This window comes from Lolium rigidum, chromosome 3 (assembly GCF_022539505.1).
Source record: "Lolium rigidum isolate FL_2022 chromosome 3, APGP_CSIRO_Lrig_0.1, whole genome shotgun sequence".
NCBI lineage: Eukaryota > Viridiplantae > Streptophyta > Magnoliopsida > Poales > Poaceae > Lolium > Lolium rigidum.
Genome location: NC_061510.1, coordinates 261441909 through 261502141, shown reverse-complemented (window position 1 = coordinate 261502141; position 60233 = coordinate 261441909). Strand labels below are relative to the sequence as shown.

Sequence of the window (60233 nt, the reverse complement as noted above, 5' to 3'; positions counted from 1 at the left end):
TATGAATAGGAGAGAGTACAAATCTCTCTCATGGTTGAGGGATATGGGAATTAATTGGGAAAGGGGAAAGGAAATTAAGAGGCCCAACTCCCAAATCCTGGCGAGCTAACTACGCGGGGAAGGAGAATTGGCAAAAAGAAGAAGCGATAGATCTCTTTGTTCGTTTCAAACATCCCGAGATCAAAGTCAGCTTTCAAAACAAAATACCCCTATTGCACGCGCCGCGGTGATATCGTCTACTCCAATACGCAATCCCTCATCTCATGGACATCAACATTGTAAGTAGCAGCTGCTGCCTTAATTTGCCCAATCCACTCTACGATCTTTTTTCCCAGTTTCCTTAATCATCGATCATCATGTGTTCTGTTCGGCAGCACGGCGAAGGTGGGGAGGACGGAGTCAACAAGCACCACGACATGTTCAGCGAGCTCCCTGATGACATCCTGCTCGCTATCCTCCAGCTGCTCGACCTGCGCACCGCCGTCAGGGTTGGCGCCGTCGCACGACGACTGATGCGCCTCCCTCGTCTGCTCACCGATCTCGTTATCGACGTCGCCGACCTGATACTTCACTCCTGGGATTTCTCTCCTCACACGGCGGACCATGTCATGACGACATTCACCGACGCCACAAGGTGGTTCCTAGCTCCCACCAAGGAGCGGAACATCAAGAGCCTCCGCCTCGCCTTCCACCTCAAGGACCCTTACCTGCGCTCCATAGGGGACGCCGTCGTCGAGAGTGGCGGCGTGGAGCGGCTGGAGTTCGCCATACAGGCACAATTGAACTTCAGGCCTAGGCATGTGCACCATGCCGTGTTTGCCCGACGGCTCATGGCATTCGTTGCCGCCTGCCCCGTCGCCTTCGGCTGGCTCACCAGCCTCACCCTCCAAAACATCAGCTTCAACGACTCCGACATTGCGGACCTCCTCAACGCCTGCAACCGGCTCGAGCTCCTTTCCTTGATCCGTTGTAGCGGCTCCGACTTGGAGGGCCCCAACCTGCGGATAGACGCTCCCAGCTCCTCGCTCCGGGCACTGGAGATCCGCGATTCCTTGTACCCAGGAATCGAGCTGACCAGACTCCCGAAACTAGACCGGCTTTTCTGCGATGACAGCTTCGATCACTGGGCCGGGAACTTCTACGTGCGGTTTGGCGATGTTCCTCGCCTGCACCACGTAAACCTCTCATCGCTGCATCTGTACTACTGCTATGGGAATCCAGGACAGCTCTTCCCCGCGTTCAGTAACCTGAGAGCTATTCATCTCTGCGACCTAGACATCCAAAAAATGGTCTGGACTCTTTGCGTCCTGAAAGGCGCGCCTTTGCTCGAGACACTCTCTCTCAAGGTACGCACACATCCTTTTTCTTCCTTCAAATTTCTACATGATGACATTCTTGCAAGACAATATCCATCCCAGCCAGCTTATTAGTGCTATCCTTTCATCACTTCATTTTTACAGAATTTGACATTAACCAAAAATTATACGCAGAACTATTTTCATCGTACCTACCGTTATCACATACCTACCCGTCAATAGGTTTTACTAGTACTATTAGTTTGCAGTCCAACCTCGAGTAATTTAATTGCACCTTCTAATTAAGGTGACATATATATTATTTGTGATGCGATGGATCTTATTTCTTTTTTTCTGTAATTCCATGAAGATACACGGGCCTCGCTGCTACGAGACCAATGTGGTGGAAGAAGCACCAGATTTTAAGCATCAGAACCTGAGTCTGCTGGTGATGAAAGGCTTAGCTGGACTTCAAACAGACTTTGAGGTGGTGCGATACATCTGGCTCGTCATGGAGCGTGCCGTCTCTTTGAAGAAAATCCACTTAGTTGAACAGTGCTGGTTTATTGGAAATTGCAATGATGTCAGATGCTGCAGTCGGGACAATGAGCAAGAAATGAATCTGTTAAGCAAGGTACTTGCTGACGCCGGTAGAGCACCTGAAATAACCGTAGAATCGATGTCTGGTGACACTAGTTTGTGAGTTGTGACCTGAGTCCCTAGATTGTGCAGTTGAGTTCGTGGTTGATTCTGGGTGTAATTCATACAAGAATATGCAATAAAATAAATGGATTTCTAAGTTGTCCTAGCCAAATTGAGTACTATCTTAGATTTCACAAAATTTATAGACAATAGTACCAGCATGTACAAGTAGAAAATAAATACACTAAAGATTTTTGGTCTGCTAGCTTCTCTTCTAAGTTGGCCAAACTTAAGTGAGTTTGAATTAAGTCAAAACTATTAAAAAAATGATTAAGTGTTGGATTACATGACTACTTTATATATACAAGAATGTGCAATAAAAAACATACTACTATTGCTACAAATCCTAGACTGTACCGTTCTTCCCCATGAACAAGATCGGAGTGCCCACGTGGTTGATAAGAGTCTCTTATATTAGACATCACTTGCCGTTTAGAGAAGGAAAAAAGAACATGTTACACAATGGCTTATTTCTTAGTGATATATATGATATATCGTTAATAATTAGTATTTGCATGCTTCTAAGATCATAACATGATTAAAAATATAGTAAAAAAATGTAACTAAGAGCATAGCTAAAACTTTTCTTTCCGGCGAAGTGGGTTCCCGTTTTTGTCTCCACAAAACAGTGGCGGAGGGCAAACAAATTTTTTGGTATGGCAAACTAAGGAACAATTGATAAAAAGAGATGCTAATCTTTGAGTTATAAATTATAATTCTTGACTGAATCAAGGACGTGTGGCCAAATCAAGCTATGGCAAACGCCACAGCTTGCCAGAATGGCTCCTCCGCCACTGCCACAAAATCTGCATAAGCATCGGAAATATTAATCATTGCATAAGCCACTACAGGAAAACGATCATATGCTGACGGCACCGTCGGCACATGCCTATGCCGCTGGCAGCGTATCACCCTCGGCAAAGCCCCTTGACGACGCAGCACAAACACCGTCGGCACAACAGACCTATGCTGACGGCTTTGCGCCCTGTTAGCATCTTTTTGGTTGTCACTGTAACAATCTAACAGACGGCCAATTGATGGCGCAGGACCTATGCGGATGATTAAACTGTCGGCATAGGTGGACACGTGCCAATGATTGGTGTGCCACGCCAAACTCTCGCCGTACAAGACCTATGCCGACGGTTAAACATGCCAGGGCCCGAAAGCCGTCGGCATACCTCTGACGTGCCAGGGCCCAACGGCCTTAACAGCTGGAAAGTTATGCCGACGTTTATACCGTCGGCATAGAACAACGCAGTCAACTGCCGCCAGTCGGAGGACCGCAGAGCCACATGTCGCACGCTAAACCGAAGATAGGAGATATGCCGACGACCACCGTCGGCGTACCTCTATCTATGCCGACGGCCATTGTCCAGTCGTACCGTTTGGTGACTACCCAACGGCCCCGAACTTTAGCCGTCGGCATAGCTCCAGGCCGTCAGCAATTAAGCGTTTTCCTGTAGTGAGCATAAGCATCACAAATACTAATGACTAACAATAGACGTGTGATAAACCTTGTTTGAACTGTAGGCTGCTCATGCACAATTATTAGGAAATGAATGGCTCATTCTTTTAGTGATGAACAATTATGACTTATGAGCAACACTAAATCAAGTGCGTATCTTACTCTAGTTCCCACTGAGATATGCGTTCTTGATTCCGTACGTGCAGCATTGCAGCCACTTCTTGCATGTTGAGGCGCTCGTTCGGGGACAGTTGGTGCAGAAAAGTCCAATGTATAGGGTGTCAAGATGGGAACATTTTGTACTATGTAGTTCAAATTTTGATGTCAAAATTTATACTAAAAAAATCAAATTATACTACAAGTGGGACAAAAGTAGGATCCCACTTGACACCCTTAAATGTACATCATGTTCAGCGCTGAAATTGAACAACCCAGGTCGTTTTCCGGTCCACCGGATTTTCTTTAGGAAACTCACGCTGATCTTGCAGTAGTTCAGGTTTAACAAGAAAATGCCGATGCCCGCGCTCGCCGCCGCCGTCGCGCATAGCAAATAATCCGTACAACGCAATCAGCCAGACCGTCACGCGTCAACGCCGGTTTATTAGTGGCTGGGGACGGGCGGCCGGGATCTACCTGCGCGTGTTCAAGCTAGGGATAGAGTTTGAAAAGGATATAATCGTGCGGTCTAGTATTAGCCACCGTATCCTACATACGGAGTATATATGGGATTGGAGGCTCGTATATAGTATGACGTATCGCAGGCGCAGCAGTTAAACCTATCTGCTCCAATCTGCTATCCCTCCTCATCTCATGGAGATCAACATTGTAGTAAGTAGCCCTACGATCCTTGTTAATTGGTCCATCTACGATCTTCATCTTCACAAGAGCCCTACTAATCAATCATCCTCTCTTCTGTGCAGCAGCATGCAAAAGGTGGGGATGATGGAGTCAAGAAGAATCTCGACAGGTTCAGCGCGCTCCCTGACGACGTCCTCCTCGCCATCCTCCAGCTACTCGACCTGCGCGCCGCCGTCAGGGTCGGCGCCGCCGGGCGCCGACTGATGCGGCTCCCCCGTCTGCTCACTGATCTCGTCATCGACGTCGCCGACCTGGTACCGCACTCCACGGATTTCTCTCCCCACACGGTGGACCATGTCATGTCGGCATACGCCGACGCCACCAGGTGGTTCCTTTCGGCTCCCGCTAAGAAGCGGAGCATCAAGACCCTGCGCCTCGCCTTCTACCTCATAGACCCTCACCTGCGCTCCATCGGGGACGCCGTCGCTGAGACCGGCGGCGCGGAGCGCCTGGAGTTCGCCATACGGGCACACTTGTACCCCATCAACAGGGTCAGGGATGTGCAGGACGACGTGTTTGCACGACGCCTCGGGGCATTCGTCGCCGCCTGCCCCGTCGCCTTCGGCTGGCTCACCAGACTCACGCTGCAAAACATCAGCTTCAGCGACTCGGACATGCTACATCTTCTCAACGCCTGCAACCGGCTAGAGCTCCTTTCCTTGATCCGTTGTTGTGCCGTCTCTAACTCGAGGTGCTCCATCCTACGGATAGACGCTCCCAGATCGCCGCTCCTGGCCTTGGAAATCCGTGAGTCCTTCTACCCAGGAGTCGAGCTGACAAGCCTCCCGAAACTGGAACGGGTCTTTTGCGATGACAGATTAGATATCTTCATCGGGGTCTTCCCGGTGCGGTTTGGCAATGTTCCTCGCCTGCACCACATAAACCTCGCGGCGCCACATCTGATGTATTACTCCTATAGGAATCCAGGACAGCTCTTCCCGGCGCTCAGTAACCTGAGAGTTATTCATCTCAGCAACCTAGACATTCAAGAAATGTTCTGGACTCTTCACATCCTCCATGGCGCGCCTTTGCTCAACACACTATCCCTTAAGGTACGCAGCCTTTTACTTCCTTATTACAATTTTCTACAAATCTATGCACTTTAAGCCCTTCTGCCTGCAGCAAGAAGATTGATATCACTCTCTCAGCCCAAAATAAATGGATTCCTAAGTTTGTCCTATCCAAATTAAGTATATCTTAGATTTGACCAAACTTATAGAGAATAAGTACAAACATCCACAATTAATACCAAATAAATACACTATGGAAACCTTGGATTTTGTTTAAGATAGTTTGCCTTAGGTCAAAACTAAAAAGCCCATCTATTTTGCTTCAGAGAAAGTCATGGAGTTGTATAACTACTTTATACATACAATAATGTGCAATAAAAAACTTACCAGTACTATTAACTTAGGGCATATATATGTGTAATGATTGATAAGACAGTTTTATCTTAGACATTGCATGTCGCATTTAGTGAAAAGAAAAAATTTATATATAGAGAGAAGTATCTCTTAGTATGTGTTGTATCTAATAATTATGTTTGCTTCTAAGATTGTGGCATGATTAAAAATATACTTGAAAACTAAGATAAGACATATATCTTGTATAAGTGAGAAAATACCTTATCTTATGAAAAAATCATCTCTTAGCTGAGATACAGTAGAGACCTCTTTTCTCTGTTTCTTTCTCCTCAACTCAGCAACCAGCTTTGTTGGAATTGATAGGAGAAAAATACCATACATGCCCCTATGATCACCAGTTTTATGATAAAATGTATTGTTACCCTTTAATTAATGTGACATATATTATGATGTGACGGGTCTTATTTTTCTTCTTTTTATTTATTTGTCCCATGAAGGTATTTAGTCCTCGCTGTTACCTGACCAATGTGGTGGAAGAAGCACCAGATTTTGAGCACCTGAACTTGAGTCTGCTGGAGATCAAAGGCTTTGTTGGACTTAGAGCCGACTTTGAGGTGGTGCGGTACATCCGGATCATCATGGAGCGTGCTGTCTATATGAAGAAAATCCACTTAGTTGAACAGCACCCCTTTCTTAGAAGTTGTGGTGGTGTCAGCTGCTCACGCTGCCAGGTCATCGAGCAACAAACAAATCTATTAAGCAAGCTATTTGCTGACGCCGGTAGGGCACCGGAGATAGCCATAGATTTGATGTCCGGTGACACTAGTTTCTGAGTTGTTACAGAATTTGTAGCTCAAGCAAAGGTGCTCATTGATATGATGAATCTAGTGACATTGGTTTGATATTCTAGATGTTGATAAGTTCTCGTTTAAATTTGGTCCAAGTTAACATGGTTTGACTTTGAAAAAACCCTAATACACACTATATTTAAGCATAGAGAGAGTATCGAACAATCAACATATTCCATCCATAGAAGGTATATCCTTTATATGGAAAAAATCCGGGGCTGGAACTCAATCCGTCGACAGAAATGGAACAAAAGGCTGCTGAATTGGTCGTATTTCTCACGCATACCAATACCCCAAAATGAGTAAACGTTCTGAGAAGAGTTTGAACAAATGTTGGTAGCTTATGCACATATTTCATCTGTATATTGCCATGTGGAAAGTATATACTTTGTATGGTTCTCTTGGTGCTGGAGCTCCGCCTTGCTCAAGGTTTCTGCTTTCTTCAGCTGATAGCCAAACTACTTGCTGCTTAGTTACTGGACAAGATGGGCCATCCCTTGATTTATATACTACCATCCTAAAGCTTAAGTTTTTTTTCTAAAAAAAAATTCAAACCAAGTAAAGTTTGATCAAACTTTTAGAAGAATCTATCTACATCAAACTTTATATAGTTTGACTTTAAAAAAATAATATAAGCTTTAAGCTTTGAGATGGAGGTAGTACACATTTCCGTATCGTCTGCTTTTCCAGGGCTTTCAACTGGGTAGCCTTTTCAAAAGCTTTTAAGCTAGAGAGAATTCGTGCACCTAGATATTCACCAGTCAGCTAATAAAACATGGTCTTTTGGTACCAACGTCATTTTCTAAGACTAGTCACAATGGGAAGTATCATACACTAGTATCATGCACATGATACTAGCTTATGATACTACCCTTACAATGCATAGTATCATAAGATAGTATCGTAGTATCATCATATTTAATGTTTTGTAGAATCTCAATGCAAATTGATGTACATGATGTGTTTGTCACTAAATTTTCTAGTTTTACGTGCTATGATACTGTATCATATTATGATACTACTCTCATCTCTCACCTCATTAATTGGTATGCCACATCAGATTTTTGCCAACATGGCATGCATGATACTACTTATGATACTCCCATTGTGGCTAGTCTAAGCATTCGATGTTAATGCTCATCCCACCGAGCTTTTTTTTAACGGTTAACTGACACCCGCAAAGGTTAGCGTCATTTTATAATTATTATAAGCATCCCTACGCTAAGGGCATGTACAACCTGAAAGTTGAAGCGCTTAGGGCATGTACATCACGGACGCTAACAACAGGCGCCAGGATCAGATTCCCGGCCGTTTTGCCGATTTCCTTGCCGATCCCAGGAAACAAGCTGGCGTCGACACGAAAGTAGGAGTCGGGCGCTCCACCTTTTTTTCTGCATGCGCTGGCTATGGGCACTATTCAGGTCGAAAGAGAAACACGGAAAATCTAGTACAGGCGCTAATTTAGCAACTAATTTCGCCGGGCGCTTAGTATTCTAGCGCTGGAGCATGGGGCGTTTAATTGACTACATTAGAGCTCTTAATTAGCGTTTCTCGTTGGAGTTCTGGGCACTTAGGTGAAATTCTAACTTCCGGACATATTTTTTCCTCACACAAGCGTCCATATTAGCGCCTACCATTGTACATGCTCTTATAGGAGCGCTTATAAGCACCCCTGCGCTATGGGTATGTACAACCTGAAGGCTGAAGCGCTTATAGGAGCGCTTAGGGAGAAGATTATCCTAACGTCTGGCCACGCGTTCTTTGCTACGACGGAAGCCTCTAACTGAGCCGCTAAGCATGATTTTTTTTTTCCGCTGGACAGCGCCCCGATCGTTGGGAAAAAACGATCTGAACGGAGTAAATCATAGAGCGGCCGACATAAACTCAAGCCTCAACGCAAGGAGCAAACCTACAATGCAATGAAGCAAAACTGCCAGGATTTATATTCCCTAGCGTCTGCTGCTAGCGCTTCCATTGTAGATGCCCTAAGGCGCCTCACCAAACATTGCAACTCTCATGTAAAAAAAAAAACATGAAACTCATTACACGTTTAACATCACCAACGGTACGTAGTTGATCGATGCGGCAGCATTAGTTTTAATTTAGCTAGTCGATATGTTCTGCCTTGAATGTCTCTGTGCTCATTCAGGGTTCCGGAAAAAAGGCTATGTAGTTCGTTTGGGGTTCAGGGCTGCAGGCAAGTAACTCAGAAGGTGCATTCGGAAAGTAAAAAATACAGAAAGAAAACACGTGTGAAAAGTTTTATTTGTGCTCCTTCCAAGAATCATCTAGGTGCCGACTCGAGAATCGTGTTTGGCTAGCCCATTCTTTGACACGGCGACCTGATTCCATTAAACTTGTTTGGTAGCACGGCTGGAAATCGCATACCACGTGATTCCGGCCACCCTCCACCTTGAAGACCGCGTTACCAGAACACTACGAGTGAATCGAGCAACGAATCGTGCGAATCCTCCGCCATATCGGTCCCCTCCGCTCGTTGTTTTCTCTGTAAGTCTAGGTAGCACCAATCAGGTCTTGTAATTCAGCAAGGCACTCATCAAGTTCTTTATACTCCTCTGTACCTACGAAGTCCATTGCCTGCATAACATAAGATCTTACAGTTACTTGTTTTGGGGAAGGAAATGAAACATAAGATAAGAGCAGCTGATGTTCTCAATATTTAGTATCAGTTTAAAATCCTCAACTCGCAGTAGCGAGATAAATAGGCCAGCTACTATAAATAGCGTGGCTTTCTTTTCGTCGTGTCAACTCGCAGGTTGCTGATGCTATGTGTTCCACATGTCCATAAACTAAGCTTTGTAGTTGAAGATAACTAAACTCTACATCCTTGCCTTCACTCAGGAATTAAGAGTAAATATTGGAAAACCACAACTGTTGAGGTATCCACATCACTTCACCACCAATCTATGGGCAGCCTGTGTCTGAAAGCTGAGATCTCACACTTGGGGGCTCTTAACAGCCTTACTGACCGCTTGCTCCCATATGTCAGCGCTGACGAGGCAGAGAAGCACCAACGAGTATAAGGCGGATGGATGGATGGATAAATCATGGTTTGAGCCTGGTCTAGCCAGTATAAGGCGCAACCTCAGAAGTCGCTCAAACTCAGTTCAGCCCACTTCACCTTTCAACTCAACCAATTACAAAGCAAATCTCCAGTGGGGATCGAACCCTCGGTCCTCAAATTTTAAAAAGTGTGGAGTGAAAAACATAAACAGCGGCTGAATTTCAGTTGTACATGCAAACTGCCAAACCAGGTTGATAGCAGCACAATCTATCGTAGTCATCGTAACAGCATGATCCTACACTGTAGGACAGCACAAAGCAATGATCCTATGCGCCGTACCATCATTGGTGCCATTGCTTTGAACCACACCTCAATGCTTAGTGGTGTTCACACTTCAGATGGACTTGTTTGAGAGGTGCTTCAGTTCCTTTGCTACTCACCAAACATTATCCATTCTTCACCGCTCCATTATGGGGTGCTCGGATGAGGCGGACAGCAGTAACAACGGCGGCAACCCGAAAGCTTTCTTGCAAGAAAAACAATAGCAGGATGGCGAGAAGGGCGCGTGAGAGCATGCTCTATACCAGCTGATCAGCCTCAACTCGTGCTGCGTTCATCTGCTACATGGCTGAGTTACAGAATGTTTCTTTGCCACGTCAGCATTGAAATGTGGGTGCGGGTGGTTACAAAGGCTGTGAAGAGCCCAAGGGGTATGATTTGGGTTTCCGACACACAGTCCACTATCATGCATGGTGGTTATATGAACTTTCTTTTTCAAAAGTAGCTGTTAAGCGATATAGGTGCTGGAATGGTTAAGATTTTACGATTTTTCCTCAAGAACTAGACATAGTGGGCAGTGAAACCAAAAGTCAGGTACCTGTTTCAAGGAGCTTTTAAGATGCATCTCAGCTAACAATAGTTTACGTTTGCTTCCAGTCGTGGAAGAAATTTCCATGTAGACCTTGCAAAGCTGCAAAGAAACTTGAGCAAACTTCGTGAACTTCTTATAGTCATGAAATAATTCTGATCCCTGTGAGGACAACAATCACTAAGATGATGAGAAAAGATAAGGGGTAACAGAACACAAACAATACGAGACACAGGCTGTTATAAGTAGAAAGTAACAACAATGAAATAGGATTACCTGGAGTCAACAAGAAAATAACAGTCAACTCTTACAGCATTCAAATTTTCAAATACTTTTTGTACGAACTAATGGCTATTGTATCCATCAAAGTCAGTGCTACTTATAGATAGTGGACATATACATCTAACATTAAGGGAGCAATTCAATATTTGCCCAGTACAAATGTGTGTACCTTACGTGAATAATCACATACCTGCAATTGCCTAAGCAGCCTACTGGATAGAAATATATGTACCTTGGTCAATAAGAGCCTCGGGGATGGAGTTGTGGATGTCAAGAGGCAAGGGGACCGGATGATCCTTGTCAAGCTGGTTGTTGGGGACTTAGTCCTCAATGTTATCAGCGCGTATGCCCCACAAGTAGGCCACAATGAGAGCACCAAGAGGGAGTTCTGGGAAGGCCTGGAGGAATTGGTTAGGAGGGTACCTATTGGTGAGAAGCTCTTCATAGGAGGAGACCTCAATGGCCATGTGGGTACATCTAACACAGCTTTTGAAAGGGTGCATGGGGGCTTTGGCTATGGCATCAGGAACCAAGAAGGAGAAGACGTCCTCAGCTTCGCTCTAGCCTATGACATGGTCGTAGCTAACACCCTCTTTAGGGAGAGAATCCCATCTAGTGACGTTCAGTAGTGATCTACACTCTAGCCAGATTGATTTTTCTCTAGAAGAGAAGACAGACGCGCCTGCATTGATTGTAAGGTGATACCTGGAGAGAGTGTTGTCCCTCAACATAAGCTGGTGGTTGCTGACTTTCGCTTTAGGATCCGTGTCCAGCGGGATAAGCGCGCCAAAGTCGCTAGAACAAAGTGGTGGAAGCTCAAGGGTGAGGCATCCCAGGCTTTCAGGGAGAGGGTTATTAAGGAGGGCCCTTGGGAGGAAGGAGGCGATGCAAACATGATGTGGACGAATATGGCGACCTGCTTGCGGAAGGTCGCTGTAGAGGAGTTTGGGGTGACTAAGGAAAGTAGAAGGGAAGCTAAGGATACCTGGTGGTGGAACGATGAGGTCAAGAAGGTTATTAGGGAGAAGAAGGACTGTTTCAGATGCCTATATCTGGACAGGAGTGCAGCTAACATGGAGAAGTACAAGGTGGCGAAGAAGGCTGCAAAGCGGGCGGTGAGTGAAGCAAGGGGTCGGGCGTATGAGGACCTCTACCAACGTTTGAACACGAAGGAAGGCGAAAGGGACATCTATAAGATGGCCAAGTTTAGGGAGAGGAAGACGAGGGATGTCAATGAAGTCAAATGCATCAAGGACGGAGAGGATCAACTTCTTGTGAAGGATGAGGCGATCAAGCGTAGATGGCGGGAGTACTTTGACAACCTTTACAATGGAGAGGTTGAGAGCTCTACCATTGAGCTAGACGAATCCTTTGATGATACCGGCATGTGCTTTATGCGACATATCCGGGAGTACGAGGTTAAGGAGGCGTTAAGGAGGATGAAAGGAGGCAAGGCGATGGGTCCCGATGGTATCCCCATCGAGGCGTGGAGAGGCCTTGGAGACGTAGCGATAGTATGGCTAACTAAGCTTTTCAACCTCATTTTTCGGTCAAACAAGATGCCCGAAGAATGGAGGCGGAGTATTTTAGTACCAATCTTCAAGAACAAGGGGGAGTTTCAAAGTTGTACTAATTACCGTGGAATCAAGCTGATGAGCCATACTATGAAGCTATGGGAGAGAGTCATTGAGCACCGCTTAATAAGGTTGACAAGCGTGACCAAAAACCAATTTGGTTTCATGCCTGGGAGGTCTACCATGGAAGCCATCTTCTTGGTACGACAACTGATGGAGAGATACAGAGAGCAAAAGAAGGACCTTCATATGGGTTCATTGATTTGGAGAAGGCCTATGATAAGATACCTCGGAATGTCATGTGGTGGGCCTTGGAGAAACACAAAGTCCCAATAAAGTACATTACCCTCATCAAGGATATGTATGATAATGTTGTGACAAGTGTTCGAACAAGTGATGGCGACACTGATGACTTTCCAATTAGAATAGGGCTACACCAAGGGTCGGCTTTGAGCCCTTATCTTTTTGATTTGGTGATGGATGAGGTCACAAGGGATATACAAGGAGATATCCCATGGTGTATGCTCTTTGCGGATGATGTGGTGCTAGTCGATGATAGCCGAACGGGGGTTAATAGAAAGTTAGAGTTGTGGAGGCGAACTCTAGAATCGAAAGGTTTTAGGCTTAGTAGAACTAAAACTGAATACATGAGGTCAGTTTCAGTTCTACTAGGCACGAGGAGGGAGAGGTTAGCCTTATGGGCAGGTGGTACCGGAGAGAGACACTTTTCGATATTTGGGGTCCATGTTGCAGAAGGATGGCGATATCGATGAAGATGTGGGCCACCGAATCAAGGCTGGTTGGATGAAGTGGCGCCAAGCTTCGGCGTACTCGTGACAAGAGAGTGCCACAAAAGCTAAAAGGCGGAGTTTCATAGGACGGCTATCCGACCTGCGATGTTGTATGGCGCGGAGTGTTGGCCAACGAAGAGACGACATATCCAACGGTTAAGTGTAGCGAGAGATGCGCATGTTGAGATGGATATGTGGCCACACAAGAAAGGATCGAGTACGAAATGACGATATACGGGAGAGAGTTGGGGTAGCACCGATTGAAGAGAAGCTGGTCCAACATCGTCTCGGATGGTTTGGACATATCCAACGGAGGCCTCCGAAGCGCTAGTGCATAGCGGACGGATAAAGCGTCTTCGAGAATGTTAAGAGGGGTCGTGGTAGACCAAACTTGACATGGGGGGAGTCCGTTAAGAGAGACCTGAAGGTTTGGAATATCGACAAAGATTTAGCCATGGACAGGGGTGTGTGGTGTTGAATAATTCAGTGCAGTGCTAGTGTAGAACTTGTTTTTCGTCATACATAGGCAGGCTAGCTGCAGTAGTTTCAGTTTCAGACTAGGTTCAGTTAGCCGTTTTGATTTAGTCAATTTAGACTTGGTCTAGCTTAGTTGCCTTGGATGCTCGTGGGGATGGGCACGACTTATTCATGCAGCTAACTTGTAGGGGTGATGGATCTGAGCGGTAGTGGGATGGCACTGCCCTGTAGGCTCGGGTGTTGATCCTATTTTCTAGCTTTTCAGTTGTAAGCAGAAAGAATAAGAGTCAGAGAGGAATACAGAAAAGTTGCAAGTTTTTACGCAATACAAAATACTTGAGTCAAGTCGTCAGTTGGTATCAGAGCGAACCTAGGAGATGTCAGCAGGGCGGCAGACCGATCCGACGCCACCTCCGCTCAACCAGCAGCGCGCCGCTCCGACGCCACCTCCGCTCAACCAGCAGCGCGCGTCGCAGACCCCTCCTCCGGCAAACCAGCGACGGCGCTCGCTGAGCCGGGGACGGAGCAAGGCACGACATGGCGGCGGCGAGGTCGTGGTTCAACGGGAGGTGATCCGGGAGGTGAGTGCCGGCGGCGGCAGCAGCGGCGCGGGCCTTGTCTTCCCGATGCTCAAGCGCGGCGACTACACCAACTAGGACATGGTCATGGAGGTGAACATGCAGGCGGCATCGCTGTGGGACGCGAACGAGGACGTCGCGATCTCTCGCCGGGAGGACAAGCAGGCCCTCGCGGCGCTGCTGCGGTCCACGCCACCGGAGATGCACCCGATGCTGATCAGGAAGGGCAGCGCCAAGGCTGCATGGGAGGCCATCCGCGTTCAGCACCAGGGCACCGATCGCGTGCGCGACACTCGCGTGCGACGGCTCAGAACCGAATTCAAGTCGATCGTGTTCAAGCCCGGTGAGCTGATCGAGGACTTCGGCATGCGCATCTCCACCCTGGCAGCGACACTGCGCTCCCTCGGCGACGCCTGCAACGACGAGAAGGTAGTGCGAAAATTCTTGTCTGTGGTTCCACGCTGCTTCATCCAGATCGCATTCTCGATGGAGACGCTGATGGACCCAGCCACCCTCACTGTCGAGGAGGTTGTGGGCCACCTGCGTGCTGTTGAGGAACACCTTGATGGCGAGCCGGGCGGCACGAACGCCGGCGACCAGCTGCTGCTGACGGAGGAGCAGTGGGAGGCGCGCAAGAAGCCCAGCGGCGGGAGTGCTGCTGGTGCTGGCGGTGGGCGTGACCGCGGCTAGGGCTCTGGCTCGCGGAAGACCACTCCACCTCCAAAGAAGGGCACACCACCGTCCGGCGGCGGCGATGATCCTAATCGCGAGAAGTGTCACTACTGCAGCAAGAAGGGACACTGGGCCCGGGAGTGCAGGAAGAAGCAGCGCAACGAGGCGGCGGCAGCCCACCTCACGCAGCATGAGGACGACGAGGAGCCTGGCCTCCACATGGCCACTGTCGTGGAGATTGTCCATGCCACGGCAGCCGGGCCAGTCGTGCCTGGTCCAGTGGTGGACGCCTCGCTGCTGACGGGGGAGCACGTCTTCCTCAATGAGGAGCGTGCACGCGTCGTGCTCTGACGTGCGCCAAACGACGTCGACCCCGCCTGGTACCTCGACACGGGGGCCTCAAACCACATGACTGGTGACGAGGCTGTCTTCGCGGAGCTGGACCGCGCCGTGTCAGGCAAGGTGCGGTTCGGGGATGGCTCCGCCGTCGACATCTGTGGGCGCGGCACCGTCTTGTTCGCCATCGACGACGAGCGGCATCATGAGCTCGCAAACGTCTACTGGATACCGAAGCTGAAGTCCAGCATCGTCGGCATCGGCCAGCTGGACGAGCTCGGCTTCCCCACTCACGTCGAGCACGGTTTCATGACGGTACGGGACCAAGACAGGCTGCTGATCGCCAAGGTCCCGCGCACCAGGAACAGGCTGTACATAGCACATCTGAAGATTGTGCAGCCTGTGTGCCTGGCGGCGCACACCGGCGACGAGGCCTGGCGCTGGCACGCGCGCTTCGTGCACCAGAGCTTCGACAGCCTCCGGAAGATGTCCAAGACAGACATGGTGCGCGGGCTTCCTGTGGTCGACCACGTCGAGCAGCTGTGCGAGGCATGCATCGCTGGCAAGCACGCCGTTCCCGGCTGCAGCAAAATTCCGTGCCACGGCGCCCCTCGAGCTCGTACACGGTGATCTGTGCAGGCCTATCTCGCCACCAACGCACGGAGGGAAGAAGTACTTCCTCCTGCTCGTCGACGACTTCAGCCGTTTCATGTGGATGATCCTGCTCAAGTCCAAGGACGAAGCAGCAACGGCAATTCGCCGCTTCCACGCAGAAGCGGAAAAGGAGTCACGACAGCCACTCCGAGTGCTTCGCACGGACCGCGGCAGCGAGTTCACTGCGGTGGACTTCGCTGAATGGTGCGCCGATCGCGGCGTCCAGCGGCACCTCACTGCCCCCTATTCTCCTCAACAGAATGGGGTAGTGGAGAGGAGGAACCAGACGGTCGTCGGTGCCACGAGGAGCATGCTCAAGGCCATGTCCGTGCCTGCAGAATTCTGGGGAGAAGCTGCAATGACCGCTGTGTTCGTGCTGAACAGATCGCTGACAAGAACCCTGGACGACAAGACTCCATTCGAGGGCTAGTACGGCCGTAAGCCAAATGTACACGTCCTGCGTGTATTTGGCTGCAGGGCCTACGTGAAGGAGACGAAGCTAGGACTCAAGAAGCTGGACGACCGCTCACGGCCAATGGTGATGATCGGCTATAAGCACGGGAGCAAGGCCTATCGCCTGTATGATCCAGCAAGGAAGAGACTCGTCGTCTCCAGGGACGTCATCTTCGACGAGAGTACCAGCTGGGACTGGGGGGAGCACGGCGGCGGCACATCCACGCTCACTGTCGAGAACTGGACCATGCCGATGCCGGCATCAAGCGTGCCAGCAATGCTTTCGTCCCCGGCTCCAACTCCTCCGTCTTGGGCCACATCCGTGGCTGATGGACCATTGAGCCCAGTCATGCCCACGACTGCGAGCGAGTTCCAGCCCGTCCGCTTCGTGTCTCCACCAGCTGAACGAGACGAGGACAACCTCGACGCTGGAGTCGACCCAGACGGCACCCACCGCTACCGCCGCGTCCTCGATCTGGTTGATCCCGACACGCAGAATCCAGGGCGGGCGGAGCGCCTCCTACTCACTCCCACTGGCGAGCCGTCGACGCTCGCCGAGGCAGAGGGCGATGAGGACTGGAGGCTGGCGATGGTCGACGAGCTGGCCTCGATCGAGCAGAACTCCACCTGGACGCTGGTAGACCTGCCGCTGGCCACATGCCAATCGGCCTAAAGTGGGTCTACAAGCTGAAGAGCGACGCCAACGGCATCATCCTCAAGCACAAGGCCAGGCTCGTTGCAAAGGGCTACGTCCAGCGGCCGGGGATCGACTTCGATGAGGTCTTTGCCCCTGTCGCACGACTGGACTCGGTCAGGCTTCTGCTCGCCGTCGCTGCTCAATTCCAGTGGCAGGTACACCACATGGATGTGAAGACAGCTTTCCTGAACGGGGAACTGGGCGAGGAGGTGTACGTGAGCCAGCCACCAGGATTCATCGATGGCAAGAACAACAGCAAGGTTTTGCGCCTCCACAAGGCGTTGTATGGACTTCGCCAGGCCCCACGCGCCTGGAACACCAAGCTCCACGCCGTCCTGGTGTCGCTCGGGTTCGAGCGGAGCGCCTCCGAGCACGCTGTGTACACCCGTGGCAAGGGCAAGTCGCGGCTGCTGTTGGGGGTCTACGTCGACGACCTCGTCATCACCGGCGCATGCACCACGGCGATCTCCGATTTCAAGCTGCAGATGTGTGACAGGTTCAAGATGAGCAATCTTGGCCTGCTCACTCTGTACTTGGGCATCGAGGTGTCACAGAAGCCCGACCACATCACTCTTAAGCAAAGCGCATTCGCTGCCAAGCTCCTGGAGTAGGCAGGAATGGCGGATTGCAATGGAGCACAGGTGCCGATGGAGCCAAGGCTGAAGCTGTCCAAGCAGAGTTCCAATCCACCGGTCGATGTCACACTCTACCGCAGCATCGTCGGTATCCTCCGTTACCTGTACACACGAGGCCCGACATCAGCTTCGCCGTCGGCATGGTGAGCCGCTTCATGGAGGCGCCCACCACTGAGCATATGAGTGCGGTCAAGCACCTACTCCGCTACGTCGCTGGGACGATGGACATTGGCTGCTCCTACACCTCAGCACCGGGTGGAGCTCATCTGATCGGCTACAGCGATGCAGACTTGGCCAGCGACATCGATGACAGGAAGAGTACCTCAGGCACACTTTTCTTCTTCGGTGATTGTCTGGTGTCCTGGCAGAGCCAAAAGCAGAGGGTTGTGGTGCTATCATCCTGCGAGTCTGAATATATTGCAGCAGCGACCGCAACTTGTCAGGGAGTCTGGCTAGAGCGTTTGCTCGGTGATCTGCTAGGGACTGATCCTCTGGTCGCCGATCTACATGTGGACAACAAGTCCGCAATTCAACTCATCAAGAACCCAGTGTTCCACGACCGAAGCAAGCATATTGAAGTGCGGTACCACTACATCAGGAACTGCGCTGAGAATGGCACCGTCGTGGTTCAGTTTGTTGGCACTGAAGATCAGCTCGCAGATATCCTTACAAAGGCTCCGGGTCGTGTACGTCTCCAGGTGCTCCGTGAGAAGATCAAGGTCGCCAAGGTCCAGTAAGCGCACTGCATCTGCCTTAAGGGGAGATTGTTGAATAATTCAGTGCAGTGCTAGTGTAGAACTTGTTTTTCGTCAGACATAAGCAGGCTAGCTGAAGTAGTTTCAGTTTCAGACTAGGTTCAGTTAGCCGTTTTGATTTAGTCAATTTAGACTTGGTCTAGCTTAGTTGCCTTGGATGCTCGTGGGGATGGACACGACTTATTCATGCAGCTAACTTGTAGGGGTGATGGATCTGAGCGGTAGTGGGATGGCACTGCCCTGTAGGCTCGGGTGTTGATCCTATTTTCTAGCTTTTCAGTTGTAAGAAGAAAGAATAAGAGTCAGAGAGGAATACAGAAAAGTTGCAACTTTTTACGCAACACAAAATACCTGAGTCAAGTCGTCACGTGGAAGTTAGCTATCCACGTTCCGGAACCATGACTTGGCTTCGAGATTTTATGGGTTTCAACTCTAGCCTACCCCAACTTGTTTGGGACTAAAAGGCTTGGTTGGTTGGTTGGTTGGTTGGTTGGTATAATTATAACATTAAAACATATATAAACCAAAAAGGAAAGAGATAAAAGAGTATACAATCATATTAAAACATTTGTTCATTCGGTGTGGACTTAGTTTATGAACCTGGAGATATTGAACTTGCGTGAACAAAGCATTAGAACATTTCGTGAGGTTGCCCTTGCTTTTCTGGCATCTAGCATGTAATCCCCATATCTCCGGATTGCTAGCCCCACTTTTTACAATCTACAAACACAACCAATCTGATAAACTGCAGATCAATGTGGGCATAAAGATGAAAGCCAACTAGTAGCTTACGAACCTGCTCAAGGATGTTGCCAATTATATCAAACAGTTGACTCGATTGCCTGGTCTCTTTATTTGAATCATCTGAAGTGTTACCTACGGATTTTTCATCTTGAGTATCATTCAGATGTGTACCTTGTTCTTCGAGGGTGGTCATCACCTTGTCCAATAAATCAACATTGAAGTGCTTGTTGAAGGACAAATTTAATACCATTTTGATAGCTTCAAGTGTCTGCACAGGATACTATGCATTATTTTATGTCATTCTACAACACATTATATCTGGCGTCTAGGCCTGAGATATTCAGATATTCAAATGAGAGAACATGTCCATCCCACAGGGAGACATGGAGGAAAGCTGTCTACTTCATGAGATTAACAAACTTGGTATAATATGGACATCTAGATAATTACAAAAATAGATAAGAAACTACTCCCGCCACTGGGTGAAGTCAAAACTGACTTGCTGCAATGCTCTCCTCGTGGCCTTTGGAAACTTGGCTTGTATTATCATACTTACAGATATGTAATGGTTTTTTTTTTCCTTGTTCAGTGTAATGCCATTTGTAAACGATGGTACTCAACAGGTTAATAGTAGTATAGTACAAACCTATTTACTTATTTAGATATATTATACTAACAGCAGGGTTCTCATGTGCTCTATTCCCGTCAACAAAAACAAAATATGAGTAAGGAGTATAAAGTCAGGATCAGATCACATACAGGTGGGTGTACTGATGTGTGTGACCAGCTGAAATTATAACTGCCACCTTCAACTGAGAAATCTAGAAGTCTTGAGATCAATATATTTCTTACCAGTTGAATATTGCCTGTGTCCAAAGCAACCTTACTGTAATTTTCCCAAAGTTCCCAGCTAGTCCTCCTATAAATGATTTAATTTTAATAAGAAACAATTTGCTTAAAAAACATATGTAATAGGAGGTGATACACACTTGAATTTAACAGCCTCCCTGAATGCCTGGACTGACGCTTGACTCTTTCCTCTAATCATGTGCCTGGAAAATTGACTATATTAGATAATGATAAGAGAATCTTGTGAGAAAAAATAACCCTTGATTAGGATTTAATCTAGTAGGTTTATTTATTGTCATTAGTAGTACTTAATCAAGATGTAAACCTAAGAACTAAGCTATGGTAGCATTAGCAAACTTTATTTTGTCATCTTGGTTAGTACTAGTGGGCTGTCAGGTCCAAACCGAATTACCTATGTACTGATCTTGTATCCTATATACCACTATGCAATACAAGGACTGCGGCCTTTGCATCACACGTAAACAATCTAGCCACCTACCAGCGTACAACAGGAAGAAAGAATTTCCAACAAATCTATGTTACAAAAATCAAAATTGTGTTGGTTTCATAATAATCAAAATATCACGAGTATTTCTTGACTCAACAAGTACACAAAACCAAGAAGAGTGGTTATTCCTTCTCCGGAACATGTAACCCCACCTTAGCATTACATCTTATGTAGCAGCTTTGACTTGCATGTTGGTACACTATAATTTCCAAATAAGCCTATACACGAGTCACTCTGTGCATCTTTTATGGAAGCTGGTTATTCTTAGACCAAGATGCAACATAGTACTATCCAATAAGGTGAACATGTCAAAATGAACATTGTTCTGACGCTAGTTTGACCTGGTGAACTGAAGTGTTCAATTGAAATAAAGAAACATCAACAGTGCAAAGGGAGGGAAGCGAAGTGCAACTATGAGGTGAATGAAATGAAATACGGACCCCAGGACACCTGAAGCCATCACCACTACAACATAGTAATGAAGGAATAAATATAGAAGGGTGAGCATACAGGCATCCTATATTGTTCCATGCTTCTCCATTTTCAGGATCTATCTGCACAGCACGACTAAAAGCATCCACAGCCTTCTCAAGATCTTTATCCTGTATGAACAAAACAAGACAACAGCTGATGCATGTTCAACTTGGCTTTTTTTGCAAAAATGAATATAAAGAATGTTCATCTGTTATGATATGAGCAACCAAATATATTGAAGCACCTGCAAAGGAAAAATGCACACACGATGAAATGTACACAATTATTACGGTGGACAGAAGTTCGCGACCAGGCAGAGGATAAATTGTGAGAACAGAAAAACATGTTGTCTGTGGGCACAATCAACATTAAGGCAAGCACTGCATTGACTAGCCCTGCAAGATGTCAATTTTCCAACTCAATTTTTCTATCGCTTGATTCAGAGACATATAACCTAGCATATACATGGGCTTACCCTAGACTTTCCCTAAGCTACACATACAAAGTATATAATTCTAACAGAAGAAACCTTCGTCTGGCATTTTCGCGGATTATGATAATCCCGTTTGCCTAACCAGCATCTGCCTATCTTACAGATTAGTTAACAAAAAATCCTGTTTTCGTGGCTATTTTTGTGCAGCAGGTCATAAAATATGTTCGCAAGTCCTCTCTCATTCATCATAGCAAAATAACTATAAAATAGAATTATCTCATGATGCATGTCCCAGTTGATGCCACTGGCAAAGAAAAAATAATTGTGCAAGGGCAGAAATACTATAATATGTGTCATGGGATCTAAGACAATAATTCAGAGCACAATGAGGGGCGTGGGAACCTAAATCAAAGTAAGAAATTGCACAGTACTTGGTATATACTCCCAACAGACAAATCTCTGATAGTAGAAGAATACATTCTTGTAGTGACTTACTGAATAATCACATATCCATATTACCCGGCAAAATATATTTATATATAGGTAGTAAGCAAACATCCATACAAAATTGTTTCAAAAAAGTTACCTTCCATGCGGATGTACCATAGGCAAACCAACCATCTGGATGCAACGAATTCAATGCCAATGCAGATTCCCTGCCCAAAGCTCTAAAGTAAGTGATTTTCAAGCAAGTAACAACTGTAAACATACATGTAGCTTAAATGTATTCTTTTACCAAAAAAATTTGGATGCATAGAAATCATTCTTGTTGTACGCACTACGAGCCAGAGAGCGCTACACCGGAAGACAAGAGAATGTAAGACCACTTCCCATAAAATTATGCACTAGTAACACAACAAGAGGCTGGTGAGCAAAACAAGAGAGAAGAATACCAGAGCTCGAGCGGATTTTTTATTTGAGACTTCCAATGCTTTCTTATAATGATCGTCGTTATTTGTAGCATCACCAAGTGAACACCTAAATAAAAATAAAGCTATTCAACAACAAACAGAAATTACCTATTTGGTGCCAAGAGAAATACAAAATAGCACAAGCTTGAGCAGAATCATCCCACATGGAAATAACCCTAAGTTACCAGAAAGGCGCACATGACTGCATGGCACAACGACAGGACATGGAGCAAGATGACGACAGAATGAAGCAAAGAGAGGCCACCAAGTCAAGGATGGATCCATGGGGATGACTGGTGCATGTTTTCACTTCCCACTTGTGGGGTGACTGATGCACGGTTAGAAAAGTATCTATAAAGTGCATAAACAGAGACACATCTGCCACCGTACTAGTAATAATATCATTTCGGTTCTTTTTTGTAGTGGAAAATCAAGAAAAAAGAATAAATACAAAAGCTGATTTAAGCATAGCAAACTCTGGAAGAGGGGATGAAAAATATTATCTGCAACTCTTATTAAAAATATAATATATCCCACCTAAATAAATCCAAAATAATCTCCAAGATCTACTTACCATAATCTTGGGTCATTGGGCGTAATCAAGAGCCGAGTATTTATTAGACTAACTGCATCCGCAAGTTTGCCCGATAATCTGCCAAATAACAAAGACTAAGTTATTACAGGGCGGTTTCAGCTGGAAGAACTTGAGCTACTTTGCACATGGAAATTCATACCGATAGCAATAGATGAGATTATCCCACAATTCGAGATCTTTGAAAACGTTCAGAGCTTCTCCAAGTAAACCACAACTTATCAACAGTTCCCCATATTCTCTGAGTTCACAAGGTGCAAAATAAGTCACATTTAGTGACTAGGGTTACTGCAATATGTAAGAAGGCTTGGGCATGTCAATGCATACTTTCTTAATGCAGGGAGAGTCGGCATATGGACTCCAAAAATCAATCTGGCTCTTTCTGAAGCCACAGGAAATTCTTTGCTGATATCTTCAACCTAAGGAATGCATCAAGTTTGCATGTTAGTAGCAGCATATGCATATGTATCGAACATATTAGCACAGAGACAAATACTTTGCCATAACTTCTTTGGAATAAGATCCAGCACTTGTTATGATCAATGGACTAACACTCAGACAAATCTAATCTGGTCATACTTGGTGGTCCTAATTAATACATGCACTACCTGACCTATAGTAGTTTGAGCTAAGTAGTTTGGCATACAGTAGTTTGCACTACATGAAACTACATTAGTATATTATCTTAACAATAATATCATCAAAGAAAATACAGTAGTTTGAGCTAAGTAGATAGTATTTTCAAGGAAATTTAAATGTACCAAATGTCACAAGTTAAGACATGGAAACATCCAATTCTTTTTGTGTGCTTTAACACTTTTGTGGTCCTAATTATCTGGTCATACTTGGTGGTCCTAATTAATACATACACTACATGACCTATAGTAGTTTGAGCTAAGAGCATCTCCAGCCGCGTTCCCCAAAGCGTCCCCCAAACCGCGCCGGATTGAGCGTTTGGGGGACGTGTTTTGTTCGTGCCGCCTTTGGGGGACGTCGCTCCCCAGCCGCGTCCCCCAAACGCCGCCCCAAATGAATTTTGGTGCACGAAAATAAAGGTTTTCATTCAATTTTGATTATATATTACAAAGTTTGAATGAAAACGGCTAGATTTCATCTAAACCTACACTACTGACCGCCCAGCGGTGCGTTCGACGGCCCCGCCCCGTCGTCGCCTCCCCTACGCCGCAGCTCCTCTCCTTGCGTTCGGCGTTGGCCCGACGGCTCCGTTCCCGCCGCGCGTCCTCCTCCGCCCTCCCCTGCTGCGCCGCCTGGAGGGAGAGCTCGATGGCGCGTAGAATCTGCTCCTCTTCGCGGGCACGGGCGTCGTCCTGGAGCTTCTTCTCCGACTCGAAGGACTCGACGGGCGCGTGTTGCTGATCGGCCGTCTCGTCCGGGTGCGGCCCGTCGTCATCGGACCACTCGAACTCGTCGTCGTCGTCGTCCTCCACCTCGGTCTCCTCCGCCTCGGCCTCCTCCTCCTCCATTGGCGCATCGTCCTCCACATCTGTTGGCGCCTCCATCATCGCCGCCGCCAACACGTCGGCCTCCGCCGCCAACCGGTCTGCCCGCCTCCCCGGATCGCCGCCGGCGCCGCCTCCCGCTGCCGACGCTCCTCCGCCGCCGGCTGCCGGCGGTGCTCGATCGACTCCCGCCGATCTCGGTGACGGCGCATCCCGCTCGAGCGAGCCGGCGCCGGCGCTCGTCGGCCCACCGCTGCTCCATCTCCGCCCGGTACCGGCACCGTCGCGCCTCCTGTCTCGTCGAGGCGTCGGGACGCCGCAACGGTGGCGTCCCGCCGCTCCGCCACGCCGCTGCCGCCGCGGCCTCGCCGGCAGCGGGGCCATGGGCGCGAACGCCGCCGGATCCGCCGCCTGCGCCGCCTCCCGCTGGCTGGCGGGCCTCGTCGTCGCATTGCCTCCCACCACTTCCGACGGTGTGCACGCCATCGCTCTTCCCGGGCCGCTGCCGAGGGGTCGGTGTCGACCTGCGTTTCGGGACCGCAAGTGGAGGAGACGGCGGTGGAGGGAAGTGGCCGGCGCGGGGCGGTTCGCCATTGCCACTAGTGGTGGAGGAGACGGCGGTGGAGCGATGAGGGCTGTGTTTGTTGCCGGCGGGGTGTGGTGGCTACCATTGAGCCGGGAGACCTTTTATAGACGCCGGCGTCGGGAAGAAAGCGCGGGAACAGGCGAGAAGAGGCGGGAAGATCGCGCGGGAACGGGCGGTGGCGTGCGAACGCCGGCGACGCGTGGAGGCTGCGCAGCACCGACGAGACGTCTCGCCCGCCCCTCCGTCGCCATTAAGGCAAAGATGCCGCCGTGTGTCACCGCGCGCGAATAACTTCCGTCGCGAGGTAGGCGACGGTTAGGGTTAAAATTAACCGTGCCGGCCGACGGGTCGGCCCCGCCACTCCCCGCCTCGCTTTTCGTTGTGTCCGGCGTGCCCGGAGCGTCCCCTGTGGGACGGGGACGGGCTCGGGGCGCCGGACACCGTATGGGGGCGCGCCGGACAAAAATGGGCTTTGGGGGATGCGGCTGGAAAGGTTTTTTTGTCCGGGGCGCCCCAAATCTCTTTGGGGGACGCTTTGGGGGACGCGGCTGGAGATGCTCTAAGTAGTTTGGCATACAGTAGTTTGCACTACATGAAACTACATTAGTATATTATCTTAACAATAATATCATCAAAGAAAATACAGTAGTTTGAGCTAAGTAGATAGTATTTTCAAGGAAATTTAAATGTACCAAATGTCACAAGTTAAGACATGCAAACATCCAATTCTTTTTGTGTGCTTTAACACTTTTGTGGAACTTCAGTTCCCGTCCCAATGTGGAAAAAAACTTTGGTCTTATGGAGAATCAAAATTTAATTTATTTCTCAGGGCACAATGTGCTCTTGGTTCATGGAAATTTATAAGTGCTCGGAACACATGAGTTCATCTGAGTCTCTAGGATACAAGGGCATCTCCAGCGGCCCGACCCATTTCGTACAGCAAAAGTGACAGTTCTGGTCTGTTCGGGTCGTGTCCTCCCCATTGTCTGCAGCCAAACCTTTTGTTAGACAATCAGCGATCTGTTGCCCTCATAGTTGATATTGATAATTCTAGCATCTAACTTCTCTTTAATGAAGAATCTGTGAATCTCAATGTGCTTTGTCCTATCATGTTAGACTGGATTGTTTGCTATGCATATTGCTGACTTGTTAAAACACCATATGTTCAAGTGTCCAGCCTTCAACTCACTCAGAAGGTTTCTTACCCATAGCCTATGTTGCAGGATTAGTCCCATAGGTACCATATATCGATGCAGGATACTGCACCAAGACAGGGATACACAAGAAAACATGTGGGATATCCCGTATTTTTGAATTAAAATAAAGAAAAAAATCAAAATTCGGCCAGGACACGCAGGTGATACCTCAGGGATACTACGGCCGGGCCTGTTGCATGTACCATTCGATCCAAAGCCCACCTCAAGGAAAGGAAACTACTCCTTCAGATCACCACAAATGAAAAAAGATTAGGTCATTTCATTAACATTAATTTTCTCATCCTCTATAATATTGGTTACTGGCCGTGATTTCTAATGAAATTATGCATATACTCGCCGTATCCCGTAAGTCTATTTCAGAAAATGCCATTTCGCTGTATCGATGTATTCATATCCCCGTACCATGTAACATAGCTAATAGCATCTCACTTAATCCTAAAGACATGGCTATGCTGCTTCTGTAGTTGATCTTGATACTAGTGGTTGTTTTTTGCTTCTCCATGTTACCAAGTTAACCCCAACAAATACACAATAACTAGAGGTTGACCTTCTATCATCTAAACAGCTTGCCCAGTCGGCATCACTATAACCATCAACTGTTAGATGTCCATTTGCTTCAAACCATAACCTTTTTTGTGGAGTTCCTTTCGAATATCTTAGAATTCGATGAACAACGTCCATGTGCCTATTTCTTGGCTCATGCATATATCTGCTCACTACACCGACTGCACATGCAATATCTGGTCTTGTGTGACACAAGTATAACAATCTTCCCACCACTTTCTAATATCACTCCTTGTCTATGAGTTCGCCACATTGAGATGTTACCTTTTAATTTTTATCGATGGGTGTTGGAGCTGCACGGCATTCCATCATCCCCATATCACTGAGAAGGTCCAAGATATACTTGTGTTGTGATAGAACTAGTCCCTTCTTTGACCTTGCCACCTCTATTCCAAGAAAGTATCTAAGTTGCCCTTTGACTTCAAAGGCTTGGCTTAGACAATTCTTTACCCTTGTTATTTGTTATTTCTGCTACATCATCTCATGTGATTTTTGAGCTGAAAACTGTAGGGGAGGCACCAACAGTAATTTTTATTAAAAAAAGAATAATATGTACAAGTTAGAGGAAAGGAATGTACAAAAGGGCTTAGGCCAGGGCATAGCCCAAAGGAACTATAGAGCGTCTAGCCAGGCTAAAAGGGGGGATTTGAGATCATCCTTCATTCTGATTCTGTAAGAAAGGAGGAAGAGGTCCCTTTTGAAAGAAAAGGTCCAAGCTCTAACAGAAGGTGCTTCATTATCAAAAATATGACCATTCTTACGCTTCCAAATATTCCAGCAAGCTGTGGCAAAAACTTCAAAGAACAAAGGTTTTCCAAAGTTGCATCTAGTTGTTGTAATCATCTGGAGGAATTCAAGGCTGTCATTGATCATGATGTTAATTTTTTCCCAACATTGCCTACTGAAGGTACAGCTCCAGAAAAGATGATCCCTGGTTTCCAACAAACTGTTGTCACAAATTGGGCATAGACCATTGTCTTCGAAAGTGTAGCTTTTCCTTATGAGCATATCCTTCGTGTTTAGTCGGTCATTGGCAAGGAGCCAGAAGAAAGATTTTATCTTTGGTGTGCATTTAGATTTCTAGATCCAAGGAGAGAAAATTGGAGCTTGAATGTGCTCAAAGTTCAATTTGTAAAACTTGTCGGCAGAGAAATGATTGCCCCAGCTATAAGACCAAATGTCATTACCATCCGCATTCCGAGCAGACCTTGTTTGTTCGATGAGGTGGTTCAATTCATGGAATTCCTCAAAAGCTTGGTTTGATAAAGGAAGGTGGAAATCATCAATGGGATCACTCAGGTCAAGTATGTTCTTCACTGAGGAAAGCATCAATAGAAATCATCTCATGTGATTATAATGTCATCCATGTAGACGGCTAGAATTGTTATTTTCTGATTTGAATGTCTATAGAATACAGTTTGGTCCCCATTACACTGTCCATATCCCATCTCGCACACAACTCTTCTAAATCGATCAAACCAAGCTCTAGGAGATTGTTTTAATCCATAGAGCGACTTCTTTAGCATGCACACTTTACCTTCGGTTTTAGCTTATGCTAGGCTCGGGGGAATCTCCATGTAAACATCTTCTTGCAGATCACCATGTAGGAACGCATTTTCACAGGCCATCCAAAGTTTGTTGCACATGAGACTTGCCACAGGTGTGAATGTTTCATCATAGTCAATTCCGTACGTTTTACTCTATTTTACAGTATAGACGCATTTACAAATGACTGCATTCTTTCCTCTAGAAAGAGTAGTCAATTCCCAACAACGCCTCTAATTCTTCTTTCATAGTTACAAACCACTTCTGATCCCGCTTGGCTGCCCTCCAATCTCTTGGAATTGCAAGACGCAACAAATGCCTTATATGACGGGGATAAAGGTTCATATGATAAATAGTTAGTGATGTTGTGTACCAAGCCATATCTATCGATTTATTTCAAGGTAGCTGCTCTTGTCCCCTTAAAGCAATAGGCAAATCTAACAATTACATTGTATTGCCAGCGGACCTCAAGAAAATCAGCCTCAACAACCGTAACTCCCCCTACGGTTGTTGTTCCCCTTGTTCTTCTGCATGGTGCTCCACCTATTCTTCTATCCATGGTCTCCGTGAGTACACACAAAGATCGTGCTCTTCATTTGGCTTTGGCCAACTTCTAGCATGTGGCAATTCTGGTAGAACAAGTGGTAAAGACCCAACAATCAGAGGTTGTTGAGGTTGTTACTTCACCCGAGGAGAGATGTTGTTTCTTGCACTGCCGCCACTTGCACTCTCCCTCTCTTCACCAACAATATTCAGTGGCTGGTCAAGCCCTTCAAATATAGCACTCAAATCTGTTTTTTCACAATAAAAGGGGTCATATTCTTACAAATGTGTGCCACTTCAGAGGTACTCCAACATTTATATCCTTGTTGTCCAGCAGGATAGTCAATGAAGATGCACTTAATAGCTCTAGGGTCAAGTTTTGTCATTGAGGGCCTGTGATCACGAACAAAGCAAGTGCAGCCAAACACCTTGGGAGGAACCACAAACTTGTTCTCTCCTAGTAATAGTTCAGAAGGATATTTCATATCTAGTATTCTTGAGGGCATACGATTGATAAGAAATGTAGAAGTCATCAAGTCATCACTGCCTCACTCCTCCATAGGAAATGTGGAACATTCATGGTATACATCAATTATCGAGCCACTTCTAAAATGTGGCAATTCATCCTCTACCACTCCATTTTGAGGTGAAGTGTCTAGACATGATGTCTGATGTAGAATACCATGATTAGAAAGGAACCCAACAAACTTCTTGTCAATATATTCTGTCCCATTACCTGATCTGATCATTTGGACCTGCACCTTGAACTGGGTTTTAACATATGCATAGAAATTTTAGAAGCAGAAAGCACTTCGTCCTTATGCTTCATAAGGTACACCCAAGTCATTCGAGAATAACAGTCAATGAATGTCACAAAATACTTCATCCCCCTGATAGGGGAAATAGGACATGTCCACATATCAGAATGCACAAGCATAAACGGGAATATACTTCTGAGTCCCTTACTCACATAGGTGTTTCTGGTATGTTTAGCATACTCACATGCTTCACACTTAAGATTGGTCTTATCAACTTCACTCATTACATCTGGAAAGACTTTAGGCATTTTATCAAAAGCAACATGTCCCATTCTACAATGATGCATCATAGCAATTTTCTCCTTCTCCAGCAGTGCTGCAACTAGTGCTGAACCTCCTAGTTTGCATGATTCATCATGGTCCATGTACCAAAGGCCTCTACGCCTGGTTCCGGTTCCAATCTTCCTTCCACTCGGCCTCTCATGTACAAAGATTACGTATCTATCAACGATTACACGACGACCTATTTGATCAACCAGTGCACTTAGGAAATGCAGGTACGTGTAGGACTGATGATAGCTTAATATTTCTTGTGCACTGAACAACTCAACTCTAGTTCCTTTGATTGGCTGGGTTGTACCATCAACAGTCTCAATCATCAACAGTCTCAATCATCAACAGTCTCAATCGTGAAATTGCTCAAACTATCATCCTCTCTCTGGAAGAGGACCAGCTTATCTGGAAGTATGAATCGAAAGGGGTGTATTCCTCTAAATCTTTGTATGCTATCATCAATTTTAGAGGGGTTCAACCAGTTTTCCTGCCTGCTGTCTGGGACTTAAAAATCCCACCTAGAGTGCAAATCTTTCTTTGGCTGTTGTCCCAAAACAAAATCATGACTAGGGATAATCTTAGGCATAGGGGTATTCAAAAACCTTTGTATTGTGAGCTTTGTAGTGAATTAGAATCTGTTAAACACCTGTTCTTTGACTCGCTCGATATCTAGGTTGCTTTGGTCTGTGGTGCAAGAGATTTTTGGTGTAGAAATTGTTGATTACTTATCCCTTGCATCAAAATAGCTATGCAATAAAAAGTTTGAGCAGTTAAATGTTGTCTCATCTGCAGTTATATGGTGCATTTGGAACAATAGGAACCATTTGGTGTTTAACAGGAAAACTTGGTTGTCCATGAAACAGGTGTGGGGCTTACTTCTATCATATCTAAGGATCTGGCAGGTTCCATTCAAACACCTGGAATGGGATCTGGTGGAAAAATTCAAATGCGCCCTGGTGAGAAGACTGAGAACGGTGCCATCGCCGATGCCGGATCGAAATGCACTTCGTTCGATTGGATCTCGACTCGGAAGTCGTCCACGGCTTCTACCCATCAAGGGCGTGCCTCGGAGAGCCTACCTGTCGAAGCACCGGAAGAATCGGGCAACATACATGTGGTGATCCGATGACATGGTCCAGGTGTGGTGAGGAGGTGCTTTAGTGCTTTAAAAACATAGTGTAGCTGGGCTTATCCGCTTCTTGGCAAGTTGGGATCGGATGCTCGTTTGATGACCTGTCCTCTTGTCTAGAGCTTTTCGATATGTTTCTTAAGACCCTCAGCTTAGCTGATGGGCTGGATCTCTTTAGCTTTTTATTACTATGTTGTTAAAACGCTATGTGTTTCATTTTCTATAATGAGAATGGAGCTGGGGAGCGCTCCCTGTTTGTCTAAAAAAAACAGTCTCAATAGTTTCTTGATGCATTGGAGTGGCTAGCCTATATGATTCGAACTCTCCAATGCTACCAACAACATGTTTGGATGCTCTAGAGTCTAGTATCTATTCTAAATCTAATCTATGCATAGATATAGAGGTACTTTTACCTTCATCCAAGTAGACAAACTAGGCAAAGTGCCCAAAACTTGCATCTATTTGCTGCTCTCCCATCTTGACTTCACTTTGGCTTGAACTAGATTGTCCTTGCCCTTCATCCATGGTTGTCATGTTTGCTCTAGCACTAAATTGATGGTTGGAATACCCTGCATTCCTGCCTCTAACCCCCTCCCCCTAAATTTCCTCGGCCATACTCCCTTCCACAGCCACGTCTTGGAGCAGGACAGTTATAACTTAGATGCCCTTTTATTCCACAGTTGCAGAAATCACGTGTCCCGTGCTTATCTGACACATAGCAAGTTGGTTTAGGTACTAGCTCCACTTTCTCCATTTGTTTCAGCCTAGTTCCTTCTTGTGCCATGGCTGCAATTGCCTCTTCCACTTGAGGAAGATGCAGATGCATCAGCGCAGCCCTCCTCCCCACAAATGCAAGATTTAGTCCCTTAAAAAATTTCATCACCCTTGTGTCCTCAATCCACTTCTCCACTGCCACACATTCAGAATGAGGCATCCCCAAGGGGGCAAGGTGATCCAGATCTGCCCATGCACGTCTCAACTCTCTCACATGTCATTACTGATTTCTCACCTTGAGTCAAATCATGTATTGTGTCTTCAATTTGGGGGACCAACATGCCATTTCCCTTGCCCGAATACATCTTTGACACGACATCCCATACCTCTGTTGATGTGGAAAGAGCATCCACTGATGTCATGTTGCAACGGTGCAACAGCACGTGTCAAAGAATTCAACAACCAAGTGAGAACTAGTGAATCTGTAGCATTCCATTTCTTCCATTCATGTCCCTCCTTTTTCTTTTTCTTCGGGCTCAAGAACCTTTCCTAACACGTACCCTTCCATCGACTTCGTCCTTAGAATCAGCATCCCCCTCCTGGACCAACTCAGATAACTTCCAACCCCATCGAGCTTGATCGTATTTGGCATGAGCTCAAGCTTATACTACATCTCCCCATGTGGGGTTGCCTGCCCCCAGAAATAGCAGAAGATGCCCCATCTGTTGTCTTTGCACCAGCAACTTGGCCAGCTTGTCAAGCACCTTGGCCATGGCTAGATCGTCCCCCATCTCCAATCACGGCAACACAACTTCACCACAAGCACCACTGTGTTCAACCTCCTTTGGATATGTTGCCGCGAGATCCCGCACGGCCCCATGCTTGCTCTTTAGAGAAGCCACAACAGGAACACCATCATCATCACCCTGATTGTCGCTGGCACCACCACCACCGCCGTTGGTGGCTCTGATACCATGTAGAAGAGGAAGAGTGGCTAACCTTTGGGGCAGCAGCCAGCAGCTGCTATGTTCTATCTTAGGGTTTCTTACAGCAGCTTATATACCATCCCATGCCACTTGGGCTAATGGGCCACATGGGCCAGAACAGGTAGCCAGACCCTAGATAGGATGCAACCCATACATTGTCAAACAACATTATTCATTGATGGAAAACGCCATTTATATGGAGAAACAAGAGGAAGAACATTATGCATTCATCTAATTTAAAAACTAGTACGCAGGCTTCATCGCCTGGGCTGGAGCCCGTGCTGCTAGATGGCAGCCCCCTATTTTTCCTCGTCGGTGTCAAGGGTGACGATGCCGGCGAAGCGGCCGTTTGGTTGTCAGGTGTGTCCGAGGACTAAGCGGGGCACACACGAGTGGTCCGTGGCGCTTGCGCCCCAACGCATTCCCATCCCAAATTTGGGCTTGAAATGGGTAGGTGTGGATGCCTCGACCCATTTGTGTCGGGCCACTAGGCTGGTTTTTCCCTGTCCATGCAAACCAAAATGGACCGCTTGGGTCTGTTTGTGTTGGACCGTTGAAGATGCCCTAACCAAGCTCATGAACTGCCCATCCGCAAACCACCCTACATGTTACAAATAACACCATAGATATCCAAGTGTTCACAAAGCTCATGTTACAGGTCGAAAGGCGTCTCATGATCTACCAATGACAAGCATCACACCAAGATGACACCAGGAGATTAGTTAATAAGGTTCGGCGAACACGCCTGCATTCCCGAGCATGACTTCATGCACTCTTCCCCATGGATACAACACTGACCGCCTAATGTTATTTGCCATCTTAAGTTACAACGTGTGGTAGAGATCTTTAAAAAAGGAATTGATTGAGACTTTAATATGTTGCGCATTCTTGGACACATCACATCGTCCAAATAACATGCTTTAATAGTTCCACCACCACCTTCGTTGGTAAGTATAAAAACTGTAGTGAAGTGTATAAGTGAATTGTACTAGCACTTTTCAACATTTTGGACTTTTGGTTCCGTTGGCTAGTGCATGAAGCTTGACATGGTATCAGAGCTCAGGGTCTCGAGTTCTAGTCCTGGCTTTTGCTATTTATCCTAAAATTGTTGTTGCTGCCCTCTTTATCCGCGTATATGCTCATTCATACGTGTGCTCTTCTTCTATTCACGTGTTGACTTTCTCTTCTCCCATCACACATGAGAGGGGGTGTCGTGAAGTGTATAAGTGAATTGTACTAGCCCTTCCAACAGTTTAGACTTTTGGTTGCGTTGGCTAGTGCATGAAGCAAAGACTACAAAGCCAATGTAAACTGCTAAATCGAATCTTTACTATCATTAAGAGAATAAGTACCAATGATGATACAGAGTATGAAGGAACTGAAGACAGTCTGGTAACAAAAAAGCAGAATCTATAAAGAGCTGAAGAAAAAAAATTGTTCTACAAAGATGAATGTAGTATATCTGCAACATTTAGGAATTTCAGTGTAGGGAAATGATATTGCACTTACCAAATTCTCCATCAGTAACAGTGCACGCTGTTTTGTTCGACTGCGAGTGGACTCCCACCTAATACGCAGAACATCACACAAGCTCCTGACCTGAATGAGACAAAGAGCAGATCTGAGGTAACTGCAGTTAAATATTTTACTGATTTTGGTTACGATTTCACTTACAATATGTCTACAAAATTAGTATAAAGATATATGACATTGAAGTATTTTGCAAGACAAATACAACAGTATCATTCATATATGCCCAATCTATATGTTTTGTATATGTTAGTGGTCAGTAAGTGCACTGAAGATCATGAAAAGGCTCTTCTATTTCGGAAGGAGGGAGTAAGAAATAAAAACTAAGTTGCATACAGAGCAAAATCTCCAGCACACAAATGAGACCAAAAATTGGGGACAATCTTTTACCTATTTGTGTGCACATGTTTCCAAAAAAAATAATTAAGATGCAATTAAAACATACCACAAAGCACGAATCATCTTGAGAATCAATTGACTCTATGTATGGTGCCATCTCCCATCCTATGTAAAAATAAAATGCATGAACCAAGAAGAATCAGTTTTACATGCTAAACTTTAAGCAAACACGTAGATGAACTAATATTATATAAAGATATACATATTGAGGCATAGTATTAGTATTGAGAACAGGTCAAATTAACTTTAAAACAGATTGAAGTTCAAAATATATATACGTGATAACATGTATTTGCTGAAGAGTACAACTTAGCTCTGTTTTAAATTACAGAATAACAAAGATAATACTGTGAAATACTATAAACAAAATGCTTTGACCATAAAAGCTTGTTTCTTCCCATTTAGCTTTTCCAATTCCTTCCAAGTATGTAAAACAAACTAAACGTCATTTTGAAATGATGCATAGATGTGTACAACATTGCTTGGGACAAAAGGCTATGATGTTGTTGTTGTATTGTGAAAACAACCATATCAAACGACGACAAAAATATCTTCTAGCATCCTACATTATGCTTTTACACTCAAGACTTTCAGCACCTTCACCTTTTAACTAGTATGTACAATTTTATAATAGTGAACCGAGGGAGTACATACTATAGATACATAACTGCGGTATGTTAGATTCTATCTAGACTGTATGAAAAACATGTCGGTGTACCCACATCTCATACTACTATAGAGTAGTATGTATACTACTTTAACACTTTTATATAGTCATATATTATTTCTAAGATTTTAGGAAGCAAACTACATGAAAAGTTGCAACTGAATACATAGTTTTTAGTATATTTAAGAAATAACTTTATAGATGTAGGTATAAAGGAGTGCCAAGAAATAGCACATACTACCTACAAAAAGGAATTATGCTACCTAAATATTATTGTATCATACATAATACAGCTACATACTCTCTGGAATGGAAGATACTGCTAGTTCCTAGAATTCTTAGAGAATATTAAAATGTCCCAAAGAGCCAGCTATATTAGGGTAATTATGTTAGAGTTGAGCCGTATAGCTTCGCATTTGTTATGGTTGGGCCTTTTATGGCAGATCTCGGGGCACAGACTCCTTTTTTCTATGAAACACATGTGGGTGTAACTTGAGCTGGTAGTAGAAAAAAGATTTAAACACGTGGGTGTAACTTCACCCGGTATGAACTAGCTCGATCCTAAATATACACGGTAAGATTAGAATAGCTTATCCTACACCCCCTAGTAAAACAGTTCAAAGTATAGTAGAATATGCACAAAAATATAGTGATTTTGAAATCTATATTATTTACTATCCAAGTCACTATTTACTACATTGTTCGGAAATTGCTACATTTGGTACACTATTTTACTATATTTTGCACAATTTTACTAGGGGCTGTAGAATAAAATATTCTAAGCTTAGGCTTTGTGTAGAAGGATCATCAAGACCCAAACAAAAGAACAAAGGCAAACCACAAAAGAGAAACAGCTAAAAGAGAACTAAGACATGATCAACAACTGGATCCTGTCCAACCATATCATGCTTTAACATTTCACAATTTTAAAATCCTTACTGCAAAATAGGAAATTTTTCGGACACAGTAGTACATCACCCTATTAGAGAACTGAGATAGAAAATTTTGGTACCAATTATATATTACATAGTTAATATTTAAAACTGAACAAATGTATCTTGTACTGCACAGAAGAAATGAAAATATGAACATACCAGACATTTCATCACCCCGACTCCTCCGACTCACATGTAAACATTGTGCAAGTACAACAGCCTGTTGGACAGGAGTTAGTTGTATCTGTGTGCTTTCACTATTCGAGTCGGTCACATTTTGTGCTAGTGAAGGCGTTCTTAGTATATCACAAAATTCATCACTTTCATCAGGAACAGAGCTCCTCGTCTTTTTCGAAGCCACAACATCACTCTGAGCTCTTGTTAGTTCTGCTGATTGTACCACATCACCTGCTGGTTTAGTGGTCTTCGGAACAAGTACCATTTGGGACTTCGCATCCACCTGATGAGGGACAGAAGAGAAAATAAAATAAAATAGAACCAACTAAAATCTAGTACTAGCTTCTACACACTTCTATTATATTCTAGGTAGTTTGGTCCTATAGTCATATGTGTTGTAGTGGTTTCTAGAGTGTTCTAGCTATGAGTTGTAACTAGGTTGTGTGTGTTTCTTTTCCTAGATTATGTAGTGTTCTCTAGAACACTCTAGTTGTGAGTAGAGCTAAGTAGTGAAGGCTCATGCAGCCTATAAATAGAGGTCCAACCTCTACCTATGAAATCGGACTATGTACCCCCTACCTATCAAATAAATGGAACCTTGTGTTCTGCCTTAAGATCTTGGACTAGATCTTGTGTGTTGAGAGTTTCAGATTGAACTCTTGACAGCCCCGCCCCTAGAGCGATATCTAGCGCAGCACGATGAAGCGGTTCCTTCAACAATTGTGTTGCCCACGTTGTAGCAACACGGTGGAGTTGTTCCTCCACAACATTGTGCTGCTTCACCACCTATACCAAGGAATTGATTGTTTACAAAAAAATAAAGGGACAATGATTCGTCATATACATGTCATGCAACAGCAACATGAATGATACAAATCAAGTAGCATTTAAGTAATATTGTGATCGATACATCAGTGTTTTCTCATTTTCTAACAAGGTCATCAAAGAGCAAGACTATGAGGGAATTAGGTGTTTCATAAAACTATCTTTAGAAAAAGGAAGTCAATACGTTCATTTGAAAAGCATGTCTTGCAAAATGAAATGGTCCCTCTATCATCAAGCTCCATAAGCTAAAACAAAAACAGGAAGTGCCACGAGGTCCAGCACAATATACCTGGTGTATTGTTCGAAAACCAAGAATCCCTGTTAGAGAAAGATGAATCCCACATGCCTCTTGAGCACTATCCAGATGCAACCTATACAAATACAAATGCCATAATTCTTTTAATAGAGTATTATGCTCAGATTGGATACAGATCTTCTGGTCCCACTGTCATTCAGCATACGAGTGGGCTAAATCAGCAAAGCTGAGGTACCCTATAATAGTAAATCAGGCACATATATATCTAGAACTACAACACAGACATGATATCGAACATTCATGGAAGATTCTTGTATAGAGAATATTTGTTTCCGAACATGTCCTCGGATGTGTAATAAACTTTTTACAGTTATTGGCCCGTGCACTGAGTTAGTCTAGACATGGTATGCACAGCATTTTAACTTCACGACAGCTTCTGAACACCGCATGTATTGAGAAATAATATTTAGAGTGTCTAACATACAAAACATTGACTTCTTATCAACTATCTAAGTTATTTATACTTGTACACTAATTTCATTTTCTTAAAAGCATCAAGTTTTCTCCATTTTAGATGTAACCTAAGAGAAATTAACTAGTGAGATCATAATAGCAACAATGGGGCATTACTGTCTGACATCTATATGTACAAATGTCTTGATACATTCTTAATAGTATTATACTGTTATTCAGTTTACCACTAGTGATCTTGAATAATCGCCTTACAGCAAGTATACTCCAGGAATTGTAATATGATTTCTTACCTTGAAGCATCAACTAGACCGTACATATTCTCTGCAAGTCCAGCTTCCAAAAGAGCAGCTGAGACTAAAGAAGAGCCTTCTCCGTCAATTAAGAAAGAACCCCAGTAGCTAGAAACCGTTTCAAGTTCACCAAAGTGGGTCAACATTTTATTTTTGTGTACCTGTACTTCATCAAACAAAGAGGATGATAGCTCATCTAAAATGTTCTGCTGGGACATGGATAATCTGCACAGCCACCATGATACACTCCACAAATCAGAGTCTAGACTCTTTATGCTTGTCAACAGACATTCCGCAAAGACAATAAACTGCAAAAAGAGATAAAAGCTAAGAATGCTTTTTTTAAACAGAAGGCAAGAAGCCCTGCTTTAAATTAATAAAGCTGTGTGGCCGAGAGATACAAGAATGCTGAAACAGCTTAACACACAACACCCAACTCAAACACACAAAGGTAAACCAGAAACACGGGTTGAGCCGGCAATGTCCTCCTTGCAAGAACGCCAAGACAGTAGCAGAAGCAGCAACAGGTAAGCAATGACATTGAGGGTGGCACACAGTGATCACCAACCGGTGTCAGCGAAGGAACACCTTCCTCCTCCATCGCCGAAGAGAGTCCCAACCCTCTCGCCCTGGATCGCAAGGTGCGTACCGTCGGCAGGTGGAGATGTTCACCCTAGAACAAGGAGAGATGCATTCCAAGAAACCAACCGGGCAATCCACACAGACCACCTCGCCGCGACAGGCACACCGGTGCCACAAACAGCTTCAACGAGGACACACAGGAGAAGAGAAAGCTTGGGAGCAGCCGTAGAACTTGAAGACGCAGCGGAGCCGAGCAGAGCAGCCACGCCGCCGACAGAAACCCACCAAACATGGCACCGCTCGCCGCTACACCACCTGTCCCAAGACGGCGCCTCCAAGGAGGGAACGACGCCCATGGCACCACCGCCATCCAATCCAAGCGGATTTTGGGCTTTCACCCGGGACAGGGGTAGGAGGTAAGGGGATGGGACCTCAGTGGCGCCTCACCAGGTCACAGCGCCCCAAAGGCGTCGCCGCCACTGTGGTCAAAGACGGAGGATTTCTCCCGGTCCCCGCATGCCACACCCACTTCCCAGCCATCAATCACCGGTATGAGAGGTATTTTACTTTGTTGAGACAAGACTTTGACCAACAGTTACTCCATTTATCTTCCATAGCATTGTCTTACCGAATCAAAACATGCCTCGCATTTGGGATGGAGGGAATACTGCATCAAATTGAATTGCTAGACACTACAGTAATAGTACATATGCCGATTTGTAAATCAAAAGGTACCGTAGCCTGCTTAGCACTTCTTTGCATTTCCATAGCCACATCACTGTGTAGTGTCATTATAAATATAATGTGTCAATGCATTATGTGTTTCATGTTATGTACACAAAATTGACTAATGGGGACAGGTTGCACCTCGGATGGTTTAATCCGTAAAGTCAGCTAACAATAGTCTATATTATAGCTCATAAAGAAACCAATCATCCCAGTGCATTAACGAATTCTGAGTTGTGTCAACGTAAAACAACTGTCTGCGGATAGATCATATAAAAGGTGCAAGCATAGTAAAGAAATAAAAACTGAAAGAAACGCCGGTACAGTAAAATTACAATGAGTGGACAGATAAATGAGCAAACCACTTGGAAATATATACCTGCAGGAGCAAGAACTTCCCATGAACATGGGAACCAAAAGAAGCTAAGTGATCAGAAGCCCATGCCTCCCATTTGCATCCAGGATCACTATACCACCCTTCATCAAATGATGAAGTCCAGAAAGGAAATGATGAATATTTTCTTGAAGGCCTGCAAATAGTTATTAGCCACATTAGCACCGACTAGAGAATTATTAGCCACATTAGAATCTACAAGAGGATTTCCAAATGGCAACGAGTTAATAAATTGAATATAAAATCTCTGTTAGATATGGAAATTCTGGAGATAATCATAGTATGTCAAGAAGGATACAAAAAGTTTATATAAGAAAATAAAAATAAAGTATTAGCCGTTAGCATAAGTCTAGAAATAATGATTGATATCGAGCTAAAATATCAGATAACAAATATCCTTCCAAATTAACAGAACCATATTTCAACAGTACACATATTAATTCTAGGAACAAATGAAGTACATACATACACTCTTTAAAACACTCAAACTCAACTGAAGGAAAATGCTTTTCAAATATCAAAATGGCAAACGCATGCTTGGTGTTTCCATATCTGTGTAGATTTATTGATGTAATGTATTACTGTCTAACCTTATCTTGTGTCATCCACCCCCCGCATGCACCCTGCACTAATTTCTCCATCAGATGAACCAGATGTGTCTCGCAAGAATCCATAGATAGTAGAGAGTTCCCACAGATTACGTATGACTTCACTGCATTCCCTCACACATAATTTTCCTACGTCCATTCCTCGTCGTGCCAAGCATTACATCTTTATCCTGGCAACACCAGATGTGTCCCCCATTTAAAATAGCCATACCACATTCTGGAATGCCACTCGATAAAATCTCTATTTTGCGTGTCAACATACATAAACAACTTGTAACAGTGTACATCTTACTTGGGCCATCTGTCGTCAGATTATTTCAGGGAGGCCTGAATTGAGCCTTTACAATATCAATCAAATCTCCATCAGCTCAAGTTTGGATGCTTAATGAGAAGGATGGATCACGCCTGGGAAATTTGTTAGAGGAGCTCAAAGCAACCCTCTATGGCTCTACGGAGACAAGGAACCGTAACTCCAGAAGCTAAACCCTAATCAAACTAGGATTGCCGCCGAGTCGTTCAACCCTAATCAAACTTTACAGGCCACGCAACCATATACTGAACAGGAACTAAGCACATACTAGTAAAATGCGGTAGGAAACAGTTGAGCTTTACCAACTCACCCTGTCACGTTCTGCTGCGTGAATGCGACCAGCGCGGCCACCGCTGCGGAGAGAACAAGCGCGCACCTGCACTCGAACCCCTCGTCCGCGGCACCTCCGACATCCCCCCGGAGGAACACCTCGGTAGCGGCAGCGAGGTCGCCGTAGAACTGCGCAGGGGAGTCATGGATTGAGGCGGAAGTGCAGAGGATGTGCGGGACAGCGGAGGCGAGCGCAGCCGCGTAGTCCCCGTGCTCGACGGCGGCGAGGGCGGAGGCGGCGACGGGGCCGAGCGGGTGGGCTGGGGGAGGTGAAGGGGGCGGTGGTTGGGAGGCTGCGGCGGGAAGGGTGCAGCGCAGGAGGCGGAGTTCGGCCTCTCGTAGGAAGGCAACTCTGGATGCCATGGCGGCGGCGAGCCAAATTTGAGTTTACCTACTGTCAACGCGAAAAGGGATCGGTGTCCGTTCTACAGAAGGAAGAAAGTATCGTACTCTTCTTTGCCGTTGGATGGGAGTTCTTTGGAACATGGAATTGGGAATGACCACCACACCATAACACGCGGGATTTTCGCTACTTCCTCTTCCGGATCGGTTCGGTTTAACAGAATGTATCACTAGAAGAAAAACAGGGTTTTCCTCCAGCACCTGTAAAAGTTTTAATCCCAATTTAAATAGAAATCAGGATTAATGTGTCATATTAGTTTTTTTTTGAAAGAAAGGCAAAAGGTTTGTCTTAATTCATTATAATAGAGAAGAGTAGAAAGTTTGACAGTCAAAGGTTTTAGTGTTACAACCCCGCCATGGGAAAAAAGGATTACTCTCCCGCTATGAAAACACCCAACCTAGAAAGGGACTAAAGGGGTGGCGGTAGGCTTGTCAAAAGCCTTAGGCTGGTGCCAATGCATCACCCCACTCTCACCCGCCACGTCAGGTTTTTCCCTCACTCTCACCCCACTCTCATCCCACTCTCACCCCACGGTGCCAATGCACGGGCTATAGTCCCCACTCTCACTTCTCTCTCCTCCACATCACCATTTCTCTCTCCTCGACATCAGCATTTCTTTTTGAGATTACAACATTAAAAATAATGCAAGAAAATTATTTTATTGAACTAAAATTGTTACCGATTACATCATAAAAAAAATTACATAAAAATTTGCACTAAAAAGGTTTGCAACAATGTTGCCAATGTGGTTGTTTGCTCTATTTAAATTTGTGTGCAAAAAGCCCCTCAAAATTTGGCTCAAAACACCCTAAAATGCCAAATCCTACCATGTTTTTATTTTTCCTAAGCAAATCCTAAAGTCCAGGGGGTTTTCTGCAAAACCCCCTTTGTCTTCTTCCTCCAGCACGCAGCCAAGCTGCTGCTTGTCGACGTCTGCGCCGCCGGTCTCCGCCGCTCGCCGGCGATTCCGGGCCCCCCTCTCTCTCTCGCCCCTCTCTCGCCCCGCCCCGCCACCGCGCCGCCCCGCCTATCTCCCCGTTGTCGCCGCGCGCTGCCGCCGCCAACGCGGGCGGGAGCCGGCGGCGGCGGGCGGTACCGCCCGGCGCCAGCCGCAGCGCGCCCCGCGCTCCCGTCCCGCCCCACTCCCGCCCCTCTCTCGCCCGGCGACGGGCGGTACCGCCCGCGCTGCCGCCCGCGTTGGCACCAGCCTTAGGCCCGGTTCTTAGGTTTTTTTGCCTCTCCACGCACCTCCACACACACACCCCCTCCATTGCCTTTTTTTAGCTTCGTAAACCAAAAGAAAATGATAGAAAATTTAGAAATACAAAAAATTGAGATTCTTGTATATTACGCAACCCACTAGGGGAAATTAATAAATTTGAATTTCAACTTTTTTTTGCATAAAAAGTACGAAGTTGGAAAAAAACATATAATATATCAAAAAGATCGTGAAAAAAAAGTTACATTCGAATTCACTGAGGCTTACCCGGTTAAAAAAAGTTACATCTGAATTCACTGGGGCTTACCCGGTTATAAGGTAAAACGGCAGGATGGCATGGCCGGGCCATACGCCGGCGGCCACGACTTTTGGCCATCGGCGTATCAGCAGGCTGTCGGTGCCTTGCGTGATTCCTGTAGTGTTTGGCAATAAGAGCCCATTGTAGAGGTGGATCCTCTGTCCTTTTTTTAGACGGAAGGCTCGAAGTGAGCCCGGCTTTGAATTAACGAAGCCATCAACCGGCCAGGAGTTACACCAAGATTACAACACACACGCGCCAAGCGCACAACCCAAATCGCAACAAAAGACAACACAGAAAAGCAAGCCGAAGCGCCATATGATCCAGGAAGAGGGAGCCTTGTCTTCTGTTGTACCGGAGCGATCGTGACCGTGTCCACGCCAACAAACCTCCACCGCACCAAGACTGCAACTCAAGGGGGAACTTAGCGACGGGCCGGCCACCTGGCAGAGCTTGAGGAACCAAAGGAGGGGGGTCTTGCGGCGACGCCTCCAAGAAGGTAAATGGCGCAAGAGTGCGTCATCGTCGTCGGCATAGAGGACCTGCAAAGTTTTCACCCAGACCCGAGAACCACCACCCATGGAGCTCAGGCTAGGTCCAGACCAAACACACAACATCATCCCCTGGCATTGGGATAGGCACACCGGCAAGAGCTGCAACCAGACGCCGACCTAGCAAAGCCCCCCAAGGCGCTAGGAAGGAAATCAGCTACCGCAGCAAACCGTGTAAAAGCAGCTAGGCCAACGTTGTGAGAGGGCTGCGACACCATCGAGAGGTCACACGGTGTTCCACAAGGCACTACCAGAGAAGCTTACACGAAGCGAGGCCTCCAAGAGGAGCAGATTGAGGCGGAGGGATGGAATCCCTCATTTCGAACAGGAGGGCCATCATCGGGACGCCTTCAACAAGGGAACGTCACCCGCAGGTGACGCCGTCGCCGGCACAGGCCAGAGCCATGCGCAGCTTTCGCCGAGGTCCAAACCTGGATAGAAAATCCGGACGCCGTCGCGAGGACGTTGAGCGAACAAGGCGGATATCACTGCCGCACCTCCAACCTACGTCGAACTATGAGCTAGCCCCAACTCGACTCATTCGCAGGAAACACGTGTTGGCTGGCAGAGGTTTCGGCCAGACCCTGCTCTAGGCGTCCGAGACCCTAGATTGGCGGCACCACGAAGTCCACCATCCCCGCCGCGGGAGCACACTCGCACAAGCACGACCAAATTGGTCGGAGGGAGAACAGACCGCAGCCGCCGGGGAAGCTGCAGTACTGAGCCAGCCCAAGGACCACGTCCCAGATGGCTAGCAAGGACGTCGCCCCAACGACTCCAGAACGTGGGGACGTCGCCCCAACGACACCCCACCGCCGAAAGCTCAACCGAGCTCCGACAAGCCCGAACGGGCGGATCGCGAAAACCAGCGCTGCCAGTCCAATCCGAGCACGACCACCAGCCGCGACGGAAGGTAGCAGAGGAGGTCCTGCGTGCAGCGCACGAGCAGAAGACCACCCAAATCGGCCGGGCCCGCCAGACCCAGATCTAGGCCCGCGGACCCAGATCGGACGCCGCCACCAGGAACAGCACAGCGTCGGCTGACGGAGGCGAAGGGCACCACCGCCGCGAGCGCACGCCTCGCCGCCAACCACGACGGATCCACGCCGGCCTGGGCCGGAGCCGGCGTCCTCCAACGCCGCCTGGTCAGACCCGCCCCGTCGGGCCTCCCAGACGCACGGGAGAGAGAGGAACCGCCGCCGCCAGCACCGCCCGGGCTTTGCCCGGCGGCTCCCGCCGGCGGCGGCGGGAGCGAGGAGCGAGGAGGGTGGGGAGGGCGGGGACGCCCCGGTCGCCCACGGGGGAGGTGACGGGAGCGGGTCCTTCGATTTAGAAGTTCGGTCGAGGGCACATCCTCTGTCCTCTATGGAATGGAAAGATAAATAATCTCGGGATGAATTTTTCGGCTTTAAAACATGCGACGCTATTTTCCTTGCTCTAGATGGAGCGTGGTCGAAGAAGCTGTCAGAGGCTCAACAGGCTTTTTATGGTCAAAAATGCATGTTTATTTAACACACATGGCGATGGGTGCATGTACTCTACTTCATTACCAAATTTCGGTGTCAGTGCTATGATTTGGAAGACCGACTCAGATTTCTAACGCGATTGATCACTCGTCTGCATGGGAGTGGAGACAAATGTCCCGATACAGCAGCACTGTTTACCATCCGACAAACTGCTTTGTCCTGCAGCAGCAGCAGCACATCCGGCGCATCAGTTTCTGTCACTTCATTTGACAAATATGACAAGCAATAAAAGTAAGCAGCACAAGCATACGAACATGATAATACCACGCTAAATCAAAATAAGAACCACCATGTCCGGAATATCTTAGACGCCACAAGCCGGCTAACCTCCAAAACCTATCGCAGTAGGCAATTAAGGTTGAGAAAATTAACCAGCTAACAACACAAGTTGTTCGACATAACATAACATAAATTAACACGATAGCCGTTGAAGAGCTTCCGCCACTCGGAAGATACCAATTATGATCAGAGGCCAAGCATCAGAAACTAAGTAGAAGATGAAGTTCCAGGCAGGGTGTTCCTCTTACCACTGTGGTCATGTTATTGGGGAATACCAGATGCCTCCGCAACTATCTTTGCACCAATATCCTTGTCTAACTTTTTCCTCATACCAGCAAAGAACTTCTTGAAGCGTTCATAAAGAAAACCACAAGCATGCTTCTTAAATGCCATGTACCCTGGAAGTTGATGATGCCCCATCACAGACTGAGTAAAGGCAAAGGTTATCGATGCAAAATATTCAGCGCAGGCCATTGCAGCAGCGACCTCAAGTTGTTCTTCTTCGCTTAAAGGATCTAAGTTATAAGGTTTTGGCATTCCGTGATACTTCCAAGGGTTTGCTTGAATCTTCCCTGCCATTGCACTAACAATTGCGCCATTCAATTTAGGCATATGATCTTGTATGGATTTCCAGCAGTCCAGAGTCTTCATCTCTTTTACAACAGCATGAGTGGTTGTGACCAGGGCTTTACCAGCAGGAGCTACTCTGGTTCGCAGAGCAAAAACAGCAGGAACTGTGTCAACCCCAACCTTTCTCCGAACGACCTTCATAGGCATCTCGACACCAATCCATTGCAGAGCAGGACCATAGAGATCTTTACCTGTCAGGTAAGACAGAGCCGGACAAACCGATTCAGAACCAGCAAACTTTCTTGCTCTACCTTCATATTCTGTTGCCTTGGAGGAATTCCATGTGCTACCAATGGTTCGAAACTCGAACTCGTGGAAAAACGGCAGGAAGCAGACAAGCTTCCAAGCATCAGAAAGATGCTTCTCAATAGCTCGAAGGTCGTTGGCATAAATCTCAGCTGAGTTCTTTGGAGGCGAACAAAGCCTTGAATATTTCTGTGCATGGTACCAGCCAGCAGAAAATGCCTGAGTTCGTAAAACAGCCCACTTAATTTGCCTGTCCCCTGTAATGCCAAGCTGCAGCGCCTGTGCTTTAGCAAGGGCGTATACCTGTGAAACTAGCTTCCTATCAGGTTTCCAATATGCAGGTCCTCTGCAAATGTTATCAACTCCACATGGTTCAAACTGTATAGTATCTGGCATTAGGAAGTACTCTGCTTTCGTCAATGAACCTAGGGCCAGGCTCTGTGCATCATAACACGGATCACCATTTACTTCGTACATGATCTCCATTGCCTCCAGTAATTCTTGGTACTCCTCAGGGGTAGCTGCATCTTCTAACAGCTTACGATCATCTTCAGTTATGAACTCCGGGTAAGTAGCATGTGTCTTGGATTTACCTTTGGCATCTACTTCAGGGTGACCTGTTCTGTTAATTTCTTCACTACAGAACTTGGGCCTTTTAGCAACCCATTGCTGGAGTGAACTCGAAGTACCAGAAGTACGTACTAGATCTTGGGGGGTAGGATTTTCTGAGCCTCTAGGATTCTTTCTTCGTGCAACGGTGTCATCAGAGGTGTGGCTTTCATAATCAAAATTGTGAGTTGGTGTGCTGCCAGGTACATACGGATCAGCTTCCTTCAACTGTGCTTGTGAGATATGCCTTGTGATATTGATTAATGTATTCAAACGCCGGTGGTGGTATTGGGTACCCATGAGCATTAGCGCTAAGCAGCCTTCTCACACGAACTTCTCTTGTCTTCGTAAGGAACTCGAGCCCTGCATTGTTCTCAAGGATTGTGGCAAGCTTGGGCGCGGTAACGTACACAGGAACAATCATGCTGGACATCCTGGAAACAAAATAAATTCTAAGTTAATGAAACAGAAAGGGTGCTGTGATTAGAGGTAAATATAGGTGATATGCCAAAAAAAAAAAACATGAGGTAAGGAATATGCGAATAGCCAATTATGAGGTGCACCTTTTTGTTTTCATATTGTTTCGGTGCAAATAATAAATTAGAGAGCCATCAAAGATGTGATTGGCAACATAAGAATAATGTTACGACAAAAGGCTAGCCAGCTAGTTTATTATTCATTAATATGCATGTGCACAATTTGCATAAATGAAAAGAGGGCGAGAAATACTACTTGTTGATTGAATAAGGAAGCCCGAAGAACCACCAAAAACAGTATTCAGGGAGCACAACTGAACAGGAAAAAAAGACAGCAAAATGGCTTTGATTCTAGTTTTCTGGTTACTTGACCCCAATTTCACTGGTTCCAATGTAAATACAACATTGCTCCTGCCGATTTCCACAGCGTGCTCTGTCTGACTAAAATCCATTAGGCATATCTGGTTTCTGTGCTGAGAAACGCTAGTTAAGATTATACATTATTTACTTAACATCCACCAAACAAAACCCAGGGGAAAGCGTATAATAAAGAACTAAACATTCAAACGTTGGGTAAATTAATTGAATGATACTCACGCAAATCCACGAGAAAAATCAAGAGTTGTGCCCTATGCGAAAACAAATAAAATTTTGCCAAAATGTTTGTTGGATTAAAAACAGATTTATCATTTTGCTTTTTTAGCATTCACAATCCTTCATGAATTTAAAACGGTTGTTTTAGATCCATGCTATTTTTTTTTTGAGGGAGGCACGCTCAGATAAATTTAAATACCAAGTGTTGTTTATGGTGTTTGAGCATGCTAAGTAAAGTTAACATACTACTGATTCTGCTTCTTCTTACAGTCGATCTGGTAGGTTCACATAACTCTGTTTTTCAGTTCTATTTTTTAGTTCATTTTATTATGAATTTCTTTCCGGGTCCAAAGCTGAAAGTTTGTGACCATCGAGGCAAGATTCAAAATATTCAAATAAAGGATTTGAAATGCAGATCTTTTGAATTGTATATGGAAAAAAATCTTACACAGTTTCAGTTTATACAAAGTATGGTTTGTGAATGGAATTTTAGTTCAAGGTGGGAAAGAAACAATGACGGCATGGAAAAACCAACCACTCAAGCTTGTATCAAGCTTTCTAGAAAAATTGTAACTGTTAATCATGTTATGAATGCGCAACAGTCAAAATTGGTGCAAAAATATGGATAATTGTTCTAACTTCTAGAAGGAAAAATTGGAGATGAAGAACTAGTATAGCAGTTATATGAAAACTCCAAATGGGCTCAGGTTATAGGGAGCCCGGTTTTAAGAAGAAAAAAACCTTTCAACATTGGAAAATAAATCTGAAAAAATATACAATACATATAGATGTCTAGCATGTATGTCGAAATTTTCATCGAAATATCTTCTGATTTGTGATCTACAAAAAATAAAAAATCTGAAGGGGAAGATCGAGTTATTTTTGCCTGTTTAGAGCCACATTTTTGTGTAGGCCAAAACTCACAGTTATTTTTATATAAAAAAAGTAGAGATATATCGCTTTCAATATATGCCATGTGAGAAGGGAAGCCAATTTAGCAGCTCAAAAGCTAGCATAATTTGCTTGCCTAATCCAGAGTGTTCCAGGATACATCAGTTGCCGGATAACATCCTTCTGTGTACTGAACAAGATTGTAATTAATGCTGATGTTAATTTTCAGCTCTTGCGTGACTCGCAAAAAAGAGTACAACACATCACTGCAACTGCAGTTACAGTATGTCATGCTCCAGAAAAGAAAATGTAAGTGTTCGTGCATGGTCTGAAAAAGAAGGGAGATGAATAAGTACTTTCCGAAGATATGCTCTGAAAAGGTATTCAAAGAAGTAGTATAGAATCCACTCCAAATTACTGGTAGTTTGCAACTCCTTTGGAAAGAAGTAGATCAATCATGCTGTACTTTATTTTTACTAATTTCAAAAGAAATGCGCAGGATGAGTTTTCCAGAGGGACTGCAGACGCAGGCTTAATTTGAGTTCCCTCCGTTTCCTTTCTCACCAAATCCCGGGTAAAAATTTGGCAGCAGCCAATTTTTCCAGATCTCGCCAAGAAAATAATTAAGCACAAAACTGAGAACAAAGCATTGACGACCACGCATGCATCTACTAGTCCCGACCGCCGTCTCAGGGGCAGCCGCCATGACAACATCCAGTTTAGCCGCCAGCAAGAAGAAAAAACAACACAAGAATATAGGTAGATGAGCTTCGTGAACGTACGCGTGCGCGGTGGGGGAGGTGGACGGATGCCGGAATTCCCCTGCTCTTCCGATGCAGAACAGAACCCTCTCTCCTCCGCTCCGCCCTCTGCTGCTAACAGGGACTGGGAGAAGTAATGTGTGGAGGCGGAGTGGGAGAGGAAGCCGAGGAGACAAGCCACGAAGTTGAAATGAACCCGCAAAGGCGTGCGCCCTTTCAGCTCGATGGCTTCACATTATATAGCTCCGCGTGTGGTTTGGGTGGAATGGTAAGAGCATCATCAATCATCCTCAACGTGGCTCCACGGTAAGGATGCCAATAGATATAGAGCAATATTATGCTCATATTTGTATAGTTCGTGGGTATAAAATTTCAGTCATACTCGTATTTATGGACATGAAACTTTACCGACACCTATGCCCGACGGACACTTGTACCCATCAGGTATGTAGTGGGTTATTGATACCATATTTGACAGAAAAAAAGTTCAATTATCACAACTCAATAGAAGTAGTTGAGTAATGACAATTATCGAAATTTAGAATCACAATGTTCGACTCATAACTCATAAGTCAACTAGAGTATATGAGTCAGATAATAAATTGAAAATTGATAACAACTTAAACATGTTAACAATCGCATGACACACTGCACAAAGTAACATATGACAAATAACAAACATCATGCCCATTTGGTCGGTTGTTTCACCACTCGTAAGTGAGTGAAAATAAGAGTGGTACACGCACTCCTTCTCCTCCTCCTCGCTCGCTCGTCACGACGCGCCATGTCATGTCGCGTTGTGGTGAGTGGATTGAGCCTCGAGCCGAGACTTTCCTTTCTTTTTGCAGTTTTGAAAAATGAATAGAGTCATAGACAGACGCGTCGCAGTTAGTCGGTTCGGGTCGCTTCCGGATTGTGGGCTATCTATTACCGACTCAAAACGCGCGACGTGAGCGTGGCCCACATTGTCTAGAGTTTCCTAAGCATATGTAATCTCTTGCATGGCTACCGCAGAAATTATTTAATACATGAGTTAGGATTTTGCCACCTTTCTCTGCTTGCATGGCCATCGCAGCCTACTCCATCCCGCCCGCTGGCGTGCACCGGCGAACGAGAAAGGAGGTCTCTGGAATCGCTCGCCTTTGCGATCCTTTACGGGAGAGGGAGAATTAGGTGTTTGGAAAACCCTCTATGCGACTGCTCAACCTCTTCATCGCGGGTCGCTATCCGTCCAAATCGGGCGGTGTTGCCTACTCTCGCCTTTAACATCGTCTACTTCAACCCGTCGCCAACAACGTTCTCATCAACAATTTTACTACTGCATCGGTGACTGTTACACCGCCACCACCACATCCACTAGAGTGGTATGTGCGATATATCTCGATTTGTTTAGCAATGAATGTTGTACCGTTTGCCCTGCTACTATTCGTGTTGATGAATGCATGCATCTAGTATGTTCAAGATTCGCATGTTAGTAGTTATTATCGTCATGCTTAATATTTTAGAATTAATCATGAAAATTGTGTCTAATTATCCAACACCACTTCATGACAACGTGGCATATTTTCTAGTGAGGTTGACGGGAAAATAGTGTCAACATCTTGCGATCATCTAAGCTTGGGGAGCTATAGGCTATAACTTGGCTTGGTTGAGCTATACACTCTAACTTGGCTTGGATGTATGTTCTCTTTATCCTGCAATTAGAGGTTCTTAGAGCATGAACCAACTATCACATGGAAATTCTTGATTTTTTTTTTCTTTTTTTCACAAAGAAGGGGTCTAGAAGACCCTGGAAAAACTTCTACTGAAATACGTGGCAGGTACAAGTTTACAGACAAGCCCTTTTACAACACTCGCACTAAAGAACCAAGAATTTGAGGATAAGGCCTCCCAATATACAAAAATACCCTAGAACTTAAGATAGAAACACAATCGAGTCCCTAGGTGGCTCTTCCACCAAACGCCGGCGTCGTCGCCGAGGAACAGGGCGCGAGCGCCCGAACACTCCTTTCCGGCGTAGATCCTTCGCCGTTGGACGCCTTGAAGCCACCGGGGACGCACCACTTGGTAGCAGCAAAGCACTGAGCTCCAGCAGCTAGGACGAAGTAGGGCCTCCGATCTGGAGGTTGTCGATGATGCGCCGCCATGCCGGCCATGGATAGCAGAGGTAGAGATACCTCTAGCTTGGATGCACATGTCAAAGCAGAACCACCGCCACCGGTAAAGGTGCCTCCTAAAGAAGAGTAGAACTCCTCTCTCTCGTCTCCCCTCGCCACCACGGCAGGACAGCAACAGCAAGAGAGCACAGCTCCCCCTTCTTAGACCACGCCCACCACAAACACCAGATTTATTGAAGGATACGGTGCTCCTCTTCCTCTCAAGCAACTCCGGCCACCAGAGCAACCAAACGAGAAGGAGAAACCCTAAACTACACCGGATCTGGCCGGACAAATCTAGCAAACCGCTCCACTCTAATGGCATAACGCCAGGCTCCACATAGGTAGACCACCTAATCCTACAGCTATACAGGAGAGAGGGCCGGCCTCTCCTCCCCCATCCACTCCGGCCGGCAGAGCCGCTGGAGGAGAGGGGGATGAGCACCGGGGCGACTAAGGACGCTCTCAGACGAGAGGGGTGGGAGAGAGAAATTGCAAACATTTCAGGGAAGGCAAAGAAAGATCACCAGCGCAACAAAGATGCTTCAATTATGCTTGCAGGACTAAATTCTAAAACTTCTGTAGAACTTATTCGTGTGCAGACCTGTAACCTGATTGTCATGTAGAAGTTACTCGGAGAAAAATATCAATCACTATGTCCGTATGAATTGAACTGTACGAACTAAAATCTGCATCTTAAATACTTCGTTGAAGATTATGTTGCCACTCTTGGTGTTGTGATGTTCTCTTAAAACTACACAAAGTTCATGTTCTAATTTTGTATGCACAAGAACTGTCATGTTCACAACATAGTCTATGAATCATAAGGTCGGGAAGAAAATGAATTTTGCATTCATCCGGATTGCATATGTTATGTTATGCCCAAATTTTAGCATTTGAATGAAAAGGAGGCTATAGGTGAGATGAACAATAACAAAATAAAAACGAGCTCATTGAAAGAGGAATGAAATTCAAAAGACAGTGTGTTAGAGCATCTCCAACAGACGCATGACAAGACACCCGCGCGGTAAAAATTGTCATTTAAACCCCCCGCGTCAAAAAAATTCGCACCAACAGACGCGCCAAAATAGCGCGCACACTAAACTTTTTGCCGCCCGCGGGAGATTTGGCACGCGCGACGCATCCTCAACCGCCGCTGAAACTCCCTCCTGCCATGTGCCGCCCTCTCGCCTGCCACGCGCCACTTCCCTTTTCCACGCGCACCACCGCTGCCACCCCCCACCCCCGGTGCAACTCCTCAGGTTTCGTTAGCGTGCGCGCCCGCCTGAGCGGCACATTCTATGCGGAGATCCGTGCCGGCGGCGCTCGCCTCACCCTCGACACCGTGCAGCGGGCGGCGCGCGCCTATGACGCCGCGACATGGCGTCTCGGGCGCCCCGCCAGCAGCTCAACTTCAAGAACTGTGAGTCACTCGCGGAGGTGGAGTTCTTGGCCACCTTCGACAGCCTCGTCACCGTTGTGCACTGCCAGCAGCTTCTTGGGCGGATTTGGTCTTGATTGAGCCGTCGGAGTTCGTTAGGAATGGACTTCGACTTCTTCGACTTTTAGATGTATTGTATTCCTTTAATTATCGTTCTTGTCGTTGTTTTAAAATATATTTCTTAGCAGTATGTTTGATCTTATTTTTAATTATATGTATGCAAAAACCACGTCTGGTAAAACGTTATTTCCACGTTGTATTTTTTCACTGAAAAATCTAGAGACGTGGCTGCGCCCAAAAAAGCGAAATGCATAAAAAAATTAGCGCGCCGTCTATTGGAGATGCTCTTATATATTTCACTAGAGACGTTACACGTGTAAACAACAAATCTTCTTTTGAGAACCACAGTATAAACGTAGATGCTCGCATGTACGTACCTGCATACACTCACCTTTATGAAGGTACACACCCTACCTCTATAAACACCTTCGGAAGACTAAACCGGTAGATTGGATCTTGAAATTGATAAAGTTACCACAGACGTCTTGCTGACGACGGAAACGTCGCCCCTACTGAATAAATATTCTCTCTCTATGAGACACACAGTGTTAAGAGGTACAACCACTCTCCTAAGTCCTAACCCCCAACCTCAGGCTGGTTCCCAAACAGAAAAAATCTTGGAGAGAGGAGAAAGTAAGGCTGCATGTAGGAAACATTGTTAATCGATCCCTATTGCTCCGTTCCTAATTGCACGAAATGGATAAAGTTGAGGAGTTGAGAGTAGCAAAGGAATAGGTCTTATTGTTGAAATCTAACTTAACCAAACAAATAGGATCCTCGTGTAGAAATAAAACAATCAGTCATTTTTCTTAACTTAAAAATTGCACCAACATACACGGATTTTTTTCTAAATATTATGTAGGCTACACCATGCAAACTACAGAGCAAAATGTCGGGCTACGACTGAATGCAGACATATTAAACCTGATGGCACCAAGCAATGAGGAGTTATGCATCTGCCGATCAAACGCCTCAGGTGACCCTGCCGTTGAAGATCTCGATGGTGTCTCCGCTCTTCACGTCGTGCCAGCGCAGCGTCCGGTCCTCCTCCATGACGTTCTGCTTGTAGATGAAGAAGTACCCGCCGTCGTTGGGCAGGAGGAGGCGCGGCGTCGCGCTGCCGAGCTTCGCCCGCAGCTCCTTGACGGCGTCCATATCGCTCACCTCCAGCGTCGCCGTCGTCGCGCCCCACTTCACCTCAACTGACATCCGCTGCTGCTGCTTACTACTATTAGTCTTGGCGCCCCCGTTACTGCACACCGGCGGCGACGGCGGCTGGCGCACGACGACGCGCACCTCCATCCCTTGGGCCGGCGGGTCGAACTCCGCTAATGTCTTGTCGTCCTCCATCTCCGCCTTGCCGTAGAACACACTCAGCCTGGCGGCGGGCAGCGCGCCGTCCGTCCGCTCCTGGAGCGCCTCCTTGAGCCGGGCGACGGTGCAGGAGGCATCCAGGTCGAGAGCGACGCTGCGGCCGAGCGATGGTGCCGATGCGACGATGTGGACGACGGCGGCGGCGGCGGCGCTGGCGGGAGCGTCGTCGGGCAGGACGATGAGGACGTGGGAGCCCTCGAGGATGGAGTAGTGCTCCGTGTCGCGGTCGTCATGGAGCTCTTTCCCCTGGAAGAAGAGCCTCTGGGACTCCACGGGGATGTCCTCCTGCTTCAGGATGTGCTCCTTGATCGTCCTCACGGTGGAGAAATACCAAATCTCGACGGTGAACCGGCGACCCTGCGTCGTCTCGAACGTCACCTCCATCGATCGAACCCGGGGTGCCACCGGGACGGGTGTGTGGAAATGTATGGGCATTTATGCACACAATATAACAATATATTCAGTCATTTACTCGATGATGATATCCTCAGATTTGGGTGAAAATTAATCTCACGATTCTGCAATCAATCTCCAGATTTACCATCCTCCCTATTTTCCAGCCGCATGCAGATTGCGAAAAAAGAACGGCCACACCCAGCCTTTAATTGCGGGAGAGAAAAGAAGTGATGGTTAACGTGTAGCACATTAATAAAGGAAATTTAACCTTTTTTTTTAGATATAAAGGAAATTTAACTACCTCCGAATCTATATTCTGGATTATCTGAAAATACTGATGTAGTAATTCTCAGATACGTACAATCGTAGGGAAGATGTGGCTTCCCTTAGCTAAGTCACCAAAAGAAAACAATATAAATAAGTGATACAATGCATTATCTCGGAGTATTATCATTGTAATGTTAAATAATTAATTTTTAGCATGAAATTTATTCATTAATTGAAGACATATCGTACTATGCATCAAATAGTTTTCACTTAGCTAAGGAAAGATAACATTCTCTTTCTAATTTTTCTCTTCAACTAAGCAAAAATCCAACAAGGCAATCTCTATCTCTACTACTTAAAAAGACTAAAGTGGTTCCTTATTCTGCCACAATACGTTTGGTCGTCCAACCTACCTACGTCCATCGATCGCTAAAGGCAAACATCCTTCGTCGTTTTGTCCTCACGCGTGCGCTGACAGGTGGGCCAAGCCAGCAGGAAACCTCCTCGTCGTGCCCCAACCCCAACCCCGGTCCCCGGATCCGATCTCACGATACCGGGGGCAGGCGGAGGCCGCCGCCGTTGTGCTCCTCCTGCCGCTCACCCCGACCACCACTGCGGCAACGACGACGACAAGGATGGAGACAAAGCGGCAGCGCCGTCTCCGGTGCAATCCGGAGCGCGCCGTCCACGCCGCCGAACCGGCTATCCTGTGAACCTCTCGATCGCAGTGGATTACCGCCGCCACTCCATCTTCCCCGTCGACGGTGAGCCCACCTCCCTCTGTCCTCCCCTAACCTCTCCGACCCCGCATATGTGCGCCGCCGAGCATACCCGAAATCAGCTGATGCGCCCTTCTTCTCCACCACACATGTATGTGGGGATCCCCCTTGATCCTGGCGGCATGGCCAGAGACGAAGGCAACCCTCAGCCTCGCCCGCGTCGCTGCCCGGCTTGGGGGCCAGATCGTCGGCTGCGGGGCTTAGATCGACGGGCTGCGGGACCGGATCGTCGGCTGAGGGCCGCGCCGCCTAGGTATGCCTCCATGGGCTCCAGCTATACTAGCAGCCGTTGTTGTTTATTATGTTGCTGTCGCTACATACATCTGCAGCCGTACGGCGTGGGCCGATCTGAGCTTCTTTGCTTTGGATTGGAGATTGGGATTTAGGACTTGTGAATCTGCCGTTGTGCTGCGGCTGGTTGGCGTTCTGGACTGGGAAGTATGGAATCAGGTAGTCTCATACTACTAGAATCAAATTAGATGAAAACAGAAATAGGTGTCACTACTAATCGAGAAAATATCAAGCACAAAGTACTGGTACAGCAGCAACAGGCTAGCGTAAATTGAGAAAATATCAAGCAACATATGTTTATCTCAATTCTCTAGATTTCATGGTCAAGTAGAACAGTACTACAAAGCCCCCGTGCAATACCAGATAAAAGAGTAGAGATAGACAATGCCCATCATGTTTACTAGAATATTTTTGGAAGAGAGAAGCCGGTCTTTTGGGGAAGACTGGATGCAGAGCTCAATATTGTCCAAAATTTCCATGGCTTTTTTCTTATTCGTCTCCTGAAGAATGATGATGAACTTGACGATTATATTTTATGCCTTCAATCAGAGATAGAGGGTTGCTACCTCTCCCTGCTGGAATTTGCTATCAAGAAGTTGCCAAGGTGTGAGGCATCAAACTGTCGTTGAGGTCTAATCACTCTTGGCTCCAACAAGGCTAACAGCTAGATCGGTAGCGGTGTCCACGGCACCAGTAGCTACCTAGCTCAGAGCTATTAGTTGACGAGACGGCTTCATCTGCTCGCAAGTTGTGGTCCTTGAGTTGTTGACTGACCATGTATCAGAGGACATGCAACAACACACTTCCTGATCTTGTCGGTGAGTACTCATTAGTGTACCATTTTTCATGTAATCTGTGTTATCCTAATAGTTTTGTTTTAATTCTTAGGAAAATCTCTACTACTTAAAAAGACTAAAGTGGTTCCTTATTCTGCCACAATACGTTTGGTCGTCCAACCTACCTACGTCCATCGATCGCTAAAGGCAAACATCCTTCGTCGTTTTGTCCTCACGCGTGCGCTGACAGGTGGGCCAAGCCAGCAGGAAACCTCCTCGTCGTGCCCCAACCCCAACCCCAGTCCCTGGATCCGATCTCACGATACCAGGGGCAGGCGGAGGCCGCCGCCGTTGTGCTCCTCCTGCCGCTCACCCCGACCACCACTGCGGCAACGACGACGACAAGGATGGAGACAAAGCGGCAGCGCCGTCTCCAGTGCAATCCGGAGCGCGCCGTCCACGCCGCCGAACCGGCTATCCTGTGAACCTCTCGATCGCAGTGGATTACCGCCGCCACTCCATCTTCCCCGTCGACGGTGAGCCCACCTCCCTCTGTCCTCCCCTAACCTCTCCGACCCCGCATATGTGCGCCGCCGAGCATACCTGAAATCAGCTGATGCGCCCTTCTTCTCCACCACACATGTATGTGGGGATCCCCCTTGATCCTGGCGGCATGGCCAGAGACGAAGGCAACCCTCAGCCTCGCCCGCGTCGCTGCCCGGCTTGGGGGCCAGATCGTCGGCTGCGGGGCTTAGATCGACGGGCTGCGGGACCAGATCGTCGGCTGAGGGCCGCGCCGCCTAGGTATGCCTCCATGGGCTCCAGCTATACTAGCAGCCGTTGTTGTTTATTATGTTGCTGTCGCTACATACATCTGCAGCCGTACGGCGTGGGCCGATCTGAGCTTCTTTGCTTTGGATTGGAGATTGGGATTTAGGACTTGTGAATCTGCCGTTGTGCTGCGGCTGGTTGGCGTTCTGGACTGGGAAGTATGGAATCAGGTAGTCTCATACTACTAGAATCAAATTAGATGAAAACAGAAATAGGTGTCACTACTAATCGAGAAAATATCAAGCACAAAGTACTGGTACAGCAGCAACAGGCTAGCGTAAATTGAGAAAATATCAAGCAACATATGTTTATCTCAATTCTCTAGATTTCATGGTCAAGTAGAACAGTACTACAAAGCCCCCGTGCAATACCAGATAAAAGAGTAGAGATAGACAATGCCCATCATGTTTACTAGAATATTTTTGGAAGAGAGAAGCCGGTCTTTTGGGGAAGACTGGATGCAGAGCTCAATATTGTCCAAAATTTCCATGGCTTTTTTCTTATTCGTCTCCTGAAGAATGATGATGAACTTGACGATTATATTTTATGCCTTCAATCAGAGATAGAGGGTTGCTACCTCTCCCTGCTGGAATTTGCTATCAAGAAGTTGCCAAGGTGTGAGGCATCAAACTGTCGTTGAGGTCTAATCACTCTTGGCTCCAACAAGGCTAACAGCTAGATCGGTAGCGGTGTCCACGGCACCAGTAGCTACCTAGCTCAGAGCTATTAGTTGACAGACGGCTTCATCTGCTCGCAAGTTGTGGTCCTTGAGTTGTTGACTGACCATGTATCAGAGGACATGCAACAACACACTTCCTGATCTTGTCGGTGAGTACTCATTAGTGTACCATTTTTCATGTAATCTGTGTTATCCTAATAGTTTTGTTTTAATTCTTAGGAAAATTTATCCATAGTCTGCTACTTTCTTGAATTGGTGCTCTGCTCTCCTGATTAAAATCTTAATAGCATGAAACCAATGATTTCTGTGTTTAGTGTTGTGGCCCGTTGCTTTAATAGTTCTCATGGTACAGTACATGTTCATGTCTTCTTGCAGATGAACACCGGAATAGGAGTAACACATAATGTCAGCTTGCAGATTTTGGTGAGTACAATGCACATTGCCGGTTATGCATTTCAATTAGGTACTAGAAACAGTAACTGAAATGATGTGTATGTAAAATGTTGTCAGCACTAGGAGTGGCATCAATACATATTTGTAGAGGCTAAGTTGGTCTCCTTCCAGCCCTTATATCGAGTGTGCCAGCTCGGGGACTCACACCAAGATAAGTCTGCGAGGAAACATAGGTGATACCATGGTGCATATTGTTGTTCATTTAGTTGTTTATTAAGCTGTACTAATCCATTTTTTGTTATAGGACATGCACTAGAATGAAATTATGTGGATATGTGTTGTCATGTCATCTGGTTGTAGTAGTACACAGTGTGTTGCCATGCCATCTGAAGATTAATTGGTTTCATTTTTTAGGGATGATCTCTGGAATCCATTGCCTCTTAACTGTCTCCCACTGACACAGCCGCTGCCGAGGTTTGTCGCCTACACTGTCCTTCCCTCTCCAACCAGGTAGCCACCGTCGCATAGGTTGATTGGCCGTCGGTGTGCCGCTCAGGAGGTCTGATCCATTTGTCCTCCTTTCGTTTAAATTACATCCATGAATTGTTCAAATGGTTGAAAAATGCATAACAAATCATATATCCAAAGTCCTGAATTTTTTACTTTTCTTGCGTTTGATACAAACTCGTAGTTGAGTATTATGTCTTCAAGATGAGTCCGTAGAACAGTATCTTCTTCTAATATGTGGTATGATCTTCCGAGCTGCTTTGAGCACAACGTTTATATATTTTGAAAAAAATATTTGTTTGATTATTTTGATATGTAGTTTCCTAATTTCTAATCGATAGAAATTCTAATGATGATAAAATTATCATATTAAGTTTTAGAAAAGCAAGAAGCCATTCAATCTACAGTCATTAATTATCTCTACTACTTAAAAAGACTAAAGTGGTTCCTTATTCTGCCATCCACAATACGGTTTCGTCGTCGTACCTTCGTCCGTTCGTCGTCCCGCAAACCGTGCCACCCGAAAAAAGCCTTCGTCCATACCATCCCTTCTTTCAACCCACCCACGACCGCACTCGGTCGCCGTCCCTCTCCCTGTCTCCCATCTGCACGCCGCCCCTCT

At 46.2% G+C, this 60233-nt stretch overlaps 2 protein-coding genes across 2 annotated transcripts; both read right to left on the bottom strand.

Moving 5' to 3' along the window:
* Nucleotides 1-8653: 8653 nt before the first annotated feature.
* Nucleotides 8654-41541, bottom strand: LOC124696448 (tetratricopeptide repeat protein 27 homolog). Its single transcript, XM_047229176.1, has 20 exons — nt 41159-41541; nt 39916-40066; nt 38229-38536; nt 37498-37579; nt 36366-36666; nt 34651-34709; nt 34185-34274; nt 23168-23259; nt 22983-23081; nt 22823-22900; nt 22231-22315; nt 22074-22132; nt 21924-21993; nt 20941-21032; nt 20063-20125; nt 19926-19992; nt 19126-19341; nt 18930-19049; nt 10435-10587; nt 8654-9130 (listed from the first exon to the last, which is right to left on the bottom strand). Exons 1-20 carry the CDS (start codon nt 41539-41541, stop codon nt 9047-9049), a joined length of 2652 nt encoding a protein of 883 aa, XP_047085132.1. The 3' UTR covers nt 8654-9046.
* Nucleotides 41542-54290: 12749 nt separating this feature from the next.
* LOC124700042 lies at nt 54291-55076 on the bottom strand. Its single transcript, XM_047232241.1, has one exon. The coding sequence runs from the start codon at nt 55074-55076 to the stop codon at nt 54291-54293; it is 786 nt and encodes a 261-aa protein (XP_047088197.1).
* Nucleotides 55077-60233: the final 5157 nt, after the last annotated feature.

Coding starts and splice junctions, on each gene's coding strand:
- LOC124696448 (XM_047229176.1), bottom strand. CDS start 41,541: ATGGCATCCAGAGTTGCCTTCCTACGAGAGGCCGAACTCCGCCTCCTG. Junction 40,067..41,158: donor ACGCAGCAGAACGTGACAGG/GTGAGTTGGTAA, acceptor AACTATTTGCAG/GCCTTCAAGAAAATATTCAT. Junction 19,993..20,062: donor AGGGAGGCTGTTAAATTCAA/GTGTGTATCACC, acceptor AATCATTTATAG/GAGGACTAGCTGGGAACTTT.
- LOC124700042 (XM_047232241.1), bottom strand. CDS start 55,076: ATGGAGGTGACGTTCGAGACGACGCAGGGTCGCCGGTTCACCGTCGAG.